This window comes from Myotis nattereri, assembly GCF_964212035.1.
Source record: "Myotis nattereri genome assembly, chromosome: 10".
NCBI lineage: Eukaryota > Metazoa > Chordata > Mammalia > Chiroptera > Vespertilionidae > Myotis > Myotis nattereri.
The window spans coordinates 65,298,769-65,370,857 of record NC_138085.1 but is presented as its reverse complement, the minus strand read 5'-3'; the positions used below and the strand labels follow the sequence as shown (position 1 = coordinate 65,370,857).

General features: G+C 40.8%; 1 protein-coding gene across 1 annotated transcript; it reads left to right on the top strand.

The window, feature by feature from the left end:
* The first annotated feature begins 22,598 nt into the window (after positions 1 to 22,598).
* Positions 22,599 to 55,690, top strand: RMDN2 (regulator of microtubule dynamics 2). Its single transcript, XM_081100493.1, has 11 exons — positions 22,599 to 22,714; positions 26,484 to 26,951; positions 38,148 to 38,322; positions 40,318 to 40,420; positions 41,708 to 41,768; positions 46,035 to 46,110; positions 47,321 to 47,398; positions 49,545 to 49,643; positions 50,888 to 50,941; positions 51,028 to 51,108; positions 55,104 to 55,690. Exons 2-11 carry the CDS (start codon positions 26,500 to 26,502, stop codon positions 55,155 to 55,157), a joined length of 1,233 nt encoding a protein of 410 aa, XP_080956619.1. The 5' UTR covers positions 22,599 to 22,714; positions 26,484 to 26,499; the 3' UTR covers positions 55,158 to 55,690.
* Positions 55,691 to 72,089: the final 16,399 nt, after the last annotated feature.

Here is a 72,089-nt window from a genome sequence, read left to right as displayed (position 1 = left end):
GTTCAAGTACTGGATCATGGAAAATGGTCATTTATTCCCGGCAAGGGTCGAAGAGCTGAATCTGGCCCTCAGGCTGGAGTGGAAGGTGTGTTCTTCCCTTGGAGGGGCAGCTCGTAGCCCAGCAACTGTTGCCGTGAGATGCCCGGGCTTCCTGAAGCAGAAATGACAATACCTACACCGTCAGCAAATATTTGTGAATCTTTTGTTAAAAGAAGAACAGAGGATCATCTGGTAGTCCTATTTTTTAATTTTTTGAGGAGCCTCCATACTGTTTTCCATAGTGGCTGCATGAATTTCCATCCCCACCAGCAATGCAAAAAAGGGCTCCCTTTTCTCCACATCCTCGCCCACGCTAGTCATCGCTTGTCTTTTTTATAGCAGCCACCCCGACAGGTGTAAGGAGATACCTCCTGGTTTTTCTTTGCACTCCCCTGATCCTTAGAGATGCTGATACCTGATAGCCATTTGAATTGCTCCTTTCAATAAGTGTCTGTTTTTGTATATGTCAGACGTATTTCAATAAAGCTGTAAAAAAAAAAAAAAGGAGTAGAGGGAATGTCTGCGCCTCTTGTGAAAGCCAAGGGAGGGATGCAAGTGGCGTCTTCAGGGTGTGACCATCTCTGTCTGCTCAGGTGCTCTGCTGACTCTGTGTCCACAGGCAGTTGGGGGAGGTACATAGAAGCTACCTCAACCAACTTATATGTTTTGGGTTCAAGTGTTCTTTTATTGAACTCTGTGGGTAGCTGGAAGATAAACTAAGCATGCCTTTTATGGTTGAAAATCCCTGTCGTCCCTTCTCTTCCATGAATCTAGTACACCGGGAGTTATTATTAAATTGTGCTGTGGACAAATGAGGAAATTGGACACTCGAGTCTTTTATCCCGAATTTCTGTTTTCATTGTATCATGATTGTACGTAGGGGTGGATTGTACGTAGGGGTGGATTGTGTGGAAAAGATAAATAAAAGCTTATTTGGATATGGGACATTATAATTCTCGAGGTGTTTACACTACATTACTGTATTTGATCCATGCAATGTTCCTGGGGACTAGGCAAGAAATATGTCAGTTTCACAGATGATGAAACTTATGTCCTTATGTTTAAGTAACTTGACCAAGGAGATGTGACTTTGGATAGTGAACACACAATGCCAAAGGTCATATAATTAATTCGTTTTGTTTTTCATCCCATTCCTCTAAACCTGTGGTTGGCAAACTGCGGCTCGCGAGCCACATGCGGCTCTTTGGACCCTTGAGTGTGGCTCTTCCTAAGCCTTAGGAGTACCCTAATTAAGTTAATAACAATGTACCTACCTATATAGTTTAAGTTAAAAAAATTTGGCTCTCAAAAGAAATTTCAATCGTTGTACTGTTGATATTTGGCTCTGTTGACTAATGAGTTTGCCAACCACTGCTCCAAACTATCTTCAGAACTCTGGAAGATTATTTACATGTAACTAAATCATAGTTGTCTTAATATTTACCTCTTCCTAAATTATGGCACAGAAAGTAAAAGCTGTCTAAAGAATTCTAAATTTATTGTATGTCTGGATAATTAAATTTTACTATATTTTGTTTTAATAAAATTTGCAAATAGCTCAGGAGATTTCCCCTAGAGTTCCAAATTAAACACACATGGATCATATACATTTACAGCTCAATTTCATGGCAGGTCCAAATTATTAATTTTAATCTTTCATTGGAATAAAAGTCTTTACTTTTTCCACCAGGTTTTTTTTAATGGCTAATGAAAGCAGTGGGTTTTATAGTGGCATCTTTGTCTCATTTGACAACCACCAGCGCCATCTACTGTCAAGAAATAAACTCATGAAGGATTGAACAATTTGTTAGTGAATTAGGGCTGAATGAAGAAAAGATAATTTTATAATTCTGGGACTTCATTGATATAGATTTGTGTACACATCTTACTGTAGATTGTGACTTCCTTAAAGCAACTTACTGAAAGAGCCCAATGAAATTAAATTGTAATCTCTTATTTAATGATTAAGAGGACTAACTTCGGAAGAGGATAAAAATGGGAGGAGTCTCAGCTAAACCACTTAGTAGATATGTGACTCCTCTTACCCTCAGTCTTTCTCTCTGTAAAATATGAATAATTATATTTGTTAGTTTTTTTTGTTGATTAAAGAATATGTGTAAAATCTACCCCAAAGCTAGCAGAACAGTGTTACGCGGCATACGTTGAGGCAAGCTATGTATTAGGCTGTGCTAAGAACTTCTTTACAGCAGTCATGTGAGATAGAAAGACTCGGAAAGAGCAAGATTCACAGCTAAGTGAAAGCCAGGTTTACATTCAATTTTCATCTGGTTCCAAAGTTATCGCTTCTGTCAACTCCCCTTCTGATAGCATTCTGCGGATGTTCACTTTGGGGCCATCAGTGAGAATCTGCTTTTCATTATGGATATGAGCCTCATGCTGTGTGGTCTGGTGCACGTATCTCATTGTATGGATGTGCCAACTTTACCTAACAGTGCTATACACATCTATTTAAGAAAGTGATTTCAGAAAGGCTCTAGTTTGATATGTAACCTTGACCGTAACCAAGGATGAGAACAATAAACCTGTGTCCTCAGAGCATTTTGTATAGACTTCCCATTACTGCTATTTCACTGCGTCATCAAAGGTTTTCACAAAGCTCTTTCTTTCTGGAGTAGAATTTCTCAAGGGCAGAATTCATGTGTGTTAAATGAATAAATGAAAAAAATGATAACATTAACTCTCCCAGGATGAAGAGGTGATGCCTCCCTCCGAGGGTGTTGGAGGACCGGGGCCTTAAATGCTCTGCTCTACAGCATGGAGTGTTTACCTGAGATTTGCTGACTGGACTTGAGTCAGATTGGCTGAAAATTGTCCTCGATGTATTTCCTTGCATACAAACCACTTGAAAGTGTTATTCTTTCCCCCTTTTAATTAAATCAAGAGACATTCTTTTAATTCAGATTTCTTCTGTAGAGAATGTGAGAGAATTTTACTGAGATTCAAAAATGTCAATAATTAGAAATGGATAAAATACATATGTAAATCACAAAGTATTATTGCTAAAGTTGCTTTTAAAACTAAGGGTGTCTTGGGGAGAAGAGGGAGGGAGAAGAAGGTAAAGAGGGCATATGGTGATGGAAAGAGATGTGACTTTGGGTGGTAAACACGCAATACAATAAACTGATGATGCGTTATAGAATTATATACTTGAGACCTATATAATTTTGTGAACCAATGTCAACCCAATAAATTCAATAAAATTTTTTAAAGATTGCAAAAAAAAACCCACAAAACACAATAGCAACTACATAGAAGCATTTTAAGTATTAAGTGAAATAACATATATAAAGCATCTAGTCCAGTGCTTCCTCAATTTCTTTCTTTCACTTAATAGTATATTTCCTGAGCTTCTATTATGTGTTGGACAGACAATGTTTTAAGTACTGGTGTAAGATAGTAAAAGAAAGGGGCGGGGTAGGAGGGTGGAGGATAAAATCCTGCCCTTGTGAACTTTGGGGATGGAATGGCAGGCAGGGAAACTGACAAATATTCAAATGAAAAGTGCTATGAACAAAAGCAAAGCAGGGATGGGAGACCAGAGTGCCATAGAACAGTATGAGGGCCTCGCTGAGTGGTGATACTTGAGCAAAGAGCTGATGACGTGAGAGAGTGTCCTATGAGGATATGAGGGGGAAAAAGTCTCAGACAAAGAAGACAAGAAAGATAAGGGCCCCATAAGATGGAAGTATGCTTGGCCCAATAAATGCCAAGAGATGCTTCTTCCCACCTCTGCTCCCACACCTCAGCCCTGTGGTTTTCCTGATGGTGATTACCATGATCATATCGACTTAAGGTACATAAGTATGGGCCACATGTATGTACATAGATGTAGGGACATCCTTGACAAAGACCTAGTTCTTTTTTTTAAAATATATTTTATTGATTTTTTACAGAGAGAAAGGGAGAGAAATAGAAAGTTAGAAACATTGATAAGAGAGATACATCAATCAGCTGCTTCCTGCACACCCCCTACTAGAGATGTGCCCACAGTCAAGCTACATGCCCTTGACCAGAATCAAACCTGGGACCCTTGAGTCCGCAGGCTGACTCTCTATAAACTGAGCCAAACCAGTTAGGGCCAAAGACCTAGTTCTTGCAGTATGCCTCAAAGGGTATAGAGTAGTCCTACCCAGTTTGACTCAGTGGATAGAGCAACTTCCTGTGGACTGAAGGGTCCTGGGTTTGATTCTGATTAAGGGCACATGCAAGGGCACATCCAGTAGGGGATGTGCAAGAGATAGCCGATCAATGAATGATTCTCTCTCATCACTGATGTTTCTATATTGCTCTCCCTCTCCCTTCCTCTCTAAAATCAATAAAAAAAAATATTTTTTTTAAGCAAGGGTATAGAATAGCCAAGATGAAGTTCTCTGTGGCAAGATCATTCCTGACTAACTGATTTACCATGTTGTTAAAGTGCCTGGGTTTCCAGACCTACCGTAGGACCCTACACAACATCGAATGTAGACGGAATATAGGGCGTTGGTAATGGAGTACAGTGGAAAACAACTCTGTTACCAGTGTCCAGCACAATGTTCTAAATTCTGTTTCAGCTCTAACACCTATAATTCTATGCTATATAAAAAGAGCAAAGGGAAAATTCATTACCTGTACTAAGGGTTGAATGGACCTTTGTGGGTTGACCTGGAAACCCGACAAACATTTCTAACATTTTCTTTACAGAAACATGAGGTCTGGGTTTCACATGCTACATTTATAGACTATTCATGAGTTGGAGACTTCCTGTGGTGGGTCAGAGCGTCCCTGGTGGCCTTGCACAGGAAGAGATTACAGAGCAAAGCAAAGAACTACTATAGCTGGCTCCGTGTGGGAGAAGCACTAATCATGACAGAGAGCCCAGACACCCTTGGATAGCCATGTCCACAGCATTGCATGGTAGCTGCTAAAACAGAAGGTAGGCGCCCATCCAGCATGGCTCAGTAGTTGAGTGTTACCTAGTCTGATTCCAGTCAGGGCATATGCCTGGATTTCACTCCCCAGCAGGGGGCGTGCAGGAGGTAGCCAGTCAATGATTCTCTCTCATAATTGATGTTTCTATCACTCTCTCCCTCTCCCTTCCTCTCTGAAATCCATAAAAATACATTTAAAAATAATAAATGAATTAATAAATAAATATAACAGAAGGAAGGCAACCCCGTCTGTAGAAGTCAACGGACTGATGGAGCTCTGTAAAGAGAAGTCCTAAACATGTTAACATGCTTTTCTCTTCACATTTGGGAACCTGTGCCCGTCTCTGGAGGCAGCCTGAGTCATCATCTGTCTCAAGGATTAAGATTGTTGCAGCAAGAATTTGAGTGGGGGAAAATACTTTGAATGATTGTTTTAGTATTTGAAATAGAATTTTGTAACAGAACACTAAGCTTCGAAATCAGGCTTCACTTACAGAGTCAGAAAGATGTTCTAAATTCTTTTATTTCCTTCTTTAACTCAAAAATCCATATAGGATGAAAACGTTTGTACAGGAAATAAAAAAAATAGGTGAGGGAAAGCCTTTCTCTTTAAACCCAGGGAAGAGTAGCAAAGGCAAAGGAGAAAGAAACTGGTTGAATAACCGTTGCCGGCAAGCTTCTTCACACTCCCTTTGGTATTAAGAAGCTTGCACCATGAATGGGAACCAACTCACTGCTTTTTTCATTCAGGAAATCTAATTCAAAATCATTTAATGATTGACTGAACTACCAGAGTGTGCTTAGTGATATAGTAAATACTGAATACCATCAAGGCCAATATGTTTCATTTAAATCATTCTCATTATTATGTATTCATGTGGCAACTGACCCCATAACAATAGCAGTGATTTCTTGATGAGGCAGGATGGTTACTGAGGGAGAAGTTTTATGAAGCCAAGGATGTCTGAACTATGAAATGAGCTCATAGTGTTTCTGCAAGTTAAGAAACCAGTTTAAACTCGATGGGAATAATATTGCCTTTATAATAAGCTCCATGGTTCTCCCTTCCCCTCCTCTTCACTTGCTTTTCCCCTCAATGAACAGCCCTCCACCTTGTCACGCAGGCCCGAGTGTGCACGTGGCTTCCCGTGTCTGCCTGCATTTTGTGGCAAGCCTTTCTTTTTCCCAGATCAATTATTTTTGTTGAGGAAACACCTAGTCAATATTATTTTTGAGGCAACACCTTATAAAAGTGTTCCTGGTATCACACTTCAAAGAACTGGCCCAAACAGAGCTGTCCAACCAGAACTACTCAATTGTATTCTCAGTTGCATCTTTTGTTGTTGTATTTAATCCTCACCTGAGGATATTTTTTCTATTGATTCTTACAAAGAGTGGAAAGGAGGAAGAGAGAGAGAGAGAGAGAGAGAGAGAGAGAGAGAGAGAGAGAGAACGAACATCAATTGGTTTCATCCTGCACACACCCGAGTCAGGCCAAATGAACCCACAAACAAGGTACTTGCCTTGACCAGAATTGAACCTAGGACTCTTCCATGAGGCTGGAGTGTGGTGTGAGAGGAGGAGGAGCGGATGCAGAACCAGGTGCTCTAACCCCTGAGAACAGTGGCCAGGGCCTCACTTGGATCTTTACTGACCAGTTAGAACAGCTCCATAATGAGCCATCAGAACATGTGATTCCAACCAATCAGGATAGTACTATGGGGTCCAGTCAGTCAGCTCCAGATTGGATGAACCATTTGCTGACAGTAGAACCCTCAGGGAGCAGAATGGGGGAATTTATAAAAATCAGCCTCCCCTTTGTCTCAGGGAGACACACGACCCTTCCCGCCAGAGCCTGCCTCTCTGTTGACCTGCATCACGTGTCTCCTTGTATCCCCCCCTATAATGGAAACTTCTGTTGGCATGAGATTGATTGATGGCAGTGACCTTGTGTGGACAAAAACAACCCTCCCCATCCCTAAGGGATTTGAGCGCACCCGCGTCTCCGATGATTGGTTGAAGATACAAATTTGCCAGCCAATGGGAGTGAGCCACACCCCAGCAGGGGCTCATAAAAGGCAGGCCCCTCAGGCCAACCTGCCCTTCTGATTCCAGACAGATGCCAGGAGGAAGGGCCTCTCCTTTGGGCCGCCAGATGGGTTCAGGACCAGGAAACCGCAATCTCCGCCGCCCCTCTGGGCAAAGACCCACTGACCGGCCTCCTCTCTGAAGGAATTCCTTAGGAGGAAGAGGCTCCGGCGTGGAGGAGAAACCACTGGAAGAAAAAGGGAAGACTTCCTCCCGGTTCACAGAGACCGCCAGCACCCAAAGAGGAGAAGCAGGGAGCTGCTCCAGGCAGGGGAGCTCCGGGAAGAGGAAAAGAGGCTCCAGGGACAGCCCCTGCGCCAGAGCAGAGCCCTCTCCGGGAGAGGAGCGCAGTGCGGGTTGGGAGAAGCGAGCAAAGAGCCCTGATGCTGGTGGCCACCGCAACTGCGGCCAAGAGACTGGGCGCCCCTGCCCCAGCGGAGCGCAGAGGAAGCGCCCTGGGCACAGGAAACAGCCCAGATCCAGGCCCTCGGGAGGCCAGCCGCCTCTGCTGCGGACAAGCCTGGTGACTTCCCTGCGCACCTTGTCGGAGGCCACTTATGGCAACATCGTCCAGATGCAGCACCAGCAGGCACCTGCCCCGCTGAGCTGGGAGCACTGTGCCCTGCTTGCCGAGCTGCGGGGGCATTTGCACACCCAGATGCAGACCGTCTATGCCATGGCCACCCAGGCCGCCTATGTCTTCCCTGCCGAGGCGTGGCTCAGCCCGGCCCCACCCCCGGGGCCTTCAGGTCCAGAGGGAGATGGAGAGGAGAAGCCCAGAGCCCTTCCGGGGAGGGCGCCCTGGGAGCCGGGGCCTCCTGGATTCCTCCGCAGGGCCCCGTTGGACAGAAAGACAATGTGTGACTAAGTGGTTGTAATTGTCCTCACAAAGACTTTGAAAACCAAGACTCAGGTGGTGAACCCTGGGTTTCCTGGAAGACTATAGTTCCAAGTATAAATTTCATCTTAGACACTTCATATATGTTGTTGACACTCCTTTGGAGAGCCAAGCATTATTTGAAAATGAGACCAATCTATGGGTTCAATGCTCATGATTGAATTCTGAAAAGCCTGTAGCTCCTTTCTCTGTCACCTCCATCCCTGGAAGACTGATATCACAAGCCTTGAGGAGCCTTTAATTCTGTTGGAGAAATGTTTCTACTTTTCCATTTGATGGGATCCTGGTGAGATCACCATGTCCCTTTTGTTTCCCGTGAGTGACTGCATATTAAATGCTATTGGTCACACGTATTTATCCTTCAGCTGGCTGATATGATAGGTGTAATTGTAAATTTCCTCCTATGTTATAGATTTCAATGTATTCCATTTTATTAGAGGATACTAAATAAATATTACATATTATTATTTTCTTAATATATTGTATTTTATATGATTTTTTATTTGCATTTTATAATGGACTCATGTAATCTTTCATCAAATAAATTCTTACAATTTTTATATTTTTATTGCCTGTATTTACCTATCAAATCCCTTTGAGTGCTGTTTGTTTCAAGTCATTGATGAGTGTTACCTGCTCAGGTCCCCGGAGTCGTGTCTGTTTGGCGGTCAAATCTGTCTATGTGCACATGGGGCACTGGGAGCCTGCACTGGGCCCTTACCTGGCTCTGTTTGGCAGGCCCAGCTGATTATGTAATTTTTATATAAGAAAATCAAAGTTTGGGGGGAAAGATGAAACCAGTTTAGCCCAACTGGCATAGCTCAATGTTTTAGCAAGACCTAGGAACCAGGAGGTAATGATTCAATTCCAGGTCAGGGCACCTGCCCAGGTTTTAGGCTCAGGATGCATCGGATCAGTGATTCTCTCTCATCATTGATGTTTCTCTCTCTCCCTCTCCCTTCCTCTCTAAAATAAAATAAGATATATGTTAAAAAGAAATGAGAGTTTAGTCCCAGCTTTTGTTGATGTGAACTCGACAGACCAGAGCGCCAGGGCCCAAACCAAAAATTCCCTCATTGTTCTCCTGCTATCATGTTAATTGTTGCCAGTTAACTATCTGTACTCACCTCAGTAAAAGAAGCCTGTGTCTATCATTTTACTCTTTATCCAATCTAAGAGGTTCCCCCTCCCCCCACTGCCCTGCTTTGCTTTCTCCCACTTCCCTAATCTATCACCAGTGGATTTCCTGTAACCCACTTACATCTCCTCCTTTGATTGTAAAGTATAAAACAGTGATGGCGAACCTTCTGAGCTCGGCGTGTCAGCATTTTGAAAAACCCTAACTTAACTCTGGTGCCGTGTCACATGTAGAAATTTTTTGATATTTGCAACCATAGTAAAACAGAGATTTATATTTTTTATATTTATTTTGTATATTTAAATGCCATTTAACAAAGAAAAATCAAGCAAAAAAATGAGTTCGCGTGTCACCTCTGACACGCATGTCATAGGTTCGCCATCACTGGTATAAAACAAGGTGAAGAACTTCCATTCTCTGGAGCATTATCGCAATACAGTGGTCGGCAAACTCATTAGTCAACAGAGCCAAATATCAACAGTACAACGACTGAAATTTCTTTTGAGAGCCAAATTTTTTAAACTTAAACTAGATGGGTAGGTACATTGTTATTAACTTAATTAGGGTACTTGTAAGCTGGCCTTTGCTAAAAACATCCTCAATCTGAGGGGTCGACCTCAGCAAACATACCCCCACTTCTTCTAACGCCACTTCTTCCAAATAGACTCGCACAGGCCGAAAACCGACTTCTGTGCATGGGCCACGAAGTTTCAGTCGCACTGTACGTGCGTGTGTGCCCGCAAGGGGCCAAAGAGCCACATGTGGCTCGCGAGCCCCGGTTTGCCGACCACTGTCCCAATACATTGAGATTCTGCTTCCTGGCAATTGTCAACAGTTTGGCTCAAATAAACTCACAAAAATTCTCTACAGGTTAGAGTGTTTTTATGCTAGCAACAGTCTAAAAATCTCCTTTGGGATGAAGTTAAACCACTTATAAGACACTAAGAAATCAAACCACCATGTCTGAAAAATCTTTAAAGTGGGGATTTGTAACTGATATTTCAACTGAGAAACAAACTACCTTGACCCAAAACCTTTGCAATTTCATTTCTGACCATAATGGAGGGTTTTCTTGTCCGTGTTGCCCTCAGATCCAGTTTTGTTTTGAGTACTACTCAGCTTTGAAGTTTAGTGCTGAATCCTATTTATAGGGGACGGTTTGGGAAGAGATTGGCTAGGAAATCCCTTCCCCAAAAAGGTCTTTTGAAAACCTTCCTTAATCATTATCATCATAACTATTTTTTTAAAGTATATTTTTATTGATTTCAGAGAGGAAGGGGGGGGGGGAGATGTAAACATCAATGATGAGAGAGAATCATTGATTGGCTGCCTCCTGTACACCCCCTACTGGGGATGAAGCATGCAACCTGGGCATGTGCCCTGACAGGGAATTGAACCGTGACCTCCTGGTTCATAGGCCGATGCCCAGCCACTGAGCCAGGCCAGCCAGGCCATGGTAACTATTTTCTAACTTTAATATTCTCTCTCACATCGATGTTTCTCTCTCTCCCTCTCCTTCCCTCTCTCTCTAAAATCAATAAAAACATATATTTTTAAAAAAAATTTTCTTCTATCGTTTGTTCCAAAACCATGGCAAGAGTGCAGATCATTCAGAGTGAGAGATCGCCTGGTGGGAGAGGAGAGGGGGAGGGAAGGGCCTCCCAGTGCTGGCCACATTCTGCTCTTCAACCTTGGAGGGGTTTCCGCATCTTTATGACCTTGTTTGAAATCAACGTGTCTAAATGCTCCTTGGTATGTGGTCTAGTTTCTCAGGAAAACATTTTAACAGATACCACTCTCCTAACCATGGTGTTTGTCCTTCTGGATCCAGGTCACTGCGTGGAAGATTCTGAATGGGGAACAGTGCCCCAAAGCCAGCCGTGGAGCCGCTGCCTCAGCGTCCTGTGGGCCCTCTGTTAAAACTACGGACTGCCGGCCCCACCCACGCCACAGAACCAGGAAGTCACGGGTGGGGTCGAGGAATGGGTGGCATTCTGCCCTGGTCATTTTCTACAAGGCAAGTGGGGTCACTCCAAAACAGCCAGGCCTCTGCAGCCATCTCCTGAGGGCATCGGTGGCTCCCTACTGCCCTTTTGTGGTAGGAGAAGCTCCAGGCATTCCATGTGCCTATCTGCTTTACGCCTCAACACAACTTCAAGGCTAGGCCTGCGCTCCATCATGCTCTGCTTGGGACTCTCGTCCCGCCCCTCCCGGCCCTTGTCCTGTTATTCTCATTACAGGTCTCATGATTGACGGCCTTCGGCTTCCAGCACACGCGTCCCCCAGTTCCCAGTGGACCGCCTCCATCTGGCCTCCACCTGACCCGTTTCTCTGCCTAACCCTTACAAGAGACATAAATATTCCAACCCCTAGCCCTAACTGGTTTGGCTCAGTGGATAGAGCACTGGCCTGTGGACTGAAGGGTCCTGGGTTTGATTCCAGTCAAGGGCATGTACCTTGGTTGTGGGCACACTCCCAGTAGGAGGCAGCTAGCTGATCGATGTTTCTAACTCTTGGTCCCTCTCCCTTCCTCTCTGTAAAAAATCAATAAAACATATTTTAAGAAAATATCCCGCTCCCCCTACTCTGCCTCGATGATGCCATTTTGGCCTCAGCCCTTCTGCTAGCAGATGTAACAATAATTTATAATTCTTTACCCCTTTGGGCCTCATGCGTTCCTCCTTCGGGGGACCCTAACACTCTACTCATCTATGACAAAGATCCTGCGGAGTGACTTGCTGGAGGTCATAAAGTAAACCGAGTTCAGAGTCCAAAACTCCAACCCAGGTCTCCCCTCTCCCCCTCCTCCCCTCCCCCCTGTCCTTTGCTCCCCTAGCTTTATTACATCAAGACAGCTTAAAACAATCCCCCACCACTGCTTTCTCCAGAAAAATTCTTGATAGACTTATATCCACGTAAAACTCCCTTTTAACTTAAATTTGAACTTTCAAAAGGATCTATATTTAGACTGTTGTTATTCAAAATTCTTCCTTTAACCGGCATGAAACCTTCATGAAAGAACATTTAGAAATTGCAGTGAAATGATAACGATGAGCTTTTTCTTACCATGTTTGTTTGTTTTTAAAAAACAAGACATTTTAGCTTCTATACACGGCCCCCATGGCACCCGGGGCCTGGTGGCATTGACTGGACCAGGGGGACTTTGCATTCTTCAGTTCTTCATTTGAGAGGCTTAATGCTTTATTTGCAAAGCTCGCTGGCACAGAAACCCACACGGACTCAGTCCGGAGTATGGAAGAGCAGCCAGGCTCCCTGGAGGGAAAATCACTGAAAGCAAATGTTTGTTTTCCCCCAAGGCAACATTATCTTATCTTAGACTTTGTTCCCTTATTTAAGAAAAGAGGGTCAAATTCTTCCTGGGTTGCCCGAGCTGTACTTGCACCGTTGGAAGCAAGGCTGGTTTCTTTTCTTTTTTATTTATTTATTTTTTATTAGTTAAGGTATTACAAATGTGTCCTCATCCCCCCCATTAACCCCCAACCTCCCTCCTATCTCCCCCCTCCCCCCCCCCCCCACACACACACTCATGCTCCCATCCCCCTGTTGTCCTTCTTATTTTCCCCTATCGTAATCTCGACTTTCATACAACTATGTAAAAGGAATGAGGGATTTTGCAACAGCTCACGGTCAGGAAGTCTCTTTTTAGATGGTTGTGCTTAATTGTGTCAGCGTTATTTTTATGAAAAGGCCAGTTTGTCTCAGAAAGTTCGACTACCCCACCCAGGTAGGAAAGCAGGCGAGAGGTGGAGTGCGGAGGCAGGGAGGGGAAGCAGAAATGCCCAGAGAGCCAGAGACCAGAGAAAGCTGATGGTTGGCCCACAAAAGAAACAAAGTACTTGCCCTTGAAACCAAAGGCCATGGAAATGACCACGGACACCAGCAGCTGAAGCCGGAACATGAACCCAAAGGCAGGGGTGGAGGTGAGGGTTGCGAATCAAACAAACTCCCGCTCAAGGGAAGAGGACGGCAACGGAGCATGAGCACACCACACGGGTGGGGTGCCAGGATGATCCATGAGCCTCATCAAGAGTTTAGCTCATCCTCCGGGCAAAGGAGAGAAGGTGAATGGGGTGGGGGAGTGCCCCAGGTTTAACATCTAGGAGTAATCCAGTTACCTTGAATAAGCAAATTTAATTTCCATTGCATTGCTAGCCAGGACTAAGGGTTCAATCATTAAATTCAGTCACAGATTAATAAAAAAACATGACATTTCTGCATAGTTGAATGTTATCTCTGAAAGGCTTGCCTGCTATATGAGCAATATTTTGGTTTATTGAAGGATGTTGTTGGAGTGAATCTTTGTAAAATATTTTTACAACCCCTCCCCCCCAAAAATGTTAAGGTCATTGTCAACATGCCTTACAGCAAATCTAATTCAAATGTGTAATAAGTTAGTTTAGCTTTGATAGTACCAAGGTTTTTTTTTTTTTCCTTAGTATCAAATAATAGAACAAATTCAAATTCCTAATATATAATGTTCTTATCAGAATTTCTCATACTTTGGTAATATATGAACCTGCTTTAAAGAAAAATAAGCAGAATCCCTATGCTGACTTTTTCTATTATAATGTTTCTTAAATAGGTGCAAACATAAAATAGATATATAAAATCCTTGTGTTTGATGTCCCTTTATTACAGAGGATATATGCAATCTTATGCTAACCAACAAAATAACCTTCTCAGTTAAATAACCTATAATGAACAATGCTTCTCCCCAAATCAGGGAACAGAATGTATACCTAGAAACAAAGACCTGGTTTGTCATGCCTGCCATGAATCACTAACAGCCCTTTGAGCATATTACAGGAACTAGCTAGGGGGAAGGAGGCTAACTCCAGCAACTAGACGTTCTGGCTTTGGGAGACTTGCTGACTTTCAACCATAAAAAGTGGGCCTCTGCTTGACCAGTTTCAAGATAATCATCAGAATGGACTGTGCTGACTTACCCATAGAGAACTTCCAACTCTCCTCCCCTTGATTTCTTTGTTCTGCTTTTCCTCTCCCTCCTGATTAAAACCCCTACCTGCACTGAGATGTTAAGATGGGCTTTGCAATGAGAGTTGCCCATCATCTCAGGTGGCCGGCACTTGAATAAACCACTTTACTTCTCAGCAGCACCTATCTCACAAGTTTGACTTTCTTCATGGCAGGCAGCCTAACCTGTATTCAGTTACACCTTTATAACTATAAGGAAATAAACATAAATTAAATATAAGCAATACCCATATAATTCAAGGTAACAATTAATTTAATGATAATTAATGCTGTTTTGCTAAAACTAAATTACTATTCTAAGAGTAAACCCAGATGTTTAGGCTTATTGGCTGAAAAAAATATTGACTAAGTGTTTCATCAGCAAAAAAAGGATTTCTTAATAAAAGGATTTATTCCGGAAAGTGGATTGCAACCCCATACATGCAGACATAGCAAGCCACATGCACACTCTGGCCTATGTGCCAAGATGAAGAGCTATTTATAGAAGGAAAAAGAAAGTTAAAGGGAGAGGAAGTTAGAACCACAGAGCATTATTATAAACAGAGTTCTTCTGGGAGGGTTCTTGTGATTACATAGAAAGCGATAACTTCCATAACCCTTAGCTCTTTCCATCAACCCTCTTGTTTGATAAAGTTCCTTTCTTTTTTAAAGTATATTTTTATTGATTTCAGAGAAGAAGGGAGAGGGAGGGGGAGATACAAACATCAATGATGAGAGAGAATCATTGATTGGCTGCCTCCTGCATGCCCCCTACTGGGGACCCAGCCCACAACCCATGCATGTGCCCTTGACCAGAATCAAACCTGGGGCCCTTCAGTTTGCAGGCCAATGCTCTATCCACTGAGCCAAACCAGCTAGGAGCTAGGACATGATTATGTTCCTTTCAAGCTTCCAGTTAGTCTTACCAGGCTTTAGAACTGAATCTAAAGAGGTAAACATACAGGGTGGGACAAAAGTAGATTTACAGTTGTTCATATGGGAAAAAAAGATACTTAATAAATGATAACACAAGAATAAATTCTGTTTCATGTACTCACAATGTAAACCTAAAAAAAAAAAAGAGTGACTGCATGTTTGGTGTTCAGCATGTTTATCCCACCATGTACCCTGGGACCACTCAACCCTTTGCTCCAGTTATGTGTTTTGCGGATGCACAAAAAGGTGCATTCCAAGTCTGATGGCCATTGTAACCCACAGGTATTAAGAAACCCCCAGACTCAAGGAGTCTGAAACCCAGAACCTCTAGCCTATTATAAAACTGGGGGAGGAACATGCCTGTTCTTTCAATGCCGGGCATTGCTCAAGCCCACCAGGCATTATTTAATTCCCTAGGAAAATGCACTTGTGTTTGACTGTGCTATTTGCTATTAACCAAGGGCTGGGATTCACAAAGTTACATGTTAACTAGTAGATCTACACGTAAACTAGTGGGTGGAGGCCAGGGATGCTGCTGAGCATCCTATGACAGAGAATTCTTTCTCCAACAAACAATTTTTATAGTCCAAAAAGTCAATAGTACTGAGGGACTCTCTTCTACAGGGGTCAAAAGCCACTCTTTCTGAGAAATCAGGAGGCATTTGTCCTTCTTGGAGAAAGCCGTTTCAGTGCCATTTTGGAGGTTTCTGCAGTGGACTAACGAAGGGAAGGCAGTCAGCAAGTGAAGCCTGCAAGTGGAAACTTTTAAAGTTTGTGGTAGTGAAGAGTGTGAGTGAGATAATGTAGTAACACACGAGGGGAGGCAGGGACCAAGGTATATTTTAAAGTATCTGGATTAACTAACATTTGCATTTTCTTTTTTTTTTTTTAATCTTTCCATTATGCAGCTTGGCTTAGAAGGGCCTTTAAATATATATATATATATATATATGGAAAACGATGGCAGTGCCTTTATGTCTAAAGCTGTATTTTCACAACTAAACACTGAGTGAAACTCTGAAAATCCCGTGAGCTATTGTCACTCTGTAAAATCTTACTGCATGTCTGTTTGTAAATATCTAAATTATGTAAGTGGTTTGTATTATATATATATATATATATATATAATTATTGCTTAAAGTATTACAAAGAGTATTACATATGTCTCCCCCCCCTTGACAATCCCCCAGCCTCCCCACCCCCCAGTGTCTTATGTACACTGGTTATGCTTATATGCATGCATAAAAGTCCTTTGGTTGATCTTTTACCCCCCAACCCTCCCCAGCCTTCCGGCTGTAGTTTGACAGTCTGTTCGAGGCTGCTCTGCCTCTGTATCTGCTTTGTTCATCAGTTTATATGGTCCTTATTATCCATAAATGAGTGAGATCATGTGGTATTTTTCTTTCATTGACTGGCTTATTTCACTTAGCATAATGCTCTCCAGTTCCATCCATGCTGTTGCAAATGGTAAGAATTCCTTCCTTTTTACAGCAGCATAGTATTCCATTGTGTAGATGTACCACAGTTTTCTAATCCATTCATCTGCTGATGGGCACTTAGGCTGTTTCCAGATCTTAGCTATGGTGAATTGTGCTGCTATGAACATAGGGGTGCATATATCCTTTCTGATTGGTGTTTCTGGTTTCTTGGGATATATTCCTAGAAGTGGGATCACAGGGTCAAATGGGAGTTCCATTTTTAACTTTTTGAGGAAACTCCATACTGTCTTCCATAGTGGCTGCACCAGTCTGCATTCCCACCAGCAGTGCACGAGTGTTCCTTTTTCTCTGCATCCTCTCCAGCTGTTGTCATTTGTTGATTTGTTGATGATAGCCATTCTGACAGGTGTGAGATGATACCTCATTGTTGTTTTGATTTGCATCTCTCAGATGATTAGTGACTTTGAGCATGTTTTTATATGTCTCTTGGCTTTCTGAATGTCCTCTTTTGAAAAGTGTCTATTTAGGTCCTTTGCCCATTTTTTGATTGGATTGTTTATCTTCCTTTTGTTAAGTTGTATGAGTTCCCTATAAATTTTGGAGATTAGGCCCTTATCGGTGATAGCATTGGCGAATATGTTCTCCCATGCAGTGGAACATTTGCATTTTCATTAAGATGATTGATGCCTTCAAAGCAGCATTATATGATTTTAATGAAAGATCTTTACATAGTCCACACCTGGAACATGTGGGAAAATAATGATACTTAGTTATGCTCATAGCTGCATAATCACAAACATTTAGCAGAGGAAAACGATGGCAGTGCCTTTATGTCTAAAGCTGTATTTTCACAACTAAACACTGAGTGAAACTCTGAAAATCCCGTGAGCTATTGTCACTCTGTAAAATCTTACTGCATGTCTGTTTGTAAATATCTAAATTATGTAAGTGGTTTGTTAAGAGTCTTTCATTCATGAAATAGACACCCCTTCAGTTGTGCCTTGTGCACCATGAGTGGTCAGTCATTACGTCCAGAAGAAAAGTTCCTTTTAAGCCCTGCTGTTTGAGAAATGGGAACTTTCCATTACTAAGAGAGAGAGTAAATGTCATTATTGTCAATTTTTCTTTTTTTTTTAAGGAGCAGTGAAGAGTTGTTTTGCCTCAGGTGAGAATGGCAAAAAGCCCTGTGGCTGAATGGGTGGTTCTTTTACAGTACACTTTGTCTAACTGATGGAACATTTAACTTTATTTTTAATCTGTCACAAACAATGAAACTGGCCTTGACTTGTGAAGTGAACATATACGTGGTCAAGGACGTCCTTGAACATCCTCTCTCCAGATGAAGAAGAATGCGGAAGGGAGGGGCAAAATTCCTCTTTGCTCTGACTCTCTTGATCTCCATTTCAGAGCGTATCCAAGGCTGCACTTTGAACAAGCTGAGTACAGAAAATCAGTAAGAGTATGACTTACATCTCCTGCAAGTTCTGAAGAACCTATTCCTATCTTGAAGTGCCACCAAAAAACTGCTGATAATCATTGAGCAAGGTCAGTATCAACCAGGCAAGATACATGCTTTTCTAAACAAAAATGTAATTTTTCCAACAAAACAAAGTTTCTAATAAGAATTCTGTATCTTAATTAAAGATAGATTTTTAAAAATAAATTGATTCAACATTGAATTGCTAAGAGCCATTATATAAATGTTGCTGCTAACTTTTCTTTCATGCATATCTTCCTAAAATGCTGTTTTTGATTTATTCAGTACAGGCATATTGGGTCAACTATGTTCTTGTATTTAAGTGATGAATAATTTATTCCACTAATTCCTTAGTCTTATGGAAATAGTTAATAAACGTATCCTCATGCCTTTTCCAAAGAAAGCATTTTTGCCTTGGGAGGTCCAATTTCATCAGAACAATTTTTCAAAAATTTTCTGGGTCATTTTCTTATGTCCTAGGGAATAAAATTTTAAATGTTTATATTAGACACAGTATTATTTTCCCTCAAACTGTATTCCCAGCCTAATCTGATAGACCCACAATAACTTTATACCCCGTGGCTTAGAGATAATGGTAAACCCCACAGAAAAGCCCTCCATGGGGTGGGTAAGTGCGCCTGCCTGGGATTCTGTCCTTCCTGTAAGGGGAACAGTGAAAGGTGAACCGAAAATAGCTGAAGAGGGAGACGGAGGCAACAATACCACGTGAGAAGTGTTATGATGTGCTTATGAAAGGTGCTATGGAGAGTCCCCTTCCAATGCCTGGCTCACAGGAGTGGTTAAGAGGGTCTCTGAAACTGACTGCGTGGCTGGGACAAGCATCTTCATCTCTCTAGGCCTCTCTTTCCTCATCTGTAACTTTTTGTTGGGAAGATGAAATACAATTATTCATGTAAAGAATGGAGGAGCAGCCTGGCCAGCGTGGCTCAGTGGTTGAGCGTCAACCTATGAACCAGGAGGTCATGGTTGGATTCCCTTTCTGGGCACAAGCCCGATTGCAGGCTGGATCCCCAGTAGGGGGTGTGCAGGAGGCAGCCAGATCAATACGTCTCTCTCATCATTGATGTTTCTTTCTCTCTCTCCCTCTCCCTTCCTCTCTGAAATCAATAAAAATACATTTTAAAAAACATACTATGCAATATATTGTAATAAACTTTTTTTTAAAAAAAAAGAATGAAGCAGCAGCTAAATATAAGACTCGGTCATGGTTTTTGCTGTAGCTGCTGTTGTTTGCTCTCATTCCAGGTCACAGAACTGGGGCGTGGCTCCTGCCTGGCTGGCTCCTCTCCCCACCCTTGCTCTTTGTACAGGCAGACTTGGGTCTCTGACTCGCTTTCTTAACGTGTCCTTAATTTTTTAAAAAAATATATTTTTGTTGATTTCAGGGAGAGGGAGAGGGAGAGATAGAAACATCAGTGATGAGAGAGCATCATTGATCCGCTGCCTCCTGCATGCCCCCTCCTAGGGATCGAGCTTGCTACCGGGACATGTGTCCTGACTGGGAATCAAACTGTGACCTCCGGGCAGGACTACAATTTCTTAATGCCTTTCTTTAGAGTGTACATATTACTTTCACAGAAGTGTGTTCAAATATTTATCTAATACGGAGTATGTGCAGACATCAAGGATACACGGATAAGTATATCCTTGCCTTTAGTAGTTCACCTTCTCCTGGACACGACAATCACTGACTAAGCAGTAATGTACAGTGTCCAAGACAGAGGTGTGCTGCAAGACAACAGAGAGGAGTTTTATGTTTGTCTAAACCAGCGGTTCTCAACCTGTGGGTCACGACCCCTTTGGGGGTCAAACGACCCTTTCACAGGGGTCGACTAAGTACATCCTGTATATCAGATATTTACATTATGATTCATAACAGTAGTAAAATTACAGTGATGAAGTAGCAACGAAAATAATTTTATGGTTGGGGGTCACCACAACATGAGGAACTGTATTAAAGGGTCGCAGCATTAGGAAGGTTGAGAACCACTGGTCTAAACTCTTCATCCTTCCGAAAAATTTTTGATTGGGCATGGATGACTACTCCTTTGGGGGAGGAGGAGAATGTGTAGAGCAGTGGTTCTCAACCTTGGCTGCCCATTAGAATCACCTGGGAATCTTTTAAAAATCCTGATTTCTGGGCCTCATTCCAGATTTTAAAAAGATTCCCAGATGATTCTAATGGGCAGCCAAGGTTGAGAACCACTGGTGTAGAGTCACTGCTCAAGGGAAGCAGATTAGACTGGATGAGTTCCGTTTTGACAGGCGGCTCAGAGCAGAGTATTCCAGGCACAGGGAAGCAACCTGAAAAGGACACGGAGACTAGAAAACGGGTGGCTGTGGAGAGATCGTAAGGTGGTTTGGCTACAGCTGAAGTGCAGGGTGATGCCGGTGGAATGGTAGGGAAAAGCTGCAAACAAGGGTGGGGGTAGATTGAACGCCACTGGTGCCCGGTGATTGCAAATGCTGTGCTGGGTGTGATGAATGAAAGCGTCTTAATCTGGGTTGCTATATCACATGACCAACTGGGCAGCTTCAATGAGAAACATTTATTTCCCACAATTCCAGAGGCTGGAGATCTCTGATCACAGTGACATGGTTGGGTTCTGGGGAGGATCCTCTTCTGGGTTGCAGACAGCTCGCTTGCTATACCCTCACCTGCTGGGAAGAGCGAGTTCTGTTCTCTTTCTCTTCTTATAAGGATATTACACAATCCCATCCACGCAGGCTCCAACCTGCTGGCCTAATGATTTCCCAAAGGCACCACCTCCAAATACCATTACACTGGGGAATAAGGCTTGGATGAAATTGGGGATGGATGAAATTCTTTAGAGAAGTTCTTTGAAGACTATAGACTCCTATTAAGGATGGGGTGAGTCATTTTGCCTTTTTCGACATAATCCCTACCACAGTGCCTGGTAAAGATAGCGCCTCTCTTTGCCTGCCAGCCAGCCAGGCAGGACCGACACGCCCATTATCTAAGTTCTGCCTCTCAGATAAATTGTAATGATCAAGGAACACAATCAAAGGAATCAGAGAGCAGGCAGAGGAACTGGTGTTGCACAGGAGAGTCCAGCTAGTTTACCCTGTTTCCTGAACCTGAAGAACAAGTGAGCAGCTGCCATCTCCCCCTTGGAGCAGAGGTGGCAAGGTCCTGTTCTCGGCCCACACCCCACGCTTGCACTGGGGACTCTTCTGTGCTGTGTGCTGGGGATGCAGCAGGGAGGGAGCAGTTCCGTGGGCTCCTCCTGGGAAAGCTCAATCTCAAGGTGCTTTAAGCTCCTTTTAAGTATTGGAGAAACTGTCAAGTTTCTTTTATAATCAAATCCTGTTTTCCTTTCTATTTTTTCAAGATATTTTTATTGCTTTCAGAGAGGAAGGGCAAGAGAGAGAGAAAAACATCAACGATGAGAGAGAATCCTTGATGGGCTGCCTCCTGCACGCCCCCAACTGGGGATCAGCCCGCCCCCGAGCATGTGGCCTGGGCCCCAGTCACACTCGGGACCCTTCAGTCTGCAGGCGGAGGGTCAGGGCCATGGTCGGCAAACTGCGGCTCCCGAGCCACCTGCGCTCTTTGGCCCCTTGACTGTGGCTCTTCCTAAGCCTTAGGAGTACCCTAATTAAGGTAATAACAACGTGCCTACCTATATAGTTTAAGTTTAAAAAAATTTGGCTCTCAAAAGAAATGTCAGTCGTTGTACTGTTATTTGGCTCTGTTGACTAATGCGTTTGCCAACCACTGGCCTAGGGCCTATTTTTCTTTTCAAATAAAAACCTAGTACCACTAAGCACGCCAGGTTTCCGTGCTATGGTGCTCTGGTGGAATAGCGCAGCTTTTAGCATTCCGTTGGAGCATCTTTGCCAACCATACAGAACAGCGCTGAAAGGGTTCTCGGAGAAGCGCGCGCTGGCTGACGGGCGCCATACACTGGCAGCGGGCATTGGAGACGGGCGTGGCCCCATGCAGGATGATGCGCAAATTCCCCCAAAGCGTTCTTTTTTTTAAAGAGGAAAAAGAAGGGAGGAGGGGGAGTGCTTTACTCGTTTCACATATTAGTTTTGCCGTCTCCAAAACATAACTTCGTGTTCATGACAGGACAGCGGCCGGGCTTGCTGACTCTGGCCTGTGCCCGCCTACAGCTCCGGAGCGGCAGTGCAGCCCGGCATCTCGCGGAAGCCCCGTCGGTAGCTTTGTCCGGCTGGAGAACCAGGCGGCCTTTCAGGCGGGAGGGTGGGGGGCGCCGGAGGGGGTGCGCGAGCAGTTGCTGGAGTTCATTTGGCAGAACTTTATCGTCGTCGTCCGAACCGCAGACAGTGAAGCTCAGTTCTCAGAGGCGAAGCTTCTGCGGAGACGGCGGTTTCCGTGCGGAGGCGACTTGGGGGGCGAGCAGGCGGGGCTGCGCTCATGGAGAGGGAACGGGAGCTAATGGAGCGAGGGAGGCGGCGGTGCCGTGATGACCGGACACCAGCGCCTGACCCTGTCGCGCGGGGTCTGTGCCCCCAAACAGGCGAACGCCAGGGGAGGGGTGGGTGTGGGCGCGGCGGCCGCGGAGGGTCGCGGGGCGGAAGGAGCGCGGGAGGCGGGAAGCCCGCGCCGGGCCTCCGCCGGGGAGGTCGCGGGGCCCCGAGCAGGCGCGGGGGGGACGCGTTTCGGGGGGAGGCAGCTTCCGGGCTTCAGTGTCCGGCGAGGGCCGAGGGCCAGGCGGGAGCAGTTTTCCTCCTTGGGACCCAATGCGCTGGGCGCCCGCCCAGGTGAGTGAACGAGCCGCGCGAAGAGGCGGGACCCGAGGGCGCGGGGCCGCGGGCTCCTCCCCCGGCGCCTCGGCGGTCAGGGTCGGACCGCGGACTCTGGGCCCGCGGGCTGTGGGACTCCGTCCGCCGGCCGCTGCCTCCCGCTCGCCCCGCCGAGGTGCCCGGTCCCGGTCCCCGGTCCCCGACGGCAGAGGAGCCCGCGCGGGAGCACAGGTGCGTGCCGAGGCGGCGGCGGGCGCTCGGCGGCCGGGACGGGACGCGGCCGGGGGTGTGTGCCGAGGTTGGGAAAGCACTTCCGGGTCGCCGCCGGGCCCGGGGTCCCGCTGGGTCCTTCTTCCGGCGGCGGAGGGGCGCCTGCGGGGTGCAGCCCGGCGGCCGGGTGCGTGCGGAGGGGCGGCGTGTGCCTCCCGGCGGGTCGGGCAAACCCCGCGGAGTTCCCGCCGGAGGCACCTGCTCGCCGCTCCCCTGGGCCCCGGGTCTCTCCTGTCAGCCGCCAACACACGCTCCTGTTTTGCTCAAAACAAACTCGCGCTTCCTACCTGGTTCACCCCAAACGGAGACGAGAGGTTCAGCGCCACAAACATGCGAATAAGCCAAACACCGGGGAGCCTTACATTCAAAAGAAATGATAACATAGGAAAAGTTGTGAAAACCTGGTGAAATGTGAGCGTTAGCCGGATCGGATTATCCAGGTCGCTGTGGGACATCTGACCGCTAATTCAAGATCGTCGGGCGACTCCTTGGGGATCTTAAACCTCAGGCTTGTCCGTAACCCATAATGTCCCTCTACCCCCTCCCCCCGCCCCCCCCCCCCCCGCAAGACTTTTCATTCATCCCCTGACTCTATCAGTTACATATTTTACCTATTTCCCCTAAGAATCTGCTGATGGATTAAGTGAATATGTGTTAGATATTGCTGCAAGCACTATAATTAACTTAGTAAAGTATAACTTTTATTTAAAAGATAATTTAAACTAGAACATAAACATTAAATGATGTTTTCTGAAGTTAATTTCTCATGACTGTCTACAAAGACATTTTAATATGGAAATTTCTTTCGCGACAAATACCACATGATCCAACTTATGTGTGGAATTTAATGAACAAATTAGCCCTCAGAGGAGGTGGGTAGGGGAGACTGGATGAAAGAAAGTGAAGGGATTTAGCTAAAGAACATCTATGCATAACCCAGGGACACAGACTATAGCGTGGTGATGGCCAGGCTGAAGGGGGAGCCGGGGAGGAAGTGGGCAAAGGGGGTTGGGGCGACGGGGACATCTGTAATAGTGTCAACATAAAAATAAAGTTAAAAAAAATTTTTTTTGAGTCAACATTTTGATTTCAGTAGAATTCTTGATTCTCATTTCTGAATAACCTTTGATTATGTATTGCATATTAATTTCAGATGGCAAACAAATTAAAATGTCTGTCATTTTCCATTGTCATTACAAATTGAACCTTGTAACCGGAATAATACTTATATCTAATTATATAGTTAATAAGTTGTAAAATAATTTTTTTTATTGGTTGATTTTAGGCAGAGGCAGGGAGAGGAGGAGAAAGAAAGAAACATCTATTTGTTGTTCCACTTATTTATGCATTCACTGGTTGATTCTTCTATGTACCCTGACTGGGAATTGAACCTGAAACCTTGGCCAGGGCCTCTGTTAACATATGTTTAGTATTATATTAAATAGTGAACATATTTGTAATAGTAGTTTTAACATTGTCCTGCTTCTTTACATGTCTAGTAATTTTTGATTGGATGATCAACACTGATTTTTATGTTGTTGAGATCTGGATTATTATTATTATTATTATTACTATTTTTTACTGTTTTAAAGAGTATTGACCTTTTTCTCTTGAAGGCAGTTAAATTACTTAAAAATAAGTTTGGTCCTTTAGTTTAAAGGCATTTTAAAGCTGTCTGAGGGCAAGTCTAAATAGCCTTAACTCTGGGGTTAATTAAGCCCCATTACTAAGGGTTGCCAAGGCATTGCGTCCCCTGCGGAAAGCCTCATGTATTTCATAAGCACTGAACTTGAACACGTGCCAGTTCTGTGTCATCTTTAGGAATGGTTAAGCTAACAGCTCCAGGAATGGTACTTTCCCTGGCCCGATGGGGTTTGACTCCGTGCAAGTGCTGACTGGCATGCAATCACAGATTTAAGGAGACTCCTCTACCTATTTCGGGAGCTCTTTCTCTGCATCCCTCCATCATCCTCAGGACCATGCCACACAGATTGTAGGTGCTGCAGTTCTTCTGAACTCTGATCTCTGGCCAACTCAGTGAGACTACCAGGCTCTGTTTGGTTTTCCTCTGCAATTACAGACTTGGGGAGATTAAAGAATTTAACTCCTTTGTTTCCTTTTCCTCAGGGATCATAGGTGGCAGTGCTGTAATGCTCTTCTGCTGTAGAAAGTGTCGGGGAAAATAAAATAAAAAATTACACATTTTATGTTCTATAACAGACAGTTTACCATTATTTGTAATGTTCTTCCAAGTTGCTAACAGAATTTAATACAAAATAGGAGAAGTTGATGGGAAAACAATTCGGGGAACTTCTCAGTCTGTGAAAAAGCCTTACTATATTTTACTCTACGTAAATTCATCATAGTTCTCATATACTGAGTGCCATTTTAAAGTCTCTGAAGGAAAGGGGGCTTTATGTTAATATTTTCCTTTAATGGTCTTTTGACTTTAAGAACAGAGACAAGCAATAAAACTAGTGAAGATGGGATGTCCTAAAGAAAGATTAGGTGCATTTAGTCAAAGTAACTGTGGTTATATGGAATCGGGTGGGCCAAAACTGGGGCCTTGAATGCAGAAAGGTGACATTTCAGAAGGAGAAGAGAGTCAATTAAATGACTTTTTGTTACTTTTTTAAAAAGTTACAGTTTGAGCCCTGGTAGGGTAGCTCAGTTGGTTAGAGCGTCATCCCCTTATGCCAAAGTTGCATGATCTTTGGTCAGGCCACGTACAAGGAGCAACCAGTACAAGCATGAATAAGTGGAACAACAAAGCTATGTCTGTCTCTCCCTTCCTCTTCCTCTCTTTCTAAAATCAATTGAAAATTTTTAAGATAAATTTGAAAGAAAGGAAAACATTAAGACCCCAGACAGAAATAGCAATGTAAGGAGCAGAAGATTTCTGGGTCCTAGGAAGAAAGGAAATGAAGGCTGCACATATGTTAACATTTCTGCTCTCCATGTTGAAAAAACAGAGATGGGGGTTGGATTACAAACTTGCCAAAGTTCTCTAATATATTTTGTACGTCAACGCTCTGGGGTTTTAAAATGTTTATCACCCTAAATATAAATACTAGGTGCTAAGGAAGAGCTTCTTTTTGGCCTTCTTTAAAGATTAGATAAGACCCAGAAATCAGCATACTAGTTAATTTTACACAAATAAAAGGTTCAAACACAGTTAAGCATAATTTTAATTCTTAAATAGTTTTTTCAGGAATTTTTTAATGATGCTTTTATCTCTATCACATCCTTTAAAAAGATACGGTAGAGTAAGTGTCAGATCAGTCATGTAGAATAAGTTGCTACTTTACAATGGACTTCAATAATATTCTTAAAGAAAATATTTCCACTGGACCACATACATTATAAAGGTAATAAATTTTAGTTTATGATTTATCAAGTATTTTTGTGTATATTTGATGATTTAGACTTGGCTTTTGCTGTTGAAAAAGCTCTAACATTTTTGTTTTGTACAAAGACAGAGACAACATTCATTTACATTTATGCTTTTTAATTTTAGAAACAAAAACCAAGAAATGCCTCATTCCACAAACAAAGAACTGATACTTGGCATCATGGTGGGAACTACTGGAATCAGTTTGCTTCTTTTGTGGTACCACAAGGTTTGTAAACCAAGGACAGCAATGAATTTACCTAAATTTCTTTCTCTGGGCAATGCATTTGATTTGGTGACTTCACAAGATGAGATGCAGAATGACCAAGGAACAGCAGCAATCTATCAAAGAAGGCAGCTTCAGATACTGGAGAAGTTAAACGAATTACTGACAAATATGGAAGAACTCAGAGAGGAAATCAGAATTCTTAAAGAAACCATTCCAAAGCTGGAGGAATTTGTATGTAGTGAACTTGGAGGAAAGACAACTGCTCACAGGATTAGTCCTCAGCACAGAACTAGGAAAAGAAGGCTTGCCACAGTTCAAAGTTCAGGAACAAGCAATAGTTCAGAGGAAACGGAAAGTGAAGGAGGGTAAGCTTCCTTAAGATGTTTTCCATGTTGAATTGCTTATTGATTGCATTATTGCTATTATTTAGGTACTTTCATTATGCATTATGGAGGATAAAGTTTCTTTAAGATATTTTCCATGTTGAATTGATTATTGATTGCATTATTGCTATTATTTAGGTACTTTCATTATGCATTATGGAGGATAAAGTTTCTTTAAGATATTTTCCATGTTGAATTGATTATTGATTGCATTATTGCTATTATTTAGGTACTTTCATTATGCCTTCCCAGTCATATACAGGGGTGGGCAAAAGTAGGTAAATAATAATAAATAATAAAATAATTAACAAATAATATAAGAATAAAATTTTTTGCATACTCACTGTATTCTGCTACAAACAAGATATAAAAGAAAGTGATTATTTTGGCTTATATTACAATTAAAACTATATTCAATAGAGGTCGGTATTTAAGCTAGGGTAGACCGCATTGAATAAAATAAGTAACTTACTACTGCTAGGTGGTAGCATGTTCATATTGAAGAAGACAGTATTTGTTTGCTAAAATTTGTAACCTGTTTTCATATGTAGCTCCTTATATAAGAACTAGAGTCTGGTACACAAAATTTGTGCACTGGAGGGGAGAGGGTACCTCAGCCCAGCCTGCACCCTGTTGCAGTCTGGGACCTCTCAGAGGATGTTCGGGACCCCTGACTCCTTACCGCCTGCCTGCTCCCTGCTCCTTACCACTCGGCTCGCTGCTCCTTAGTGCTGCCACGGAGGCAGGAGAGGCTCCCGCCACAGCGCTGTGCTCACCAGCCATGAGCCCCGCTTCTGGCTGAGCAGTGCTCCTCCTGTGGGAGCGCACTGACCACCAGGGGGCAGCTCCTGCATTGAGCATCTGCCCGCTGGTGGTCAGTGCGCATCATAGCGACCAGTCATTCTGGTCGTTCTACACCAGTGGTTCCCAAACTTATTTGGCCTACCCGCCCCCTTTCCAGAAAAAATATTACTCAGCGCCCCCTGGAAATTAATTTTTTTAAAATTTTAATAGCAATTAAACAGAAAGATATATGTATTAATGTTTCTACCTTTTTCGTAAAATTTAGTAAAGAAAGGTGTAAATTAGAAACATTGACGTTTGAAATTATGAAACTATTTATTGAACTCAGAATAGAAAGGTAATACAAAAAAAGTTAAGGATTCTCACAGCCAGTTGGCCTGGAGGTCAAATCACCCCCAGTATTGCCGACAACAATCAAGGCTTAACTACAACAAGACTTCGCACAAAGACCACTAGGGGGTGCACCAAGAAAAGATAAAAAAAATGCGGAGACAAAGAAACAGGATGCAAATATCAGAAATGGAAGATATAGAGCTCAAAACCACACTTTTAAGGTCTCTCAAGAACTGTCTAGAAGCTGCCGATAAACTTAGTAAGGCCCTCGAAAAGACTGGTGAGACCGCCGATAAATGTAGTGAGATCCTCAAGAAATCTAATGAGACCCTCGATGTTGTGATAAAGAACCAACAAGAAATTAGGCATACATTGACTGAAATAAAGAATATTATACAGACACCCAACAGCAGACCAGAGGAGCGCAAGAATCAAGTCAAAGATTCGAAATGCGAAGAAGCAAAAAACACCCAACCAGAAAAGCAAAATGAAAAAAGAATCCGAAAATACGAAGATAGTGTAAGGAGCCTCTGGGACAGCTTCAAGCGTACCAACATCAGAATTATAGGGGTGCCAGAAGATGAGAGAGAGCAAGATATTGAAAACCTATTTGAAGAAATAATGACAGAAAACTTCCCCCACTTGGTGGAAGAAATAGACTTACGGGTCCAGGAAGCGCAGAGAACCCCAAACAAAAGGAATCTAAAGAGGACCACACCAAGACACATCATAATTAAAATGCCAAGAGCAAAAGACAAAGAGAAAATCCTAAAAGCAGCAAGAGAAAGAAACTCAGTTACCTACAAGGGAATACCCATACGACTGTCAGCTGATTTCTCAACAGAAACTTTGCAGGCCAGAAGGGAATGGCAAGAAATATTCAAAGTGATGAATACCAAGAACCTACAACCAAGATTACTTTATCCAGCAAAGCTATCATTCAGAACTGAAGGTCAGATAAAGAGCTTCACAGATAAGGAAAAGCTACAGGAGTTCATCACCACCAAACCAGTATTATATGAAGTGCTGAAAGGTATCCTTTAAGAAGAGGAAGAAGAAGAAAAAGGTAAAGATACAAATTATGAACAACAAACATGCATCTATCAACAAGTGAATCTAAGAATCAAGTGAACAAATAATCTGGTGATCATAATAGAATCAGGGACATAGAAAGGGAATGGACTGACTATTCTTGGGGGGGAAAGGGGTGTGGGAGATGTGGGAAGAGACTGGACAAAAATCATGCACCTATGGATGAGGACAGTGGGTGGGGAGTGAGGGCGGAGGGTGGGGCGGGAACTGGGAGGAGGGGAGTTATGGGGGGAAAAAGAGGAACAAATGTAATAATCTGAACAATAAAGATTTAATTAAAAAAAAAAAAGTTAAATGCACCTGTGGCCATCACCGCCCCCCTGGATCGCTGCAGCGCCCACCAGGGGGCGGTAGCGCCCACTTTGGGAATCACTGTTCTACACTAATGGTTGCTTAGGCTTTTATTATATAGATGGTCCAATAAGTGCAGTTCAATAGAACCTTGTGTGATGATGGAAATGTTCAAAATTTATGCTGTGCTATGTAGCTGCCACTTGAAGTACAGCTAGTATAACTGAGGAACTAATTTTTAAATTTTATTTAATTGTAATTAAATTTAAATTGCCATATGGGACTAGTGGCTACTGTATTGGACAGTGTAGACCTAAAAAGATTTGAGAATGTTCAAGTAAGTCAATTTCTTCCTCCCATGGGATAATCCACTGAATTCTAAAACCAGGAACATCCATAATATTCTCTTAGAGGAAAACAAAAGCGGTTTATGAATAAAGAAATTGTGCTTGACTAGTGTTTTTGAGGAGTAAAATAGGCAAGTAAGTAAGAAGCACCAGTGGATATGACATAGCCTCAAATTCTTTAGTGTGGGGACCCCCATGTTTTCATTGTCGTATTCCTCACATCTGATGTTGCTGGAACATATCTGTACTGGTTGACCTAAAGTATGTATTTTTTTGTTTCTGTTGTTTATAAAACTACTTGCTGTTTGTTACTGGATTTGTTCAAATCCTTAACCATGTACTATGTCTTTATATTTACTAAACTGCATTTAGTAACTACTATCTCGTGAATTAATGAACTCTCTTTCTTTCTAAAGGAACTAATGGTGGAAAGGGAAATTCTAGAGATAGCCTAATAAATTGTTTGGTAATCCCCAAGAAGTATTTTTTCTACCTTTCAAGTCACAAGAGTTTAATATTGTAATGGAAAAAAAACAAAACAAAACTTAACCAGTGCTAATTTAGTGATGAACATTATTGTTTCTTTGCATAATTGGATATATCTGGTAAGCCATTTGTACAAATAACTATAATTAATGTAATAGGCTGAATAATTTACATTCAGTACACTCAGATAAGCTAAAGATGTAAATGTACATTACTCTGTAACTGAATTCAGTTCACCAGCTCTGTTTTTGATAATGTGGGAAAACTTGAATTTGTCGATGCAAATTAACTCAGTCAATTCTAGTTTAGAGCTAGTTTGTGTGTGTGTGTGTGTGTGTGTGTGTGTGTGTGTGTGTTAAAGATTCAGTTGCAAAAGATTTCCTTTTGGAAAAGGTACTCCGGGATCTTAGTGTGACTTAGGAGCAATAGACAACTATCTCACAACACAGGGGGAAAAATAGTAGATTGCTGGGGAGAGAGCCATGCTCTTTGGGCTTCTTTTTAAAACAGATTATTTAAATTGATTTTTAGAAAGAGAGTAAGGGACAGAGAAAGAGAGAGAAACATCGATTGGCTGCCTCCTGCGCACCCCCTTCCAGAGATCTAGCTGCAACCTGGGCATGTGTACTGACCGGAATCGAACTGGCAACCTTTCGATGCAGAGGACAACACTCAACCAACTGAGCCACACCAGCAGGGCTCCCTGGGCTTCTTACTCTCTTACACATCTTGCCTGGTGTCCTAAGAATGTAAGGCCCTGAACACTCCCCACCCCCACCCCCTTGATTCTTAAAAAATTGAGACTACTTTTTTGGAGCAGTTTTAGGTTCACAGAAAAAATTGAGGGGAAGGTACAGAGATTTCCCATATGCCCCTGACCCCACACGTCCCCCCACCTCCCCATTGCACAGTACCAAAAAACCTATATTAATACATCATAGTCATTCAGAGTTCATAGTTTGCCTTGGGGTTCACTCTTGGTTGTACATTCTACGGATTTGGACAAATGTTTAATGATATGAGCCCATTGTTATGGTATCAGACTATTTTCACTGCTCTAAAAATCCTCTGTGCTCTGCCTGTTCATCGCTTTTCCCCCTCAATCCCTGGCAACCACTGATCTTTTTGCTGTCTCCATAGTCATACCTCTTTCAGAATGTCATATAGTTGGAATCATACAGTATGTAGTCTTTTCAGATTGACTTCCTTTACTTCATAATATGCATTTAAGTTTCCTCCATATCTTTTTATGGCTTGACAGTTCATTTCTTTTTAGTGCTGAATAATATCCCATTGTCTAGATGTATCACAGTTTATCCATTCACCCCCTGAAGGACATCATGTCATGGTGGATTCCAAGTTTGGGCAATTATCAAGACAGCCACCGTAAACATTCATGTACAGATTTTTGAGTGGACATAAGTTTTTGTCTCATTTGGGTAAATACTAAGAAGCATGATTGCTGGATTGTATAGTAAGAGTATGTTTAGTTTTGTAGGAAACCTCTCAGCTATCTTCCAAAGTGGCTGTCTTCACTTCCAAGGTGAACCACCAACAATGAATAAGGGCTCCCATTGCTCCACATCTTCAAAGGCATTTTGGTGTCAGTGTTCTGGATTTGACCATTCTTATAGGTGTGTAGTGGTATCTCACTGTTGCTTTAATTCATATTTCTCTGATAACATATGTTGTGGAGCATCTTTTCATATGCTTGTTTGCCATCTGTATATCTTCCTTGCTGAGGTGTCTCTTAAGGTCTTTGGCCCATTTTTAAATCGGGTTATTCATTTTCTTGTTGTTGAGTTTTAAGAGTTCTTTGTATATTTTGGATAACAGTCCCTTTTCCAGATATATAGTTTGCAAATATTTTCTCCTAGTCTGTGGCTTTTCATTCTCTTGGCATTGTCTTTCACCAAGCAGAAGCTTATCAATTATTTCTTTCGTTAATTGTGCCTTTGACGTTGCATCAAAGAAGTCATTGCCATACCCAGATTTATCTAGGTTTTCTCCAATGTTGTCTTCTAGGAGACTTCTAGTTTTGCATTTTATATTTATGTCTGTGGTCCATTTTGAGATAATTTTTGTTGGGGGATGTAAGGTCTACATGACCATCCTTTGTCCTGGCCATTTCTCAGGGTTGTGATGAGAAACCTTAAGGAATGAGGGAATGTTTTTCTCCAGGACTAACACGAGGCTTAGCAGATTTACTCACTGCTTGTTCTAAAAGTGGTGGATCCCCTAAGCTCAGTGTACCTTCCTTTGTAACACAATTCATCGCGAATGTAAGAGTTTCTGGGCCCTGTGAATTGTCCTGTGGGCCCTGGAGTTAAGGAGAACCGACACAAATATGCTGGTGCTCACACTACTTGATATGCTATGGGTGATAAAGTCCTCTGTCTCTGACCCAAGAATCATGTGTCTTCAGCATCCATGAACCAGTGACAGATTTACTAGCTTGTGTGTAGGGTAAAATAAAAGTATAAACCGACAACTGTTTGGTGAGAATTGGAGAGTTTTAGGCCTCTGGAAAGGAATTTGTTCCCAAAGGGTTTCCCAAAAGAAGGTTGTTAGGAATGAAACAAAAACAGATGATAGTAGGGTATTCAGGATACTGAGAAGTAAAAAGAAATATAATTTAGAGGGTGTTGTATGTCATAAGTGGTTGTACACATACAGCTGTTATGTGGACAGTGCTTCAAGTTGGTTTGGAAAAGGAAAATGATTCTGTTAACTTTGCCTTTAAATGGGTATTAAGTTGTTTCAAGGGGTTATAAACAGTGGCTCACTTTATTGCCAAGGTAGATGAAGCGAGGTAGAAGGGGGCAATAACATTTGCTGTTTAGGTTTTATGTTTTTTTCTTTACTTTCTCAGGATATCTTCAGATCAAGTTTTATAATACGTAGTCACTTTCCATATTATTGGATGGTGTAAAAACCTGGGGTAAAGCATGTTTGGTGAAAGAAGAATGAGTTAGTAGGCCAAGGGTATGGAGAGCAGCCAGTAAGAGAGACCATCCCAAGCAAATGATTGTGCCAATATACTGTATATGTTATGGCCTTCATTTTGCTCTTTCCTCATCACTTGATTTCTTGGATGACTCCTTAAACATGACAAAGTTAGAATACATATTGTACAGTCACGTGGATTGGAGCTTTTCAGAAAGGTGAGCCGCAGGACAATTTTATTCTAAATTGACGTCATTAGATTCTAGAGTCTGCTGTCATCACATTCTGTGCTATTGCCATGCTAATTCCACAAGCAACTTAAACATTCAGTCTTCTGACCTGTTCCACCTATACAGGCATTTTATGGCTTAAAGATGATGGCTTAGAAAGGAAGGGAGAGATTTATTTTTTGATTAAACTTAATATGGGAAAATGTGTAAGGTAAGCCTTTAAAAAGAAAAAAAAAAATTTCTGTATATTTATGTGCTAAAGCTCATTGATATATTCATAAACCAAGCTTTATTGCTTCCTTTAGTGTCCCACTGTGACTGAATAACTGGGATATCTGGATATTTATCTGAAATATTATCTGTGGTTAATATTTTAAAATGCATCATATACATTTATTTTACTAAACTCCTATCACTAGAGGAACTTAATATTCTCAAACAGATATTGTGGCTTATTATTTTTTAAGATGGAAAGTTCTACCTTTTCCTTGAGGGGATCCTTTAGTTTTGTGCCCTCTCATGTGTTTCCCCTGATCTTTCTTTCTGCCTGCTTCTCTAAGTCTTTGAACTTCTCTTCCCCAAGGTTTAATAGACCGGGCAGGTACGTAGAGGTAATTAGAGACAGTCTTTTAGACTTAGCATCCTTTTGGATACCTGTGTGACCATCTGCTTTAGCTGCTATAATTTTCTTGTTCCCTGTTGTTTCCATTTGATAAGGTGGATATTATTCTTTAGGAGGCTTGGGAGGTTTCCACGTCCACGGCCTATTTTTTTCCTCATCTGACATTTTTCTCACTCTAGCTGCAACAAAAAGGACCAGAACTTCCAACAATATTGTCCTGAAGATTATGTTACTTCAGACCCCTTGCACCATGGGACCTCTTCTGTTACTTATCAACCTAACTTTCATGATCTCCCTGCAAACTATTCTAAAATACGAAAAGTCAGTATACGTACAGGAAGTAAAAATTTCACTACTCCATCAAGTATATCTGCTTTCTCATCTTTCTCTGATAGACATTCTTTATTCAGCAAATTTCAGAAAAGCAGTGTTACCCTTCAGCGTCAAGAAAGTAGAGCTAACTTTGATTCTGAAGACAAAAGCAGCCTCAATACTTTAAAAACTTCCCCAGAACATTTTGCTTTTAGATTCCAGAGACACTTCTCTGCTCGTAAACTAAGTATAATTTCCTGTTATGAAAGCTCTATGTATTTTGATCTTCAATCAAGTAGTGAGAACATGAACAATCCAAGTGAAACTCAAGTAGCTTCTAAAAGCTCAACTACTGCTGATGCTGAAAAATACCTAAGTTCTTGTTCTCCTGATTATAACATTAAACATTTTATAACTTTTGAAATCAAAGTTCATTCCTCGGCCAATCCAATAGATGCTGCGAGAGTTCCCTACAGACAAAGCACAGCAACCTTCATTTCTCTCCCAACTCTCATTTCCAATTCTTCTGAACAAAGAGAATTTGCCAGTGACACACAAGAAAGAAGCCAACCAAAGAAAGAGCTCCTTCCTGCTGATGTTCAAAGTCACAGAGCCAGTCGTCCTCTAGCTGTGATTCAGCAGCAGACCTCTGAAAGCGCCACTTCTGTTCCCCCTAATGTTGCATTTGCTTCGTTTTATAAACCTAGTCGGAGGTTTACCCCAGTTCTAATTGAAGTTAACTCAGATTGCTTTGGTGGTGGAAATATTGCTCAGTCACCTCAAGATGAAGACAAATCTTCACCTACTGAAATTCCTAACTTAAGGTCACCTCAGATTTTATCCTCTCTTAGAAGGGCAGCTCAAATCGGAAGTTTTCCTACCAGGCGTACTCTACAGTCTGTAGCAATCACTTCCCAGTTTTCCCCGAAGCCTCCTCCCTTACTAAGCTTCACTCCATTTTCTCAAAAAGATTGCTATGTTGCAGTTTATATTTAATTTTAATGTCTGTGTTTTCTGAAAAATAGTTCATTCATAATATTGGAATATGGAAGTCAAACATTATTCATGTGTTTCAGGCTTTTAACAGATTTACTACTTATAGATTGACAGGGCCCAGATTTCTGAGTGACTGTTGTAATACATTTGTGGTCTGAAAATAACGTCACGCTTTGATATATAGGTCTTCTAAATGTATTACATTGTTTGAGAGTTTAACATCTTTTATCCTTGTCTCATGATTGGAGATAGTATTCCTATATAATATATATATAGGGCGGGGCAAAAGTAGGTTTATAGTTGTTCGTATGAGAAATAATACAACAAGTAAATAATAATACACCTATAAACCTACTTTTGTCCTACCCTGTATATTTCCATATTTATCAGTTCAGAAATTTTCATTTCCATAAGACTTCTTAATTATATTTCTCATGCCACACATTTCACTGACAGATGATGTTTTTACTAATACAAGGACCAAAAATTATATGTAAAAACATTATCATGGAAATATGTAGACTACTGAAACCAGATATTTTAACTAAATACTTTTAATACACATTTATGCATGCATGTGTCTGGGAATTCAGAGAACTCTGAAATAAAAAATGTATATATTGATATTTTTTATTTTTTAAAGTTAATACATTTCAGGTTTTTTCCAACATTTTTATTTTTAAATTGTCAAATAAAATTTTTATTTTAAAAAGTATCTCTAAAATTTTTATTTTTAAGAGTGAATATTTTTTATATTTTTCTATTATATTATACAAAGTTTATAAATATATTTATCAGACTAAATAATGAATGGACAATGTATATAGGCAATTAAAAATACTTAAGTTAGAATAGAATTAATCTTTTTAGAGGAAAGGAATTTGCATTATTTTCAATTATCGTAATAAAATGTTCCTTATATTTGTCATTGGACTAAGATGTTATTTTTATTTTTTTACTCCCCGCCTTTGGCTCCCTCTCCCCCCAGCACTATTTGTTGAAGAGACTCTTTTTTTCTCCATTAAATAGTCTTGTCAAAAATCATTTGACCATATATGTGAGGGTCTACTTCTGGGCTCTGTTGTATTCTATTGATGTATATGTCTGACTTTATGCCAGTACACACTGTTTTGATCATTGTAGCTTTGTAATAAGTTTTTAAATCAGGACGTATGAGACCTCCAACTTTGTTCTTCTTTTCCAAGATTGTTTTCGCTCCTCAGGATCTTCTATATACATTCTAGGATGGATTTTTCTGTCTTTACAAAAGACATTGTTGGGAGTTTGAGAAGGATTGCACTGAATCTTTGGGTAATATTGACATCTTGACAATAGTAAGTCTTCAAACCGATAACATGAGATTTCCATTTGTGCCTTCACGTGTGTTGAAGCTTTTTCAATGTGCTGTAGTTTTCTCAATGTGTAGTAGTTTTCAGTGGCTATGTTCTGGATGTATTTTGAAGATAGAACCAATAGGGAATTTCTCACAGGTGATATTGCTTAGGAGAGAAAAAGAAGGTCAAGGATGATTCTACGTTTTTTCACTTGGGCAACTGGAAGAATGAAGTTTCCATTAATTATGTTGTAGAAGAGGTTGAATATAGTGTCTTCGTTACAAGGACTTTGAAATAAGTTTATTTTATATTGGAAATAGTTGCACTTCTCTCAAAAACTTGTTTCATTTATATCTTTGTTAATATCTGCTGTGACTGCATGGCTGCTGGAAGATACAGACATTTATGTCCCTCATAGCAAGGATGTGGATATTTAAAATATATGTATTGTTTTTATTGACCTCACTCACATTTGGCCTTGGTTTTATCTTTTTTTACTACTTCTAATTAGTTCTCTTATATGTTATGTATCCTTACATACCGCCTTAAAATCTTTTTAGAATAAGACAGGGCTTGAATAAATGAAAACAAATTGTTTTTGTATGCCACCAAAAAAGGGAAATGTGGAAGGTAGCATGAATTTGTAAAAACCTAAGTTGAGAGTGAGAACATTATCTTGAACTGTAAATATGTGTGTGTGTGTGTGTGTGTGTATTTGAATGCCTACTGAGTTCCTACAATGGTGTATCATACATTCAACAATATTCAGTGCATACCTACTATGTGTCAGATGCTGTTTTAGGCACTTGATACATCAGTTAATAAAACAAAGAATCCTATTGTCAGGGAGCATGCAATCTAGTGGGGGTGATACTGATAAAAAGTAGCATCTGTAGTAGATTAGTAAATGATATAGTGTATTAGAAGATGATACTACAGAAAAGAAATGCCAAGCTAAGAGAGATTGGCCATGAAGAGAATGTGGGTGGGTTGGAGTGTGGAGGTTGCAGTATTAAATAGAGTGGTCTGGATGGGCCACATTTGAGAAGATGACAATGGAGCTGAGACTTGAAGGAGGGGAGAGCAAGCAAAGGTCCTGAGGTTGGAGTATGACTAGCATGTTTAAGGAACAGCGAGGCAGCCAGTGTGGAGCTGAATGAATGATAAGAGTAGTATGGAACCAACGTCAGAGAGGTGATGTGGTTGGGAGACAAATATAGGGCCTTGTAGACGCTTGTGAGGACTTAGATTTTTTCTCTGAGTGAAGGGGGCACCATAACAGGGTTTCAGCATAAGAGTGGAACGATTTGACTTACATTTTAAAAGGGTCACTCTGGCTATTGGAGTATAACTTTTAAGAGTTGATATAATTTCTGCAATTTTAGGTATATTACAGCTAGTACTGATACAGAAGAACAGAGTTTTCCAGTCCGTAAAGCACTTAACAAATATGTTGAGGAATTAAATTTAGATATCCTTCTTCAGAAGGCAGATAACTTACGTATGGATGAGTCTAAAAAGATGGAGAGTTTTGAACTACTTTGTGACCACAAAGAAAAGGTAAGATATATATGTTAACGAGTTTGTATAGCTTTAATTTTTATTTAATCTATGATTCTGTTCATATCATGCCCATTACAATTGTGTCACAGTTTACAAAAGAGAAATGACGGATACAAAATTTTTCTCTAATATGACTAAAATTTTTAAAAAGTATATATAAGAGCCCTAATTGGTTTGGCTCAGTGGATAGAGCATCGGCCTGCGGACTCAAGGGTCCCAGATTCGATTCCGGTCAAGGGCATGTACCTTGGTTGCGGGCACATCCCCAGTGGGGAGTGTGCAGGAGGCAGCTGATCGGTGTTTCTCTCTCATCAGTGTTTCTGACTCTCTATCCCTCTCCCTTCCTCTCTGTAAAAAATCAATAAGATATATATTTTTAAAAAAAGTATATATAAGAGCACTGTGTGATGTGGCTCAGTTGGTTGGCACATGCGCCCTTGCACCAAAAGGTCATGAGTTTGATTCCCACTCAGGGCACGTGCCTAGGTTGTGGGTCTGGTCCCTGGTTGAGGTCTGTGTGAGAGGCAACAAATCCATGTTTCTCTCTCACGTCAATGTTTTCTTCACTTTCTCTCCCCCCTTCCTTTCTCTAAAATCAATAAATAGTCCTAGCTGGTTTGGCTCAGTGGATAGAGCATCAGCCTGCGGACTAAAGGGTCCCAGGTCCAATTCCAGTCAAGGACACATGCCTGGGTTGCAGGCTTGATCCCCAGTAGGGGGCGTGCAGAGAAGGCAGCCGATCAGTGATTCTCTCTCATCTTATCGTAGCTGTTACTAGAGCCCCCATGAATGGACATTGTCATCTGTGGATATTTCTCTCTCTCTCACCCTTCCTCTCTGAAATCAATAAAAACATATAAATAAAATAAACATATCTTCAGGTGAGGATTAAAATAAATAAGTAAAAGATATATAGTTTTAAAAAGAATATATATGACTTTCTTAGGTTCTAAGATTATAAAAATGAAAACCAGAGATATGAGTATACAGATTTACTTGGATTTTTGTTAATTTATTTTATTTAATAACTATTTGATAACATAAATAACAAGGCACACTGCTACTCTTGAGAGGAGAGCTACATTTTAAGTTTTCTAACTTAGAGTTATTCATGTAACAGCCCTCAGTATTTTTTTTAATCCTCACCTGAGGATATGTGTATTGATTTTAGAGAGAAAGGGAGAGAGAAAGAAGCATCAATGTGAGAAACATCAGTGGGTAAGCACCCCAACCAGGGATCAAACCCTCAACCTAACCTAGGTATGTGCCCTGATTGGGAATCAAATCTGCAACCTTTTTGGGGTACAGGACAACGCTCCAACCAACCGAGCCACCCGGGGCAACACCATCAGTGTTTTAATCTACTTCTACCAGTGATCAGTTTCCGGTGTTTAATGTTGGGCTGAATTGGGAAAGCCCATCCCTGCTATTGTCATCAGCACCACCACCACCAAATAAGGGTTTGCAGTATCTCACGAAATAAGAAATCTCTTTCCAATGAACAAGCCTAATCTTTGAGGATCTAACAACTCTAAACACATTGTCTAAAAGTTTTTAAATCTACAGGATTATATTTAAGTAATTTAGTTTAAAAAACTGCTCTTTTGAGCATATGTGATATGTAGTATCTGATATTATCTGAAATGTCCCTTGAAGCATCATATCAGTAGTCGATAACTTGGAAAGTAAATGAGAAGATACTACAACCCAGAGGGATGTATGGATTCTGACACCTGTCAGTTCTCTCTTCTACGTAGGTGGGAGCTAGTGCCTGGATAGTATTAATTAGTTTTCAGTTCCATACATAACACTATATTAAATCACATTCTGTAGCCAGGAATATTTTAATTGAAAATGTTATATGCACAGGAATAGAGTCAGTCATCTATAAATACCAGCTTACCTGCCTAATCTTTTTGATGTTACAGTGGAAAACATTTTGAGTCTGGTCAAGTGAGTGAATTAATGTAATGTGCAGGTCTCTCTTTTCAGTTTAGAGATGAAATAGAGTTTATTTGGCGGTTAGTTCGTGCTTATGGAGACATGTATGAGCTATCTACAAATACAGAAGAAAAGAAACATTATGCTAATATCGGTAAGTATTTTGTAAAGATTGATTATCCTCAAGTGACAATTGTTGGCAGTAATAAAACACTAATGAACTTTAATTAAAGCTGAATTATCTAAGCTAAAACTCATAGGTTTATTCTATTTCAGTATATCCTGGTACTAAAAAATACACATAGTCTAAGAACAGGAAAAATTTTTTTAGGACAAAAAAACCCACATGTAAGCATAATAGAATAGGCGACTAAAAAACTCAGATTTTAGCTTTTAATGTTTATAAAACCTCAGAAGAGCCATGAAGTGGTAATTTTCAAGAACCAGTAACAGGCAGAAGGCAATAGTGTTTCACTGCAATTAAAATAACGTTCTTAGTTTCTATAACGTAGAACTCTGGGTGCCACGAAGAAATAACTACTTAGACTTCAATGTTTTTTCAAAATTGATCTTAATAAAACAAGATTAGCCTTGAGCTGATCATTGTTTTAGCTGAGTAATAAGTACATGGTGGTTCTTTTTACTGTCCTCTATACTCTTTTGCATATTTTTGAACTTTTCTGTAATAACAACAACGAAAGAAAACCAGCCAGAATGTCAAGCTGTGTATACATACGCATGTCCCCTTGACTCGCACTGCAGAGCAAAACCCTTTCCAGCAAAACGCTCCTGAACTCCATGACGACCTTCAGGGCAATAATTTGATGTGAAACTTCTTTAATTCGTGCATTCCCAAGTCCTCTTTCCCAAGCTTTCCTTGTCTAAGACAGCAAGAGGAAGAAGCAGCAGGGCACTCCAGACCTCTTTCCAGTCTCTCTTTCTGTCCTTCTTATTTCCAAGAAGGGAATATTTTCAAACTTCCGGTAACTACTTTTCTTGCACCGTAGTTTTCCTTGCCAGTTGACCTCTGCGCCATAATTCTGTCTCAGTGGGAGGAGGATGGGAGGAAGCCTCCTCTTGTTCTTCACATATTCATCACCCGCTTTATGGGGACAGTTTTTCCACAGCAATTCATCGTGCAGGCCATAGACAAAATGTAGACAAGAGAGTTATTAACTTGAAAGTAAATAAAAATTTAACCACAGGGAACAAACTGATTTTTTTATGTCTACTGAGAAAATTAAAGTATATCAATGTTAAATGTTCTGTGAGTCATCAATTTTAAACACTCCCCTGTGGTCAAAGCTTTTGCTTTCTAGCAAGTTTCCAAGTGAAGCTTCTGGTCTTGGGACCATACTTTGGAAACCAGTAATTTAATTCAATAATCTACCCTCCACCAACTCACATGAAGGTACTAATTGTAAGTCCGTTTATCTTTCAGGAAAGACTTTAGGTGAAAAAGCTGTTACTAGAGCCCCCATGAATGGACACTGTCATCTGTGGTAAGTACATAGAATTTATGCAGCCTTCAAATTCTAACATGCCTCTGTGAATTACAATGAAATGTAAAAACATGATTGACTTATTTAACCTGTCTGTCACATTCGCTGAAAAACCTATTTAGTAGGTAACAGTAACTGTTCTTGTTCTGTTTATTCTCAGGTATTTTTCATTGTGTATATTTTAAATACATTTAAGGTGAACTTTTATTGAAGATTTCATAAGTGAATCTACCAAGTCCAGTGGCTTTGAATTTGATAAATTCTAATTAAAACTAATTTAACATAACTTAAAAAAACAATAACACAAAAGCTAAAATGATGCTGTGTTTCTAACCCAAATGGAGTGATGAAGTTGAATAGTTGCAACAGAGACGCTCTGACCTCAGAGTCGAACATGTTTGCTAGCTGGCCCTGCAGCAAAAGTTTGCAGACCCATGGTTCACAGGGCTATGTGATGGTTTATAAGCCTTCATTTTGAAATAAAAGGCGAAATCCTTAGGAATAATTATCGTAAAAGACTAACACTGAGGGAATAACTGAAAAACCATATTATTTTAAAGGCTTGTTTTTCATCTTCATCTTTTCCAGAATGAAATTGCTTTGTAACTTTAAGGCTACACAAGCTTTCTGTTCTGGAATCAAGAGACTAAAACCACCAATGGATTTGCAGTTTGTTAGCCAAATTGGCCTGACCTTAATTATAAATAATGTCTTACATATTTGTTGTGCTCTACTGTTCACAAATTATATCCACATGCCTCGGAGCATGTGATTCACAGAACAACTTGTTTTCATTTTACAGATGAGGTAAGCAAGGCTGTGTGTCTGTTGATGAGTAGATTAATATCCAAGGCTCACACAACAAATGGAAAAACAAAGGCAGAGCTTATGTTCTTAAATACTCAGTATTCTATCACATTATTCTCCCTCTGCTTTTGTCCAGTATAAATAGCATTCATGCTCAGGTAGAAGTGCTGCAGGACAGTGAACGGAGTTGTTTTAGTAGTTGTTGAAAAAGAATGTTTGTCGATTATTAAAGATATATTACATATCAATGCCAATAAAATACAGAATTTTTGTCAAGATGCGGATAGTTAGAATGACCTCTAGGTGGAGGCAATAGACCATGTTGTGAATTAACTTTCTTCAGCGTTCCCATCGACTTGAGAGTTTAGGAAGTAACAACTTAAGTTACATTTTTAATGCTGAACAGTGTAAAAAACAACAGCACCCACCCAGAGACGTAGGTGGAACTGATCGCCAGAAAAGCAGTGCTGATCCTTTGGGAAAAGTGGTCAGGTGTATTGTGAATTTATGATATGTAGGAAGATACATAGTACTTTAGACTTTAAAGAAGCAGACTTCTGAAGGGAGTATAAAAAAAATAAGACTCTAGTGACAGCTTATTTATAAGGGAAAATGTACATATTTCATGTAACGATTTCATAAGTCGCATGTTTTTTTTCTTAAGAGTAACTTGGAGAGAATGTGCTGAGAGCACTATAAAAGCCTAGAACTACCACATGTGCATTAAGTAGTTCTCATTTTCAGAAATTAGAAGGTTGATTCCACCACTGTAGATCAGTGAACACAGATTCTTTTCCTTTAATTCCAGCCCTGATGGTTACTTGGGTTGTTCTCTGAGTCTCTGGATAAGGACGTTCAAATAGACCCAACATAGATTTTCTTAAAATGTGACATGGTCTTTTTTTTTTTCTTTGCTAGTAGATAGAATAGGGAAATGGAGCTAGTGTATCTGGATTTAAGCAAGGCATTAAGGCACGTTCACTCCTAAAATTCTTGTGAACAAGATGTAGAAATGTGGGCAAGCTTCTGCACTGTCCATGCTGACAGGAGGGTTTGGGCTTCATTATTCCACAGAATAGCGATTGCCAATATCCTTGTCAATCTAGAGATGATTCTAGAGTTCCAGGTCTATGTCTTAAACACTAGCGTGATTAGTAGTTTTGTCACTGGGCAAAGATATAGAAGGCATTTTTATAAAAATTAGAAAATAGCATAAATTAGGAGGAACAGGGCATATGATGGATAACAGTAGTAACTAAGAAGATTTTCACGTTAAAAGCTACAGAACAAGGTGTTAACTAATAGGAATAATATGGAAGGAAGGAAGGGGAGAACGTGTCAAAATTTAAGAACATTAGGGACAAACAGATGAAAATTTGAATAAAGTGGAATTTAGTTAATAATTTGTTAATGTTGGTTCATTGTGAAGATATATCAGTATTGGAGGTCAATATTGATACAGGCGTGATAAATATAGTCTAGTAATGTAAGATGAAAACAATAGAGAAAACTGGATATGGGTACATGAGAACTCTGTGCTGTCTTTGCACCTTTCCTGAACATCACAAGCTACTTTGAAATAAAAGTTTATTTTTTAAAAAGTGGCCTAAGGTTTTAAGTCCAAATAAGTTACAGCACCCATAACAAAAGTGGGGAGTTTGGATACGCAGTTGTGTGGAACTTTACTCCACATTCTGGAACCCTCTGGGAGGAATGACAGAACAGAGAGCATTTCAAAAGAGCATGGAAGGGCCCTAACCCATTTGGCTCAGTGGATAGAGCGTCGGCCTGCAGACTGAAAGGTCCCAGGTTCGATTCCAGTCAAGGGCACATCCCCAGTAGGAGGTGTGTAGGAGGCAGCTGATCGATGTTTCTAACTCTCTATCCCTCTCCCTTCTTCTCTGTAAAATCAATAAAATATATATATATTTTTTAAAAAGCATCGAAGGGACAGTAGTGGCTACCACTGATGAGCTCAAGAGTCTTTCTCCTGTCATCTCATCATAAATTCTCTGGTGGCTGCAGAGATGTATGTGAAATGCACTCTGATTTGACAATTTGCGAGTAGTAGTATGTATCTGCTCATCTAGTAAGTGTTCACATCATTTTTAGTAGGTTGACTTAGTCATCATTCTTGCTTCTACAGTCGCAGATTCCATTGATGATGTAGAAACTGGGAAGGTAGGAAGTCAAAAAGTCATAATTGAGAAGTGGTCATTTCATTGGTTGTGCCTAAGTTATGTGAACTGTGTGATCTTTTGTGTCCTGAAACAGTGTTAGTTTTCCAAAATAAGAAAATTGTTCACTTCATATCCATACTTGAAAGTTACGCTTATCCACAGAAACAACAGAGTTCAGTAACACCCAGAATTCCCTTTTTCGTTTCAGTTAGAATGATCCAAGTGAAAATTAACACCTCCTCTTGAAATGCTTAGGTAAAGGAATATTTTGCCTAAGACAGGAACACTCTGAAATAAATACTCCAAAGACTTTTGCACAGACAGAAGCACTCTGAATGTGAAAAGTAATATATCCCCAATTTTTAGAGTGAGCAAATTGCTGAACAGACATCATATTTAATTTATAGTCAAGTAATTATTTATGTAAATTTTATGTTCCCATTGGGAAAAAAAGTAAACAGTCCACAGGCTGCTCTGTTCTAGTAATGCAGTGTTTCCAAGGAAGGGTAGAAGGACATGGGAAATTTTTTGGAAAAGCTTATTCTACAATTACCTTTGACTTCATTTAGTTTGAGTCATCATACTTATTTTTATCTTGAAATGACATTAAAGGAGGCCATGACATTTTAATTTTAATTTTTAAAGAAGAAGCGGGGGTTTGTTGATCCAATGTATTTTTCAGTTTAATGCTTTCATGATTAGATTTTCTTCTGAGAGCCTCTTTGTGACTTTAATGTTGATGATGTTGATAGTGGCAGCTAACATTTCTTGAAACTCACTATATGCCAGGCAGTATTCCAAGCAATTACATGTTTTGGGTATCTACCCTCACAGCATGCGTATGAGATAGATGGTGGTGGTGTCCTCAGTTATAGATGAGGAAACTGGTCTCACATTCATGTCAAGTATTCATTGTTTTCAGGGCCCTTGCATCCACATGAATACTTTTGTTAAATATTAATGACTACTTCAAAGACATTTTTAGAGATGTCTAAAATCTTTTTATTGATTTCAGAAGGAAGGGAGAGGGAGAGAAAGATAGAAACATCAATAATGAGAGAGAATCACTGATTGGCTGCCTCCTGCGCACTCCACACCAGGGATTGAGCCTGAAACCTGGGCATATGCTCTGATTGGGAATCAAACCATGACCTCCTGGAGCATAAGTTGACGCTCAACCACTGAGCCACACCAGCTGGGCCAAAGACATTTTTTAACTGTTATATTTGATGGTATTTGAATAAGTTCACACAATATCCACTGTTTTTACTTTTTTCAGGTATGCGGTTTTGTGTGGCTATGTATCTGAGTTTGAGGGCTTACAAAACAAAGTCAACTATGGATATTGCTTCAAGGTATTTCTTGATATAAAAAATGTTTTGGGCCAGGGCGGTGCAAAAATGTTTTAATGTAGCTATATATTCCATTAACATGTCTAAATGAAATTATTCAACAAATTAACCTCTACGAATTCATCCTTTTTATTTAAATAAAATGAAATGACATTCTTCAAATAGTACTGTGCCAAAAGGAATCAAACTGTTTGGGTGATTAGAGATTATTATTATTCTAGATCTTAAAAAAAGTCACATAGTAGACAAGTATAATTTTTTTCAAAGATAGAGAATTAGCCTGTTGGCCATGAGCTCACCAATACTGTAAGCATGACTGGACTAATTATTAACATTTTCTGCATATCGATTTACAGGTAGAGTAGAATCCAATCTCAGCCTTAAAATGACCATGGTAGATGAATAAAATAAGTAATGTAATACACGTCATGTATCATGTGCCTGTAGTTGTCATAGCTCAATAAATAACCCCTCAGTTTCAGTAATTATAGTGATGGGCAGAAAGTTCTTTGTTCTTCAACCCCCTGTAACCATTTGATGATGTCAGTGGAGTAGATTCCTCTCCCATCCAGTTCTGCTATTTTTTCCTCCATTGTACCCTCATCATTTGATATTTGTAAGCTTGCCTCTGAATCAAAAACTTAGCTGGGCAAGTCATAGGCAGATAATAATGTGACTGGGTATTTTCTGTTTTTATAGTGACACTAGAGGCCCAGTGTACGAAATTTGTGCACGGGTAGGGTACCTAGGCCTGGCCGGTGATCAGGGCCGATCAGGTTCCCTTGCCTCCCTGCCTCCCCACCTCCTCCTTCCCTTGTTCCCTTAGAGTTCCACTGCTGCTGCTGCTGCTACTAGTTGCCTGCCATGTTTCACGCCACCCCCTGGTGGTCAGCACACGTCATGCGAGCCATCAAACTCCCATTCTCCCAGTTGAACTCCCGAGGGGACACTTTGCATATTAGCTTTTTATATATATAGATTTTGGCTTTAACGTATCTGTCGTCTTATTAAATCATAGTCACAGTTCTGGTTCTAATTCTGAGCAATCATGTTTGGTAATGAATTATTGATAATAATGAGTTGTATTAATGATAGGGATTGAGGAGGAAGATGAAACAACACTGTAAAGCTTCTTTGAATTTACTAGTCACAGTTCCATCCAACGTTACCTTGAAACCTTGGGAGTTGATTTTTCTTTGGGATTTTCTTTCAGGAACATCTAGATAAAGCAATCCAATTATTACCTGCAGAACCCTTTTTGTATTACCTCAATGGAAGATACTGTTATGCTGTAAGTTTTTATTTATAAATCTTATTTGAATATATTCTGATTGTATGATATATTTTTAGTGACTTATTTATTCTTTTATTGTTTTACCTAGTGCCTACTATAGGGAAATAGATAGAAACATTACAAACTTTGAGTTTATAAATTTATATTTTATAACTTATATTTTTGTTTTATATTTACATTTTATATATTTATTTTAAATAATATGTAAATTTTCTTCCTTTACTGCTTTTCTGTTTCCCCTTGTAGCAGGCACATTATCTCCCTCTGTGCTCTCTTGGGGGGTGTTGGTGCACTACTCTCTGTTGTTTGGGAGCATGTTTTTCATTCAGCGTTGATTGAGTATAAATTATGTGCTCACTGGCCAGAAGATAGATAAAGCACTGTCCTTTTGTTCAAAACCTTAATTTAGAAAGGGACACAAGACATACAGAAATAAAGGCAGCTGCTAAGTCTAAGACCAAGTGACTTAAATGACATTAGTTTGTGGAAAATTAACAGAATGTGAAAATAATACTTAAGAAATGCAGGAAAAATTACCATGAAGATAAATGCTATTTCTGAATGAGAAAATTCAGGTAAGCAAGAAAGGAAACTTTTAAAACGAGGCTTGAAGAGGATTAGGGATGAAGAAGGAAGCTTGCTTTTATTGAACACCTGCTACACATCAGATAAGCATTTTATGCCTTACATTTCTTATCTCAAATAATCCTATAATGGCTCTAATAATAATAATTTTCTCAAATAATCTCTTATAAGCAGTTTTTATTATTCCAGTTTTAAGTGTTAAGAATCTGAGTCTTCTTAAAGGTAGGAGACTCTTCTATAGTTTAAAAACCATTGACCTAACTTCACATGAGTCTGGAACTTGAATGTATATTATTTGTTTAGGCTTCAAAAACCCAGGAAGGAAATTTTAATGCAAAAATGAAACCTGATGTTCATGCCATGGACGAATGGCAGAAGCTCATGCTAATCCTCTGCAGAGGAGTGTGCCTTCACACAGGCCTTATCAATCTCCCGCAGAGAGGCCCCGTGATAATGAGTTCACCATCAACAATAATGCAGTGCACGGGAAATAAGCCACCAGGAATGGAGAGCTACAGAAACAACAAAAGAATAGAAATAGTTCTAAAAGGACTTTAGATTGTGGAAACATGGACTACAGTGAAGTATATCATTTGGCATTAGAAGAAAACTCATTGAAAAGTTGTAGCAGTAGATGGGTACCACTAAAGAGAGCATTAGACAACTCTAAGGTAGATCTGAAGAAGTTACCTAGAATGTAGAACAGAGGAACAAAAGGATGGAAAATATGAAGGAGAGATAAAAACACATAGAAAGTAACTAAGGACACCACACAGTAATTAATTTTTACCCACCGCTTTTGGTAATGAAAAGGACAAGAAGACAAAAAAAATATTAAGAGCATCAATACCCTTTTAAGTATTCATTTCTGAGTCCTTTTAATCTTTTATAATAAACATCTAATATTCATATTTGGGGAAAATGAAAAAGTTTTAAAAGAAAACAAAAAACAAAAGGTAATATGGAATTTAACTTTGATGGTTATTGGTTTAAAAATGTCCCCTGGATTGTGAATATGTAAATTGGGCCCTCACTCTACATTCCCTCGGGGTTGAGAAGTGTCCACCTGTTTAAATTTCTGAGATGCTTCCCTCTGGGTCAGGTTAGCAGCATGGAGGAGGCGGGAAGAAAGCAAAGGCAGGATCTTGTCGCTAGTACCACTATGCCAAGAAACATTTTGCCATCATCTGAGAGTCATGGATCAGATGCCCAAAGTTAATTTAACATTATTCTTTACCCCCACCCCAATTTGAAATCTTCTTACAAGTATTTCAAATTGGTTTTGTAGCCAATGCTTTTAGAGTTCAGAGTTGTTGTTTTTTTGTTGTTTTTTTTACCTTTAATACTTTTTATTTTATCAGAGTTTTTTGAACTATGAAAAAGGAAGTAAAATATTAATACCATAAAGCCGATATCTCTCATGTTATTTATGGATATGTATTTACATGTATTATATGCATATACGTACATAGTTACATACATAAACATCTAATTGGGAAGAGATTATCCATTCAAAAGGCGAACACTTTCTAAGAGTGATGTTGCTCTGCATTTACAGGTCTCGAAACTGAGCTGGATTGAGAAAAAGATGGCTGCTACTCTGTTTGGAAAAATACCAACCTCAACTATACAAGAAGCTTTGCAAAATTTCCTTAAGGTGTATTTTGTCTATCCATTATTTTAGTGTCAAACTGGGTTCTATCTGGGTCAGTCTTTCCTACCTTTCCTTGTCAAGGAAATTGTTCTTGTCTCCTCGTGTAGATCTCTAACAGTTTGAATCCTAGTTCTGTTTTAAGTCTCTCATAATGTGAGTTACGTTTTAAATCCAAGCGGCAGCTGTTTATGCCCCAGGTCCCAGGTACCACAGCCCTTACTACCAAATCCAAGAGCAACTCTTCAGGTCATGGGAATATGTTTAAAAAAAATTTATGCCCTGATTATTAGACTTGGTCTCAAATACTCCTGATTAGCCTAATGTAGACACAGTTTAATCTTAAAGAACCAAAAGATGCCAAAAGGAAGAGTTATTTTAAAAGTCATTCCATAAGTTGTGGACAAGTCTATGAAACATTTTTGGGGCATCAAATCAAATCAGTATTTTCACTGGTGTCTTAAAATGTATAATTGCTATACGAATAAAACTCTAAGCAGTACTGTGTGTGCGCGCACATGTAAATGTGTAATATACCCACATATATAACTGACTTCCTGTTGTGCTAATCCCCTCACCTTTGTCTAGAATTAATTATAGATTCTTACAGGTACTAAGGTATCCCCCCCCCCCCACACACACACCTATGATTTCAGATTTGTAACAATACAGACAAAATCAGGCTTTGAACCTGATATTGTCCAACATATTGTACCTGCTGATTTTTTTTGGGGGGGGGCGCGGGGGCAGGGTGTGCTTCAAGGATTAACCTTGTAGAACTGAGAGGGAATTAGAGATCATATAGTCTAAAATGAGAACTAGATTTCATTGCACTTTCTGAACAGTGGCCAGTGGCTGCCTAGAATGCTTGCCGGTGGCTCGGTTGGTTGGGAGTACACGACCAGTTATTTTTGTTCTCTAAAGGAAAAGAGAGAGGATAGAGAAGAAGAAGTGGGGAGATGGTTCTACAGAGAAATCCCCAAACCTTAAAGGATCCCATTGCTTTGTAAGCTTTATGACCATGATAATAATTTCATTGTAATGGATAAGCTAAAAAGCTATTTTGCACCCAAAGGATACTTTGAAACCAATACAAGGACTCAGATGAGAGACAACCAACCTAAATTCTTAGGGCAGTTTGAATCAATTTGGTTAATATTTGATTTATTGAAGTATGTCCTCTCCACTGGTGGTTTTTGTTGCTTGAATATCACCCTGTTTTTCTCTTTTCTGTTTTCTCTGAAAATCAGGTTGAAGAGCTACACCCCGGTTTTTCGAAGTCCAATTACATGTACCTTTCCAAGGTAATGAAAACGGCTGTTTTAATATCACTTTGACTCCATTACATAAAAGATGATTACCTTTGACATCGGTTCTTCTCCATTTCTAGTGTTACAGGGATCTAAAGCAAACAGAGAATGCCATGAAGTTCCATGATTTGGCAGAGCAGCTTCCTTGTATTACCAAAGAGGTAAGCCCAGACGGTGCGAAAGAGCGCTATTATTTTACCAGGACTACCCCAGCTTCCCATGTGAACAGTGGCTGGCATACATCTGGAGCTCTCTTCTATACTGAAACCTCTTCACTTGGACTTACGTGAACTACGAAGCTTTAAAGCTTGCTGTAGGTAGCCTTTCACCAGGAGACCCCTTGTGTCTTTAAGGGACTCACAAATCACGGGCTGGCAGTTAACCCATCCTGATACTTGTTAGGTGTGAGACAGCAGGTAATGGGACAAGCCCCAGCAGGAAGAGTGGGGACAGCATAATTCTGGGGAGCTGGTGATTAGACCTCCATAGGCAGCTAGACAGGCTGCCTACCTTTGAACAAGAGGAGTGTCTGTGGGTTTGCCATCATCTGTCCCCAGAGTTAGGGTTAGCCTTTTTTCCTAGTGTCCTTGTGTTCCAGCACCTAACCACTAAATTAGCAGACATTTATTTAGGGCTTCTAGGTGCCAGGCACTGAACTAGCCCTAGGGCAACAAAGATAAACAAATTATGGCATTTTTATAAGTTCTTTTAAGTAATACATTAACACCCTAGGTTACTCATCATATTTTCTCACAACTTTCACAACATACCGTTTTGATAGAAGGTAAACTTCTAGTGGATTGGACACTACAGTTGAGTCAGTGTATTAATGTTTATGATTAAAGCTATTGAAGAGCTTTCAGTTTAAAAAAAAATGTAGCTAGCAGCTACTTCAAACATCTGTGTTGCCAGTTTTCCTCATGTGTTTATTTTAAATGTATTACATTCCTTAAATTCTTTCTGATAGGTGCTCGGTAAATGTTTGTTAAATATAAAAATGAATAGGATATCCTACCACTTGAATTTATTGCCACTGTTTCTAACTTACACACTTGTTTTAAACAACAATATATGGAGTCCTATAAAACATACGGCTAAAAGTATAAAATTAAATATCATAAACATTATTTTTAAACATATATATCTTTTTTTATTTATTTTATTTTATTTTTATTTTTTTAAAATTAAATCTTTATTGTTCAGATTATTACAGTTGTTCCTCTCTTCCCCCCCACCCCCATAGCTCCCCTCCACCCGGTTCTCACCCCACCCTCTGCCCTTACACCCCCCCGCCACTGTCCCCATCCATAGGTGTAAGATTTTTGTCCAGTCTCTTCCCGCACCCCCCACACCCCTTCCCCGCCCAGAATAGTCAGTCCATTCCCTTTCTATGCCCCTGATTCTATTATATTCACCAGTTTGTTCTGTTCATCAGATTAATTATTCACTTGATTTTTAGATTCACTTGTTGATAGATGTGTATTTGTTGTTCATAATTTGTATCTTTACCTTTTTCTTCTTCTTTCTCTTCTTAAAGGATACCTTTCAGCATTTCATATAATACTGGTTTGGTGGTGATTAACTCCTTTAGCTTTTTTTTATCTGTGAAGCTCTTTATCTGACCTTTAATTCTGAGTGATAGCTTTGCTGGGTAAAGTAATCTTGGTTGTAGGTTCTTGGTATTCATCACTTTGAATATTTCTTGCCACTCCCTTCTGGCCTGCATAGTTTCTCTTGAGAAATCAGCTGACAGTCATATGGGTACTCCCTTGTAGGTAACTGACTGTTTTTCTCTTGCTGCTTTTAAGATTCTCTCTTTGTCTTTTGCTCTTGGCATTTTAATTGTGATGTGTCTTGGTGTGGTCCTCTTTGGATTCCTTTTGTTTGGGGTTCTCTGTGCTTCCTGGACTTGTAAGTCTATTTCTTTCACCAGGTAGGGGAAGTTTTCTGTCATTATTTCTTTAAATAGGTTTTCGACATCTTGCTCTCTCTCTTCTTCTGGCACCCCCATAATTCGGATGTTGGTACGCTTGAAGTTGTCCCAGAGGCTCCTTACACCGTCTTTATATCTTTGGATTCTTTTTTCTTTTTGTTTTTTCAGTTGGATGTTTTTTGCTTCTTTGTATTTCAAATCTTTGACTTGATTCTTGTGATCCTCTAGTCTGCTGTTGGGAGTCTGTATAATATTCTTTATTTCAGTCAGTGTATGCTTAATTTCTAGTTGGTCCTTTTTCATATCCTTGAGGGTCTCACTAGATTTCTTGAGGGTCTCACTAAATTTATCGGCAGTTTCTAGAAAATTCATGTAAAAACCTTTTAAGTGTGGTTTTGAACTCTATATCCAGTAGTTTTCTTTCTTCCATTTCTGTCATTTGTGACCTGTTTCTTTGTCTCCGCATTTTTTATGCTTCCCTGTGTTGATAGAGTGGCTTTCTGTGCTAGGTGTCCTATAGGGCCCAGTGGCTCAGCCTCACCAATTACCTGAGGTGGACACTCTTGGTGCACCCCTTTGTGGGCTTTGTGCACAGTCTTGTTGTAGTTAAGCCTTGATTGTTGTAGGTATCACTGGGAGGAATTGACCTCCAGGTCAATTGGCTGTGAGAATCAGCTGTGTCTACAGTGGGAGAACTTCTGTGCTAGAGACACCCTTCTGGGGCAAGACTTGCTTCAGTGGGGCTTTAATGCTCACTGAGTCTGCCCCCTGAGTGTGTCCCTTATGGATCTGAGGAGTTGTAATCTGGATGGTCCCACTCTGACCACTGGGTAAACTGGCTCTTGGGTCTCTAAGGAGGTGCTAATTTAGCCTCTGCCTGAGGCTACCCAGCAGGAGCTATGGAGAGATCTGCAGATTCCTCTTCTTTGTTTGGGTTTGGAGGTGCCCAGATGAGGCCCAGCTGTGAAGCAATGCAAGCTGCTGTGGGGCCTTGGGTCTTCTTTTGGAAGTTCTGGGTCTCTCTGATCCAGCTGCAGTTTTTAGGTAATTTTCAGATTGCAAAGGGCCAGGCCTTTCATATGCAAAAGCCTCTGCACACAGCTTGGGTGGGGCGAGGTCTCAGGGAATCAACAGGGCGGAGCAAACAGCTATGGCTGATCCTCAGTCCTACCCTAAGAGGCCCCGCATCTCAGTGTCCCGGTAATCGCTACAAGCACCTCTGAGAAAAAGCTGCCCTCGAGTTCTGACCAATGCCAGACAGTCCAGTTTCTCCCCATATGAGTCTGGGTCCCCAGAGACTCGCCCAGAACTGGAGTTCAGAGCAGTCGGGAGCTTGAGACTCCCTCCCGATTGAAAAAGACAACAGCATCCTCAGTTGCCAGCCCTTTCCACGTGCGCCTCCGTACCTCTGCACTTTACTTCCACACCTCCTCTGAGTCTCAGTGTGCTTTTCTCTTTCCTTCTAGTTGTAGAATTTCCACTCGGCCAGCCTTCCTGTGGTTCTGGATGATACCCATTTTGTCTTTTAGTTATATTTTTGAAGTTGTGGGAGGCAGCAATTTCTGGTGTTTACCTATGCCGCCATCTTGGTTTCTCTCTCTATATATATCTTTATTGATTTCAGAGAGGAAGGGAGAGGGAGAGGGAGATAGAAACATCAATGATGAGAGAGAATCATTGATCAGCTGCCTCCTGCACACCTCCTACTGGGGATTGAGCCTCCAACCCAGGAACGTGCCCTAACTGGGAATCGAATCGTAGCCTCCTGGTTCACAGGTCGACACTCACCACTTAGCCACATCGACTGGGCAAACATCTATGGTTTTTAATCTTACCTATAAAGTCCCTGAGAATGTCAGGAAAGAAATGTGTATTTGCCTGTGTGGAACTTACAGCGGAATCTCAGATTTCTTCAGATCCTACTGCTAGGGCTAGGACTTCTTCCATATCTTAGAGTTGAAGAAGAAAACAGTGTTATCATTAACACTCTCCTTCCTGTTTGCTACCCCTCCACACCTGGTGGAGGAAGAGCCTGGACATAGTTCTCCACGGTACTCATGTTCTCAGAGATCTGAATCATGCCTGGTCCTCAGAAAACCACATTTTTGTTGTAATGGTCATTCAAAAAAGTCTCCCCCCAATCAACAGAGTTCTACTTCCAAGTACCTTGAGTATCAGGAGGAATGTGTGACTTTTCATTGTGCATTTGTGTTTTCTTTATAGGATAAAAATGCAGAGGAAGAGATGAAAAAAATAAGCATTGCCTTGAAGAAGTAAATAAAAGAACTTACTCTTCAAAAAATTAGATGTGGTCTACTAAATATTAAACTTATCAAAGTCGTGTTTTTTATTATCCTCTTTTTATGTAAGGGTAATATACTCAGATTTGAAGGGAAAGTCATGTTTCTGTAGAATGCATTCTCTAGTACAGCCGTGGGCAAACTACGGCCCGCGGGCCAGATCCGGCCCATTTGAAATGAATAAAACTATTGAAAAAAAGACCGTACCCTTTTATGTAATGATGTTTACTTTGAATTTATAGTAGTTCACACAAACACTCCATCCATGCTTTTGTTCTGGCCCTCCAGTCCAGTTTAAGAACCCATTGTGGCCCTCGAGTCAAAAAGTTTGCCCACCCCTGCTCTAGTAGAACAACACCAATCATGTTATTTGGAGAAGTCTGTTTCCTATAATATCAGTAAAATGATCTTTAAAAAATGTATGCTTTATATTTTTCCTATCCACAAACTGTAGTCTTCAGAATCTTTCTTTAAATCTTTCTTTAAATAAAATACTTAAATCAATCCAATAAAACGGACTCCGGTGAGTGTTTTATTGTTGCTTCAATGGAAACTTTACAAAACAATTTCATTAATGTGGATGAAAAATGGAAAAGTGGCAAAGGATGTGAACTAGTCATTGGTAAAAGAGAAAATATAGCCCGGCCGGCGTGGCTCAGTGGTTGAGCATCGACCTATGAACCAGAAGGTCATAGTAGATTACTGCTCAAAGCACATGCCTGGGTTGCAAGCTCAGTTCCCAATAGGAGGCGTGCAGGAGGTAGCCAATCAATGACTCTCTCTCATCATTGATGTTTCTACCTCTCTCTCCCTCTCCTTTCCTCTCTCTGAAGTCTATAAAAACATATTTTTTTAACAAAAGTTTCAGATGAAAAATGAACCCTGCTTTATCTTCATACTAAACTAATTTTTCCAAGTGTTACCACATCTCCTATTTCAATGAAAGCTTTTTACATGCGGAGATAGGTTAAGAAAGCGATGCCGTCCTCATTTTCCCGTGGAGGAACTGGACCGAAGGTTAGATTTGCTGGAGGTCACATACCTAGCTAATGAGAATAGGAACTCGACCCAGCGGTCCTGGCTCCCTGCCTGGGCCTGTACAGCGAGCAAGGAAGGGTCAGAGCCATACAATCAATCTTAAACCATTTAAGATTTAATGGCCGTAGGAACTGTTTCCTTTGTTGCCATTTGCCTTTAAAAAAGTGCTTAAGGCAGCTAAAAAAGATAGCCCTCTAAAAACAAAGAAAGACTTGTTGAAATTTGTGTCACTGTTAACCTAGCCAAGAACATACTAATAATCTCCCACAGTGGGGGGAAATGGTTCATTGGAGGGAAAACAGTAATTTAAGATGGGCTTTGGATGGGAGCTTGGTGTCCATATAAGATAAATTCATGGGGTTCGCCTGGAAAGGAGCCCTGTTCCACTTAGGGGACCGTTTACTTCATCTGGCTGTGGGAATTTCCCCTCAAGATGTTGCTCAGTCATACTTTGTTTCCCATTTCATTTTGATGCAATTGTGTGAATTTTCACTCTTCCATAACTATAATTTACATTTCACAGCATACTTAGTTGAGATTGTGATCTACCTCACAGTTTCAGATGCCCCCCATCAGGACTGTTGCATTGGGCTCTCTGAGTTGACCACAGAAATTTGGGGGTGAGGGAAAAGTTTGTGTGATTTTCCCAAACTCAGCTCTGTATTACCAACACCCGGTTTCTTTACGGAGGCCAGCTTGGAAGTTAATAGCTGCATGTTCCCCCGACCTCCCATGTTGGTCTCAGGCTGGTCATGCTCTCAGCTCCCAGGATGCACAGGGCTGCTGAGGAATGCTCTTCTTTTTTCTTTTAACTTTTAAATTGAATCTGTTGGGGTGACATCTATAATAACAAAAGCATCATATGCTAATTAGACCAGACGTCCTTCCAGACGACCTTCTGGATGAAGCTGGGGCTTCAAGGGAAGTCCGGGTCCCAAATGCCAGAGGGAAGCTGGTGCCAGCAGCTGGGGGAAGGAAGGTCCACTCTTGTGCAAATTTTGTGCATCTGGCCTCTAGTTAGTTAATAAGATTATATAGGTTTGAGGTATACAATTCTGCAATACATCATCTGTATATTGTATTGTGTTCACCACCCCAAGTTGAGTCTCCTTCCATCGCTATTTATGCCCCCTTTACCCTCTTCTACCTCCCCCTACCCTCCCTTTCCCTCTGGTAATCACCATACTGTGTCTATGCCCATGAGCCTTTTTTTTTTTTCCACTAAATCCCTTCACCTTTCTCACCGAGCTCCCAAACCCCTCTGACAACTATTGTCTGTTCTCTGTGCCCATGATTTGTCTCCACGGGAATGCTCTTTTGAACATAGTGAGCTAGATCCCCAACTTCAGTTTCTTGTTCGGGAGAGAAGCCAGTGATCAAAAGAATCAGGCAACCAAGCAGACTGACTGGCCTCGGTCCTGGCACAGCATTTTCCCAGGTCTGGGGAGGAGCTGCTCACGACTCCATCCCCACAGTGAGTGCTCTATTTCCCAACAACTTGACCCTGTGGACTGTTCCCTAGAAGGGGTGTCTCCTCCTTTTTGCATCAGCTTTATTGAGATAGAAATTACATCTAACAAAATGCACCCATTTAAAGTTTACAGTTTGGTGAGTTAACACAAATTTATGCCGCAGTGTAAACCCTACCACAGTCAAGAGATAAAATATGTGCATCATTTCAGAAAGTTCCCTTGTGTCCCTTTCCACTCAGTCTCCCACCTGCACCCCAGTGTCAGGTAACCACAGATCTGCTTTCTGTCACAGTAGTTTAATTTTTTTAAAGAATTCCATGTAAATGGTATTCTTTCACAGAGCACAGTTTTGAGATTCATCTGTGTTATTGGATATATCAATAGTTCATCCCATTGTATTGCTCTGTAACATTGCACAATTTGAATATACCACAAATTGTTTATCAATTCACCTGTTTGGGGCTGTTCACAGTTTGAGGTTGCTATGAATTTAGCTGATATGAACATTCATGTACAAGCCTTTCTGAGGCCATGGAGAGGGGGGAATGAACACCTAGGCATGGAATTGTTGGTCACTTGATAAGTGTATGTTACCTCTACAAGAAACTGCCCTACTGCCTTGCAGGTGGTTGTACCATTCTGCATTCCCATCAGAAAGGTATGAGTTCCAGTTCTACAGCCTCACCATCACTGGGCATGGCCAATCTCAGTCTCTAATTTTAGGTTTTAATTTGCACTTCCCCGACTAGTCATTTGAGCATCTTTTCATGTGCTCATGGGTAAACCTTCTGTGATTTACCTGCTCTGATGAGCTCAATGAACTAAATTCAATAATCCTCTAGCCCAAAGCATCCTTGTCAGTTGCTGGTCGGTTGTTATTTTTCTTTCTTGCCTTAACAGCAGCAGTAGTAAGAGAGCTGACAGGAGCTGGGATGTCTCTCCTGTCCCTGGGGGAGATCATCAAAACAGACCTTCCGAAATCCCCTGCATCAAAAGTTGAGCTGCTATCTTGAGCCTGCAGCACCGGAACATTGCTGGGAGAAAGGAGTTACCAATCATCCATCGTATGTGCCTCTTCCTCCCTTGCTCTCCTGTACTTATTTCCCAACAACTAGTCTTGAGTCCTCTGACCTCTTACCACACAGTTTATGCTTCTAATTTTGTTATTCTATTCTGTTTCTTTGAATTGTTATCTACTCCATAAGTGCATGTATTCATTCTCTAAATCAAGCATGTCAAACTCAAAGGCTAACATGGGCCAAATAAATGAGGCATGCAGCCGGCAGGCCTCAAGTTTGACATGCTTGCTTTAAATACATTAAAAGACACTGCATCTTATCTTGCTTCTGTGTTCCAGTGATGCTCAAAAAATATTTTCAAAGTTGAATTAAGTTTGCAATTTTACACACACAGACACTCCATACTCTTGTTTAAAATGTAAAACAAACTGCAGTGAGCCTGGAAATTATCTTTATGGAATACATCAGCATACTGTTTTGAGTTTTTGCACTGCATGTATTAATTTTAAAAGAATACATGCCTTGGTTCAGTAAAATTTGCAGAAAGCCAGACATCCCATGAAAAGAATTCATTGGTTGAGATGTTTATCCCTCCAGCTATCTTTCCCCTTTTGTGACTACATAGAATACTGGTATTTCTTTACTTTTCAGAATCCTCTACTCCAGAAGACTTCTGACAGCAACCAACAGGATGTCCCACTGTGCAGAAGCAAAGGGTCTTTATGCGTCTGGCTCCTCCCTACCTTTTGGCTGGTCTGCCCATAGGTGTGTCCGCTCTCACACTCTCACACTACCTCAACCAGAAAGTGTCTCTCTCAGCCAGTACACTGTACTGTGCAAGACCGGACCCAGAGAGGCTGGGCCCAGGCCACACCCTCTCTCCCTGCCTCCTCTTGTTGTGGTGCTTATGTGATGGGGATGAGGGGCTGGGGGAGTCCAGAGGATGACATGGAGGAAGACATTCTGATGTGGAGGAAGACATTCAGAGGGCCACAAAAATCAGACTTTTTCAGAGGAGAAGTTAGGCCTTCCAATGACTGATGCTCAGTTAGCCAATCTTCCACCAGCTGATAGGATAACTGATATTCATAACAATGATCATAAAGCATTCAGAATCCCGAGAGGCCTTCTACATTTAAGAAAGATTAAAGTGTATGTGCTAAATGTTAATATTTTAATGTAAGTAATTTTACTAGAATCTTCTAAACCCATTGTCTCCAATTTTTTGATAGCATTGCTTGAATTCGTTTTTTGACATCCCCCAAATATTTATGTTTACTTATAAATTATACATATTAATACTCTGTTAAAATGTTCATGATAAAACATACACACAGAGAACATTTTAAAGGGTAAGATTACCTCCTTTCTTGATTAAAATTTTTTTAGCAAAGTAGGGGAAAAAAGGACACTTTCTGAGCCCATCATGCTTATTAATACAGAATTTAGAAGCATTTTTACTGAAGTCAGGGATGAGACAAGGATGACATTATCACTATTACTATTTAATATTGTTCTGGAAGTACTAGCTCTAACAGGAAAAGACACGTAAATTACATTTGAAAGTAATATATGAATGGAGTATAATAGATATCATTACTTATGTCGGTAAATAAATTTATATGCATGAAAAAACTGAGAGAATTAACTTCAAAACTAGTGTCAACAATAGGAGAGTCTACTGAAGTAATGCAGTAAAAAAATTAATGTGTACCAAAAAAAAGAAGCATCACAAATACAAATAACAGCCAGTTAGAAGATGTAATACCCCATTTACCATAACCACATAACAAAATCAAATAGCTAGGAATAAACCTTAGAATCAAGCCTGATAGGTAAGCAGAAATCTAAGGACCCAATGGTTTGAACAAATAGAAAGACATTTTGACTAAGAAGACAGCATCCTAAAGTTATCAAAAATTCCTCAGTTAATCTTGAAATTTAGTGCAATTTCAACTAAAATACCAATACAATTCTTTTCCTGTTCTAAGATTCAAATAGAAAAACAAAGAGCAAGAGTACTTGTGGAAATTCTGAAAAAGCTGAGTAAGAAAGGGAAGCCATACCTACCAGGTATGAAAAAAAAATGTATTGTAAATCTATAGTATTTAAAGCAGTTTTGTGAATAACTGAACAGAGCAGTAAAATCGAATAGAAAGACAATAAATACACCCTAATACACATGCAAGTTTAATATAATGGATAAAGGTGACATGCAAAATAGACCGTTCTATAAACGAGCCTTCTTCAATAAATGGGGGAAAGGAGAGTGGGAAAGATGGGATAGACTAAAATTAAGCAACAGGTTTAGATCTAGTTTAACCAGCAGGAGGCAGCAGCATGCTGAAACCCATCCTCCCCATTGCACCATGATGGTCACAGTCCTCTAAGGGCACCAGCAGTGTTACCTGGATCATCGTATCCTAAGCATGCACAACTGTGTCTGGAGCTACACACAGCTCATTAAAGGTCCACAGCATCTTTAGCCTGGGATACCACCACAAGGAAAGGGATGCCAACTAGGAAGGAAGTCAAGGCTCAGAATTAAAGAGTACAAGTAGAAAAAGAGGAAATGGGAGAGAGAGAATAGCCTCTCTGGGCACGCAATCGGTGGACGCTTGTTGATGGGCCCAACTTAGAAAGTGGTGCCTGTGACAGAGAACCATGGAGATGTCATCGCGGAGACCTGGTGTGTCATCTGGGAACAGCCACCACCTGCCAGGAGCCCAGAGGCATGGCTCTGTGTGATCTTGAGCAAACCAAGCATCCATTGTTGGGGACACTCCTTCCTGCTGTGTCCAGCTCATACGGTTCACATAAGAAGAATGGGACATGACCAATGTGAGTATACATTGCAAAAACTATGATTTATGATAATTGTTCACTTTAAGTTGAGCCTCGCTGGTAACATGCCCTGACCTCCTGTGATCACCTTTATTTCCAAAGGAGCCATGGGTTACATGGACTATGTAGACCCAGCAAGAATCCAGACACCCTTCCCCAAAGGAAGCTGAGGTGAGAGCTGTGGAATAATCAGCATCTCTCGCTGTTCTGTCCAAATGCAGGTCCCAGGAGGGAGCCATTACCCTGCGAGCCTCCTGCTTCATTCTCCTGCATCCTGCAGGCAGTGGGGCATCTTGCAGAACTTGGTGAAAGACCCAGAGCTCAAGCCAGAGCATGGCAGCAGCGAGGGCTTTCTTAGATGCAGAGCTCACTTCACAGTCTCTTCTTCCCTACTGACATCTGTAGCTCTTCAGCGGGTCTGATAACACATTCAGAGATAGACTCCCAGGTTCAGAGAAGTGCTGAACTGAGCTGGCAGGTACCGTGTTCTTTCTGCAAGAGTCTGGTGGGAAAGCAACGAGGCCAGACACCCACTGTGCAAGCTACAGTGCAAGGGTGACCGGGGCTGCCGCAGGCATCCTGGTGCCTTATTACCTATTTCCAGAGAAAGAGGAGAGGGATCAAGAGCAAAGATCATGGGAAATGTGCTGCTTTATCACTAGAGTTCATTTAGTTCCCAGAAACGGGCTTCTAGGGAGGCGTGGCATGGTATGAAAAAGAAAAAAAACTACTGGACTCAGACTTGGGTTCAGTTCTAGACCTGGCACTTGCTACGGGTATGAGCTTGGGCAAGTGACTTACGCTCTCCCAGCCTTAGCTTCCTCGTCTGTAAAATGCTAATAAAAATTCCTACTATGCAGAATTTTATAGGAAGATTATATTGTACATAACATAATTGGCAAGAGATGGAGAATGCTCCTCAGCGTCCCTCCTGGAGGGGTAGGGACTCTCCTGGCTATTGTGTCTTCCCTAGACAGTTCCCCCGGCCCCTGCAGCGCCACTAAAGGGGAGCACATAGAATTTGGTAGCTGCTTGTTGACTATCCCCCTAGCTTCTGGTTGTTTAATAAATTTCTGCAGAAACAGCCCAGCTGGCATGGCTCAGTGGTTGAGCATTGACCTATGAACCAGGAGGTCATGGTTTGATTCCCGGTCACGGCACATGCCCAGGTTGTAGGCTCCATCCCCAGGGGTGTGTAGGAGGCAGCCACTCAATGATTCGCTCTCATCATTGATTTTTTTCTCTCTCTCTCCCTCTCCCTTCCTCTCTAAAATCAATACATATATATTTTAAGTAAATAAATAATTTTCTGCAGGAATGGGCTGGGCAATGTGCCCACTGAACAGAGTCCCTGAAGTCCATGGCGGCATCAGAGGAACTTGGTGCAAATTGTGGGAGAGAAGCTGTGTGTTTCGCTCCATCACACGCTGGCTGCCCCCAACGCTGTGCTGCACACACACTAGATGGTAAGTCGGTGCTGGTTTCCTGGACTTGATTGCGTCCCACAACGTAGTCCAGAAGCCTGGTGAGACGTTCCTGAATTCACATGTTGTGTGGGTGTTTTCAGTTTCCCATTGGCTACTGAGAGCTGGCAAGGAGCACAAGGAAGGAAACCCACAAACTGCTCGTAGAGAGACTGTTTCACATGCGTGGCCACGGGGGCTCCTCTGTCCTCCCCACAGGCTCGCGGTGCCCATTTCACAGGAGCTGAAGCACAGGCTCCCTGACGATCAGTAACACCCAGTGTGACAGACTGCTGATGCCTGAGCTAAGACACAGCCCTTTCACAATGAGATGGCAAGAGGATAAAACTGTTAAGAAGAAAAAACAGAAACACTTCCAGGTGTTTTGTAAGTCCGCGGAAGCGTCTATAGCCTGGTAGTTGTTGACTTTGCCTCCAAGGCTGCCGTCCAGGACTCTTGCTACCTCCTTCCCTCTTCTCACCCCTGTTCTCCCTCGTCCCCTTCTTTTCTTTGCCCATTTCGTCCATAGAAAGGTCTGTCCTGGCTCCATTTTATTTATTTATTTATTTTATTTTTTATTTTTTTTTCTGGCTCCATTTTAGGCTGCACAAATCTCCCAAGCCCAGGAGAAGGGCTTTGGGGACTTTCCACAGGAGGGCGTCTGCCTTGGTTTGGGAGCCCTTCATGAGGCCAGCGCCCCGTTCCCAGGCGCCAGGAGCATCTGGGCCAGGCGGGACTGACTGCTAGCTGTGAGTCTTTCCTTGCACAAAGCATGTTGCCCTTCCTTCCCTTGGGGTGTCTGCGGCTTTTCCCGACAGTCAAATAAGCTGTGCTCTGTGTGACTGGCTCAGTTATCCCGGTACAAGGGGGTAGGCGCCAAGGAGAAAGCTGATCCCCGTGTTGTGTAAGCTGTTTCCTGGGAAGTTTGCCTCCTGCGTGGTCAGAGCTGGTTACCACTGTTACCACTATCTGCGTGCCCCCTCCCGCGGCGCCCCCCCCCCCCCCCCAGCTATCTGTGCCTTCTGTGAAAGAGCCTGAGCATTTGGGGACATGGCCTGTGTCCTTTCGTCTTCCTGAGCTGGCGTACAGCCAGACAAACGGCACATCTTCAGTCTTTGGATCCCCAGCATCGGGAATAAAACTGCCACATGGCAGGCGACAGTAGAAATCCTCTGGAATCAGATCAGAGGACGGTGGGTTACACGGGGTGCTTCTCACAGCCCCAGGGCTGGTCTAGCAGGTATACTGTGGACAGGTGGAGGCGGAGGCCTGGCTCTGGGGTCCATGTGGTTCCCATTGAGGCAGGCTCCCGGGAAGCCGAACAGGCCTGAGTGCCTTCCAGCTTTACCTTGAGTTTTGTAAGTAACGTTGAAAAAGAATGATATTTTTTGAGCAATGCTTAAAAAGACAGATACTGACAGAGGATATTTTTCTTTTTTAGAAAGAGTGGAAATGAGGGAGGGAAGGAGAGAGAGAGAAGAAGAGAGAAGCATCAGTGTGAGAGAGACACATGGATTGGTCTCCCTCACGTGCCCCAAACAGGGCCTGGGATTGAACCTGCAACCCAGGTACATAGGTGCCCTTGACCAGGAATCGAACCCAAGCCTCTTCCGTGTGTGGGCCAGTGCTCTAACCACTGAGCAACCGACCAGGGCCCTAGGTACTTCCTTTTAGTGCACTATTATAAAAGTTATGGTTTCTCATTTTAAATTCCAATTGTTAATAGCAGACACATAAGAAAGTATCTTGCAACCTTGTTCTAATTGTTTAATGATTTAAGGGGTTTTGTCAATTCTTTGGGATTTTCTACATAGACTATCATGTCATCTGCAAACAATGACAGTTTTAATTATATCTTCATAATCCATATGTTTATTTTCTTTTAAAAAATCTTATTGTATTAACTAGGGTGACCAGTACAGTGTTAAATGGGAGTGATGAAAGGAGACCTGCATGCCTTATTCTTTGAGACAGTGTTCAGGTTCTTACCATTAACAATAATGTTAACTGTGGATTTTTGTAACCTTCTCTATCAAGTTAAAAAAATTTTTCCTCTATTCCTACTTTTACAAGTGTTGTGTTTTTTTTAAATCATGAGCGGGTGTTGGCTTTGCCAAATGCTTTTTCTGCATCAGTTGATATGTTTTTTATTCTTTAGCCTGTTGATGAGGTGGATTACATTAATTGATTTTTAGATGTGAGACTAGCCTTGCAAATCTGGAATAAATTTTACTTGGTTGCGGTATATAATTCTTTTTATACATTTATGATTTGACTTGTTAATATTTTAAGAATTTTCACATCTATGTTCATTAGAGGTATTGGCCTATAGTTTTCCTTTCTTATATCCTCTTTTTCTAATTTTGATATTAAAGTAAATAATGCTGGAATTAGTTAAGAAGTGTCCTTTCTGGTTTCTAAGAGAGATTATAGAAAATTAGTATAATTTCTTCCATAAATATTTGAAAGAATTCACCAGAGAAACCATCTGAGCCTGATGCTTTCTTTTTTTGGAAAGCTATTAACTACTTATTCCAATTCTTTAGTAGATATTGGCTTATATAGATTATTCCTTGTGTGAATTTTGGTAGTTTGCATCTTTCAAGGAATTTGGCCATTTCATGTAAGTTATCAAATTTGGGGTCATTGTTTTTCTTTTTATTTGTATCCCTTGGGGAGGAAATTAGTAAGGGATTTTCATGATTTAAACCAGGTTCTATATTTCTATGAGGATGAGAAGAAATGATACCTGTAACACACTTAGCAACAGGACTAACAAATAGAAATGTTGGTTGCTGTTATCTATATTACCTTCAATCCGTACTAGACTCATGAATTCTATATGTATGTTTGAGCTTCTCATCTACCCTGATTCCTCAGAAGCAGGACTTCTGCAATGGTGGGGCAAGAAGCTTGGAAACTCTCTCCCTCCAAAATTATGATAAAACTAAACAAAATTGTTAAAAACAACTATTTTTGTTCTCTGGAAATTGGTCAAAGGCATGTAACAAATTAAGAGCATTAATTGAAGAAAAAAAAATCACTGAACCTTAGCTATTAGCATTTTTGCCTGGAATTGCTCTCATTCCTCCCTACCCCTAACTCAGTTTGTGTGGTAATTATACCAGGGTGGGTCAAGTAGTGAAATCTTGTAGCTTCTCTGCCAGGGCTGCTGACTTGATTGGAACAAAGCATGGAAAAACCCAGTGCCAGTGGGTGTTGCAATGAACAGTAGCAATCTCGGTGAGAAACAAACAGGAAAGGCCAACATCACAGACAGCCTAAAGTTGTGATTCTGCTTAAGGCAAGCAACAGAGAGACAGACTAGTTATAAATTTAACAGTATAATCCAGGTAATGAGGTAGCAGTAGTGAGTTCCACATATCCTGGTAGTCTGAAAAGCTACACACATACCCATGGCCACATACCCACTTAGTAGAGACCAGAGAGGGCCCTCATTATTCACACATCCTTGGCTGAACACGAGTCCTTGCACATGTAAAACAAAGATGAGCTTGAAAAAAAGTAAGTCTGGGGTAGACTTGTAAACTGTCTGAATTTTGAGTGCATTTTTCAACCCATACAAAGATTCATTGACAAAGGATATAAGACCATCTGACTCAAAATATTTGAGCACAACCTCTAACCTATCATTGGCTGACCACTAAGCTATGCTGTCACAGGGAAAACCCTAAGGGAACCAGGCTTAAGAATAAGAATAACAATTTTTTTTAAAAAACTAAGCAGAAATATGTGTAATAAAAAAAGGAAAAGAAAAAATATTTGAAGAAGTAATGGGCAGAAATTTCCAAAATTTAATGAAAAACATCAGTCTACACCTCTAAGAAGCTCAAGGTAAACTCAAAGAAATCCACACATAAGAACATCATAGTCAAAGTGTTAAGAACCAAAAATAAAAATAAAAATCTTGAAAGCAGCAAGAGAAAAAAAGTCTCATTATATACAGAGCAACAATTAATACCTAAGTTTGAATATGAAAAAAATACAGGCTAGAACAGGGGTGGGCAAACTTTTTGACTTGAGGGCCACAATGGGTTCTTAAACTGGACTGGAGGGCCGGAACAAAAGCATGGATGGAGTGTTTGTGTGAACTAATATAAATTCAAAGTAAACATCATTACATAAAAGGGTACGGTCTTTTTTTTCAATAGTTTTATTCATTTCAAACGGGCCGGATCCGGCCCGTGGGCCATAGTTTGCCCACGGCTGGGCTAGAAGGAAGTAGGATGACATAATCAAAGTCTTAGATGGAAAAAAATGTCAATCAAGAAGTCTATATCCAGCAAAAGTCTATATCCTTCAACATGAAAATGAAATAAAGACATTCCCAGATAAACGATGACTGAAAGAATTCATTGCCAACTGAGCTTTTTTGCAAGAAATACTAAAATAAATCTTCCTGACAGAAAGGAAATGACATCAGGTGGAAATTTAAATCCATATGAAGAAACAAAGTGCACTGGAAAAGGCAAATACCTAAGTAAAAATAGGTTTATGCAAATATGTCCACATAAAGACTTATATATGAATGTTCATAGCAGCAATATCTATAATAGCCCAAGAGTGGAAACAATCCAGATGTCCATAAACTGGTGAAGGGATAAACAAAATTGGTATATTCATACAATGGAGTGCTATTTAGCAATAAAAATAGATGAACTACTGAGAAAACACAGAGCTGATTTGTAAAAGCCTAGAACTGAGCTTCCCCTGTTAAAAGAAAGCTGATGACTCAAAGTTTGGGTAAAGACATCTGGAAAAGAATCTCTCACAAATGACAGAACCAACAGATACCAGGTAGCTATACGTCCTGAGTGAAAGGTACTTCTTCTGGGGCTAATCTGCAGAAGAAGCAAGTTGTAGACATGTTTAGACTATTCCCTGGCCAAGGCACGTAAGTGATAAGAAAGAGTTTTTATGAGCACCAAACCCATTGCAACTTAAATTCAGAGAGAATTACGAAGCTATGAGTTGGTAGGCCTGAGTTTCATTTGAATTTCACCAATAATTTTATTTTATTTTTTATATATTAATTGAATTTGTGGTCTTTTAATATTTTAATTGAATTTATTATGGTTAAAATTATATAGGTTTCAAGTATACAATTCTATAATACATCATCTGTATATTATATTGTGTGTTCACCACCCAAAGTCAAGTCTCCTTTCATCACCATTTACACCCTCTTTACCGTTTTCTACTTGCCCTCATCCCCCTTTTCCTCTGGTAATCACCATACTATTGTCTGTGTCTATGAGTTGTTTTTTTGTTTGTTATTTAATCCCTTACCTATTTCCCCTAGGCCCTCAAACCCTCTTCCCTCAGAAAGCTGTCAGTCTAATCTCTGTATCTATGAGCCTGGTTCTGTTTTGTTTGTTTATTTTGTTCATTAGATTCCACATATAAGTGAAACCATATGGTATTTGTCTTTCTCTGGCTGGCTTATTTCACTTAGCACAATAATCTCCAGGTCTATCCATGGTGTTGCAAAAGGTAAAATTTCCTTCTTTTTTATGGCAGAGTAATATTCCACTGTGTATAGGTACCACCACTTTTTTATTCACTCTTCTACTGATGGGCACTTGGGCTGCTTCCAAATCTTGGCTATTGTAATGAATAGCATTGCAATGAACATAAGTGTGCATATATTCTTTTGAATCATTGTTCCAGGCTTCTTAGAATATATTCCCAGAAGTAGAATTGTTGAGTCATAGGCTATCCCATTTTTTTTGTTGTTGTTGTTGAGGAAATTCCATATTGCTTTTTACAGAGGCTGTACCAATCTGCATTCCCACCAACAGTGCACAAGGGTTCCCTCAGTCTTGGTGTTAGGTAATAGGGATATGAAATGAATAAAATTTAGCTGATGATCTTAAGTAACTTACTCACTGACATAAAGTATCTTGTGGGATTTCCCCCCCTCTCTGTAAATATAGAGAACATAGTCCCATCCTCTTTCTCAGAAAGTAGTTTATCAAATGAGGCTAGTTTCTTCAAAGTGTGAGAGATTGTTGCTTATTATTCTGTCCCCTAGAGCTCCAGAAAATCAGACCTGGAAAGTCTGCCTCTTTAGAAGCAGCTGTAGATAGAATAGGGGGGATGGAAGGGGAATGGGAGTGGAAATTGAGGCCATTAAATCTATGCTGCAAGAGCTACAAAGTCCTTGCATTGTACTGGACCATCCTGAAGGGGTAAAGAAGATCAAGTAAGCACCTAGGGGCCCAGTCCTATCTCCTCATGAATAACACTCCAGGGTTCACATGATCCTCTAAATTCTTGAGGGAGGGGGATGTGAAGACTGTGGAAGCCATGACTCAATTCTTCTTTGAATTACCATTGTTTACACATTGCTCTCTCACACTGAATTTTCAACTCCTCATTGGCAGAGACCATGAGTTATACATCTTGTTATCTTGCTTCCGCAGCCTCAGTGCCTAATATGAACAATAATAATTATGATGATGATGATTGTAGCTAACGTTCTGTGGCATGTTTACTTTATTCCAAGTCCTGTGCTAGGTAGGTAGCAGGTATGATTCACTTAAATATTCACAACAATAGTTGAATTTGAGACCTTAATTTCTCCATTTTGCATATGAGGGGATGACCACTTTAAGAGGTTAATGTGCACCAATTCAAACATTTCTACAAACTGGCAGAGATAAGATTTGAACCCAAGACTTGAAGAAAGCTCTTGACCCCACATTATATGAACTCTGTGCACCTATCCCCCTATCCCATGTGGCATGCATCCTATCCCCCAGTGCCTACTCAGGAACTTGACTCCTACAATAGGCTCCTCCCTGTCCTGCCTCTTCCGTTCCTTTCCCTGTTGGACCACTGTGGCCAGCATATGCACATGCCTAAGCATCACTTCCTTTGAAAAAATACCTTTCTTGACCATAGTATCTCCTTCTATATATCCCCACATACAGCACTAATTTCTCTGATTTTCCCCTCCTGTTGCTGAAAAAGCAAACATGTGACCAGCCCATCACATTGTTTTCACAACTCAGATGTGTTTGTGGAGCCTTAAGAAGTTTGTTGGGCCTGTGCCCTAACTGGATGCCATCTAGTTTCCACTTGGGAACAAAAGCTGGCCTGGATATCCTACGGTGCCTCAATTTCTAATAAAATCCCCGGTCACCTCATTAAGAACTTGGAATCGAAAGAAAACATGATTTTCTGTGAACTCCACATATATTTCTTAAAGTAAGAACAAAGGGCAATTTCACTATAAGGTTCCAAGTGATTACTTTCATTCCTCATCTATTGAATGGTGTAATAACATGTGTTATTCTATTAAATTATGATTGATGTTATTATCTATAAGATCTATGTAAACAGAAAATTAGGCAATAACTATAAAAAAGGTCTTAAAAAGGTAAGCACTCTGAAATACAAGACAGTACTTGAAAGACATGAGTTTAAGTAATTGGAATGGACTCTTATTTAATTTGGGGTGATTATTCCTATGATTTGTATTTATGGTTCCCCCCCTCCCTCACACACACACACATACACACACACACACACACACACACAAAATGTGCTCTAACAGAAGCATCACAATTTGAAATTGAATAGTAATTCTTACTCTGAATCTAGCTTCCTGCCTATAAAAGCAATTCACTGACCTTTAGAACTCTCCCGAATGGTCTCAATGCCTAAGATTCAGAAGGAGATGAGACAGAAGAAGTAGCATACAGAGGACGCTCATGGGTAATCCTTTGCTTCTGTGAACCTTCCACCTGGAAAAATTACCTGAAAAGTATGACAAAGGGCACACATTATTTATAACACCTGAATCAGAGTTGTGGCGAGGGTAGAACAAGCTGTAACGTGGCCTGGTGAGGCTGGCTGTGCCCGCAGGGGAGAGAGCATGTTCAGGAAACACATCACCAACTCCAGGGACAGGGATTAAGATTTACTCTAGGGCATGACACCTCATTAGCTCAGGCTTCATTAATCTGGAATTTATGCAATTCGACGAAGTGTGGTTTGGTGTTTATCTTTGATTTGCCCATCCTTTCTTCAGGGCCATGCAAATTCACAGTGAAAACAAAATTTGAGGGGAAAGTGTTGAAGATACAGTCAACCCTTCGCGTTCAATCAGAATGTTATGTCTGGAGGCATTTGTGAGTGGTGATGAGACTTTAAATTCCTTCTGTACGGTGCAGTGGAGTGGAAATGAGAATGCTGAGTGACCTTCATACTCATGATTCTTCACAGACGTTTATGAACCTGCCTAAGGAGCCTTCTTCCTAAGGACTATTTCTCTTTCTTTTAACTGCAATTATCAGCAGTTGCTGTTTTTTTCCTGGGGCTGTTTTCTACAAACTTAAAAAAAAAAATCAGTTCCCAAGAATTAGAGGGACTCTGAAGTCAAATAGAAAACATTCGTGCTACTTTGACATGAGAAGGTAGGCAGTTTACTCCCATACTCTGGCCTTACTTTCTGTGGGATTCAGATCTCAGCAAAGTCACCATGCAGGATAGATCTTCAGCCACACACTCCATGGCTCCCCAATCTACACATTTCAAGGCTCAGTTGTCATTCAAAGTAGTGATTCTGAATCTCAGTTATTATATCATAATTCATTGTGAGATTGACAGTATTGTGTTACTAAAAGTAAAGTACAGCTAGTGCAAATAATGTCCTTTAAAAACAAATGAGTGACTGGTTGAATTAAGATCACTCCCTATGATAACGTTTTTCACTTGAATCGTGATAAGCTTTTCCGAGTGAGGAAAAAAAGAGTGCCTCCCAAAGGTAGTTGCCAAAGACCCACAGCCTGTCTTACCTAAGACCGAATATTTGATGCCAAGTGGCCATTCAGTAATCAAAAGTTGAGTATCTCAGTGCTATTACCTTAAATGTCCTGGGAAGTTTTGGGAGTTTCATGGGCATGTCAAACATACATATGCTGTTGACCATATGTGCCAGAGCAGGAGAGAGCTTCAGAAATGCTGCTGAAGAAAGAGTTCAAGCTCTATCCAAGGGCTCCAAGAAGTACCATTTATTGGTCCACAAATACTTGAAATAGTAAAT

Coding starts and splice junctions, on each gene's coding strand:
- RMDN2 (XM_081100493.1), top strand. CDS start 26,500: ATGCCTCATTCCACAAACAAAGAACTGATACTTGGCATCATGGTGGGA. Junction 26,952..38,147: donor GAAACGGAAAGTGAAGGAGG/GTAAGCTTCCTT, acceptor CTGCAATTTTAG/GTATATTACAGCTAGTACTG. Junction 46,111..47,320: donor ACTATGGATATTGCTTCAAG/GTATTTCTTGAT, acceptor ATTTTCTTTCAG/GAACATCTAGATAAAGCAAT.